Consider the following 69,682-nt stretch of genomic DNA (forward strand, 5'->3'; position numbering starts at 1 on the left):
AGCTGCAGACTGTTGGAATTTTACAGAGAATCATAGAAAATTAGGGTTGGAAGAGACATCAGGAGGTCATCTAGTCCAACCCCCTGTTCAAAGCAGGACCAACCCCAACTAAATCATCCCAGCCAGGGTTTTGTCAAGCCTGACCTTAAAAACCTCTAAGGAAGGAGATTCCACCACCTCCCTAGGTAACCCATTTCACCATCCTCCTAGGGAAATAGTTTTTCCTAATATCCAACCTAGACCTCCCCCACTGCAACTTGAGACGATTACTCCTTGTTCTGTCATCTGCCACCACTGAGAACAGCCTAGCTCCATCCTCTTTGAAATCCCTCTTCAGGTAGCTGAAGGCTGCTATCAAATCCCCTCTCACTCTTCCCCAGACTAAACAAGCCCAGTTCCCTTAACCTCTCCTCAGAAATAATGTGCCCCTCTCCCCTAATCATTTTGGTTGCCCTCCACTGGACTCTCTCCAATTTGTCCACATCCTTTCTGTAGTGGGGCCCCCAAAACTGGACACAATACTCCATATGTGGCCTCACCAGTGCCAAAAAGAGGGGAATAATCACTTTCCTTGATCTACTAGCAATGCTCCTACTAATGCAGCCTAATATGCCATTAGCCTTCTTGGCAACAAGGGCACACTGTTGACTCATATCCAACTTCTTGTCCACTGTAATCCCCAGGTCCTTTTCTGCAGAACTGCCACTTAGCCAGTCGGGCCCCAGCCTGTAGCAGTGCATGGGATTCTTCCATACTAAGTGCAGGACTCTGCTCTTGTCCTTATTGAACCTCATCAGATTTCTTTTGGCCCAATCCTTCAATTTGTCTAGGTCCCTCTGGGCCCTATCCCTACCCTCCAGCATATCTACCTCTCCCCACAGCTTAGCATCATCTACAAGCTTTCTGAGGGTGCAATCCATACCATCACCCAGATCATTAATGAACAAAACTGGCCCTGGGACCGACCCCTGGGGCACTCTGCTTGATACCAGCTGCCAACTAGACATTGAGCTGTTTATCACTATCTGAGCCTGATGATCTAGCCAGCTTTCTATCCACCGTCTAGTCCATTTATCCAATGCAGACTTCTTTAACTTGCTGGCAAGAATATGGTGGGAGACCGTATCAAGAGCTTTGCTGGAGTCAAGGTAGCTCATGTCCACCACTTTCCCCATATTGAAAGAGCCAGTTCTCATTGTAGAAGGCAATCAGGTTGGTCAGGCATAACTTGCCCTTGTGAATCCATGGTAACTGTTCCTAAACTGTTCTTTTCCTCCAAGTGCTTCATAATGTATTTGCTTATTGCAGCAGAGTTATACTTGCTTTCCAGTTAGCACCTTACATGTGTAACTGTGTTGGACTATTTGCATGATTACACTCTTAAAGTTCCATGGCTAGATACTGTTTGGAGTAAAACAGGTGTCTGATCCCACAGCTCAGGTACTATGGAACTTAACTTGGAGGAGCTTCCCCACTTGTAGGTTGGGAAATTGATCTATTTGAGAACTGCCATCACATAGCTCTTTGATAAAGATGACAATTGCTGAGGAAGCAAGTGTTTTTGCTTTAGCTAGAACAGCAATGTCAGTCATTGCAATATTATCTGCCATTACTAGAATCACAGGGTTTAAGGCTAGAGGATCCACCAGATCATCTGATCTGATCTCTGCTCTCTCACAGACCACCACTCAGCACCTACACACTTACCAAACTATTCAGTTTTTGGGTTCTGATTTACAGCCCTGGGGAGACTAGACTTATGTGCCACAGGCAGGGAACAGGAGGGACAGAGGTACACCAGCACCCAAGCCCCCCCACAATGCCAGGGAAATGAAGTGAGATATACCCAAATAATCCTGGCAAACGACCCACTCCCATATGCTGCAGAGGAAGGCAACCTTCTCCTGCCTCCCACACCAGGTCAGTGCCATTCTAACCTCACATACGGCAATCAGCTAGACTGAGAATGTGAGCAAGAACCAGCCAGCCAAGCAGAGAGAGTGCTCATCAGTGCTACCTCAGAGCCCTGGCCCTCCCCATCCCCGGTGTCCCCTGGCCATCAGAGGAAGCAAATTTAAAAAAAAAAAACCACAACACACCCTCTCCAGAATACATTGTGGGGAATTGTGTAGAGGGAGGGAAGAAAAATCCCTTTTGACCCCTGCAGGCAGCCAGCTGAAACCCTGCAGCATGAGTTTAGGAACATAAAACAAACTGGGAGTCAGTCTAGGGCTGTTGATTCCCCACCCCTCTACCATCACTAGCAATGACTGTGACAGGGTTTATGGTCTTGGTGGGATAATAAATAAAAAAAAATAAAGACACCACACACAAAATTAAAAACCAAACCCAAAAAACTCACCACCCCCACACCAAACCTAAATCTCTACCACTGCTGGATAATGGTAGTTTGTATTTCAGTGCTATTTTAGACTGGCAGAGAGTCAGCTAAGAGTAAACGATTCCACCATGTGTTCAGAAGTGATTTATTTAGTAGCCACAGACACCAATATTTCAAGTTAGTTACAGAACTGCTTTGAATGCATTTGTTTCCCAAGGTGAAGCAAGTGGCTTGCACAAGCAGACAGCAGTGTAGTGCAGCTACAGTCCCTGAACTGATTCTCAGCAGCAAGTTCTGATCTGGTGTGGAGATGGGAATTCCTCAGGCCCTCTCGTAGACTCTAGTACAGGTGACATTATTCATGGTGCATTCCTAGGGCGGGAGAAAATAAAATTGATTGAAACTTCTGAAATATCACACCAGAATTTTATGAGTCTAAGTAGGGCAAGGATGTTGGTCATTTCTCAGACTCAAAGGTGTTTATTTAGTGCCCATCACTATGATATTCATGTCATCAGAGAAAGAAACCAGACATTTCTTGCCTCCAGGAATTCTTTAGTGTTAGCTGCTCACTAAATATACTCTACTTCTCTGCCTAGTGCACTTGATTGGCAGGGCTCCCATCTTCCCCTACCTTTCTGTTCATCACTTAGCACAGAGGTGGGCAAACTATGGGACCTGCAGGACCCTCCTGCCTGGCCCTTGAGCTCCTGTCACGGGAGGCTAGCCCCCAGCCCCTCCCCTGCTGTGCTCCCTTCCCTGCAGCCTCAGCTTGCTTGCTCTGCCGCCAGCACAATGCTCTGGGCTGCAAGCTCCTGGAGCAGCGCAGCTGCAGTGCCGGGGCCTGACCTGGTGCTGTGCGCTGTGGTATGGCTGGCTCCAGCCAGGCAGTGTGGCTGTTGTGCTGCCAGCCACCAGTACTCCAGGCAGTGTGGTAAGGGAGCAGGGGGAGGGGTTGGATAGAGGGCAGGGGAGTTTGGGGTGGTGGTCAGAGGGCAGGGAATGGGGGAGTTGAATGGGGGCAGGCAGGGAGGAGAGGGGGGTTGGATGGTGGTGACGGGGGGCAGTCAGAGGCAGGGATTCTGGGGGCTCTCGGGACAGGGAATGGGGGGGGGGGAAGGGAGGGTTGGATGGGACAGGAGTCCCAGAAGGCCATCAGGGGGTGATAAGCAGGAGAGGTTGGATAGGGGGCAAGGGCCAGGCCACACCTGGCCTGACTGTTTGGGGAGGCACACCCTCCCTTAACTGGCCCTCCGTACAATTTCAGAAACCCAATGCAGCCCTCAGGCCAAAAAGTTTGCCAGCCCCTGACTTAGCAGCTAATACAATGACAGTCCATAGGTGCTGGAAGTAGGGATGCTGCTGCATCCCCTGGCTTTAAGTGGCTTCAATTATATATGGGGTTACAGTTTGGTTCAATGGGTCTCAGCACCTGCACTATACAAGTTGTTCCAGCACTGCGATACAGAGCTTGATTTGTGATCTCTTTAGGGCTCTCCACCAGTTTTATTTCAAGTGAAACTTCCCTACATTGTATTTTTTACATTCCTCATGTTCCCCATCATAAGTCACAGCAGCATTTAGTCTGTGCTTTTCTATTTCAAAAGAATTTAATGCTCAGATGAGGGGGTTAAAGAAAAAAAAAATTGAACTAACCATAACCATCTTCCCATCCACCAGCACTCTCTTTATTGTGGTCTGTTTGCCATCCCACTTCTGCACCTGAGTCAGAGAGCCATTGTCCAAGGTTACAGTGCTCTGTCAAGACAAGAGAAGCAAATGGACTCTGGGATATTCTGATGGGACACTCAGTCTCTCCTGTTGCAGCTATTCTACTTCAAATAAATATTAATTGGGACAACAGAGGGAGTCTCATTTGGCCAAGTACTTGGGGCACTCACCTGAGTGGTGGGAGATGCCTGTACAAAGCCCTTCTCAGGCCAGGTGTGTGTGGGGAATTTCAACTGAAGTCTCCCACATCCCTAACTCCTGGGCTAAGGAAGGCTGCTGCCACCACTGCCACTTCTTCCTCCCCAAACCATTCTGGCAATAGGGCAGCTTGGGCACCTAAGCCATCAACTTTGGGAGAGGGGTTCCAACTGTGGGCTGCAAGCAGGCGATAAGCACCTCCCTGACCGACATAGGCACCCAATTCTGTGAGAGGGAAGGACCTTACAACACACCCCTCTCATCATCGTTTCCCATTGGCTAGCTTAGGCAGTTCACTGCCTACCATGCTAGTTTCTGTGGATCCCATTCGGAGGTGCTGGTCTCTGCTCTCATTATATAGGGAGCCTAGGTACTTAATTCCTGCGATTCACAAAGCCTGAGTTTTCTGGTTGCCTAGACATTAGACCTGGATCCTCAAAGAGACTTAGATGTTGAAATGCCTTAGAAGAGGGGTGGGATTTAGTTTGTGGGTTCACAGTGGGCACATGATTGCCCTAGAGTCATCCATGGGATCCCCCATACTTATGGGGATTGGGGAAAAGGAAGAAAGCCATATCAAGACAAAAATAATCATGAGGCAAGAAAGGAAACAAACCCAGGTGTCCTTTGCAGGACATCCTGAAGGATTAGCCCTCACCATGGTTTTCCTGTCATCTGCTGTGGTTTCCTCAAACTCTTCCCCCAGCTTGAAGGAGATCTCTGTGTTTTTAAAGGTGCTCTCTGTTTTGATGGTTATTACGTCATCATTGATGCTGATGATCACAGTGGGCTTGGCCAGGCTGCCAAGTTTCCTAGTCGTAAAACCCACCCCTTGAAAAGAAAAGCACAAGTTAACAGCTTGGATTTTACATGCACATCCAGAAGGGAGACATAGCTTACTGCAACTTGCTGAAGAGGTCTGTGGATGTAGTAGACGCTCTCTCACAAGCACCTGAATGGGCTCTAACTGAAGTACCAAGGAGATCACGGAGATTAGCAGAAATACAGAAAGAGGGGAAATCTAGGTGGTAAAAAAAACTGTCATACCTGGATATCAGTCATTCACATAGTTACATTAGGGCCCTCATAACTTTTATTGCATATTAGTGAGCATTAATGCATGGGTTCTACAAGCAACTCATTCAAAGGACTGATAGTCAAGAAAGCATTATCAGTAGATAATAGCCCCAGGCAGATTCAAACAGTATTTTCCCCTTATTAGGAAAAGGGAGAGAACATCATCATCTGAATCATTAGCTAGAAAGAAATATTTGTAAAATATAAAGAAAAGCCAGGAACTATGTTCTATTATCCCAAATCCAAATAAGCATCAGCAATCTAAAGTGAAGCAACCATGAGTAGAAAACTAAGTTGAGTAAATAAATGGAATTAAATACATTCTCAGAATCATCTATTAAGAGAGAGATTTCCTACTTGAATTAAAGTATACTCCTTACCCAGTTCTTTCATATAGCTGTCAAAGTTTTCACTAGAAATGAGTTTCCAGGTTCCTAAAAATAACTCACACATGATATAGACTGTAGTTGATACTATTACTAACCAAAAAAATTATTCTCTTTCAAAGACCTGAAGCTATTATAAGCTACCTAAGCTCAATAGCTTCCTTTTAAAGATGCCCTGAACATGTGATACTCAACAACATCCAATCAGGAGAGGCAATGCAAAGACACCAATCATTTCCCTTTTATTTCTTTGAGCATAAACTAAAATCCTTACAGCTGGCAGAGTTCACAAGGGAAGTTGTTCAGTAAAGGATGTTAGTCCCAAAGGTAGCTTCTAAATAAAATTGAGTTTTTTCAATAGTGGGACACAGTAAAAAACAGAAGAATCAGCTTTCCCCAATTAGAGAGGGATCAGCTGTAAAGAGACCTGTCAGTTTTTGTAGATTTAGGAAGTCCCTTCCTGATTTGCCTGTGAGGCCGACACCAGGCTTGATTACTGCTGTGGTGATACTTCCTGACTCCTAGCAAGTACTTCCCTCTAAACTGATCAAGATCTGATTGCTCTCAAACCTGGCTCCACCGACATCTTATATTCTCCCTGCCATGAGTACAGTGCTCAAACGGGGTGTGTTTGTGTGATTTACTTCAACTTTTTGTCAATTTTCCCCCCACCTAGCTGCAGTGAAGAGGGCTGCTCTGCCATTACCACATATGACCCTCAATACCCGCATCAATTAGGAATTCTCTCAATCTCTCCAATTCATTCCACCTGCAAGTCCTAGCCACTACTAATGTCCTCCACAGGCCCTGGCAGTCCGGATTTGTCTTCAGCTGGTGTGTCAGAGGGGAAGTGGGGGTGGTTGCTCATTATTCAAAGATTGTTTGGGTTCCTTAAAACTCAGGTGATAAAGGCTGAGGTAGGAGGTATGCTAGGCAAGGTAGAGAGAGATCAGAGCAGAGTGAAATTTTTAGGACAAATAATTTATTTACCAAAAATGCACTTTTGGTCAACACAAAACTCCTGGTATTTGCCATGATTTCACTGAATAGTTCTGGCCAAAATAAAATTTTGTGGGGAAGTGAGTTGCCATTCACAAAGCAGTGGTGGGCAAGGAGGGAGGTAGCAGCAACAGCAGCAGGAAACACCTAAGTTAGAGCTTTTAGGCCAGTGATTAGAGCACTCTCCTGGGATGTAGGAGACCCAGCTTCAGTTCCTTGCTCTGCCTGATATGGAGCAGGGATTTGTACTTGGGTCTCTTCCGTTACAGGAAAGTGCCCAAACCTCTAGGTTATAGCATAGTCTGGGGTGGGTCTCTCTGTGTCTCCTGTTGAAGCTGTTCCACTTTCGAGACAATACTCGAATAACCAGTGGACCAGAGAGTGAGAATCTCTCTTTACCTAGCAGTTGGGGGGGACTTTTTTGAGTCACTTTTTTTTTTTTTTTTTTTAATTTACAGTTTAGGTTGAACCAAATTGTTTTTTGGGGGGAATGGACAAATCCCTTGGCTGTTGCAAATGGAGACTGGAGTCCTAGTGTGTCCAGAAAGATGACAGGTACTGATGTCCGTGAGGGTGGAGACAGAAACCATGAAGAGGCTGCTGCTACTGTGGTCACATTAGCGGAGATAGTGGCAGATAGTACTGGGAGCTTAATTATGGGTGTTTGCCGCTGAAACTTGGAGCAACATCAGTGGCAAAACTCCCATTGACGTCAACAGGGACAGGATTTCATCCCTGCTGTCTTGTCAGTGGGTTGGTAGCCTCTCCGGTCAGGAGAGAGAGAGAGAGAGAGTGTGTGTGTGTGTGTATAGAGGTTCTTGGTTCTATTCTCTTTTAAAAACAGTTGTCATGTTTATGGGTGTTCTAGGGCGGGATCAAAGGCTGTTCTGGCAACATACAAATGAAAGGTGAAGGATGAGAAGCAACAAAAAGCAAAGGGAATGAGGAGTGGGGTTGGGAACACAGCTTGCTAGTTCTGGTGTTCTTTCCTTTTTTCTTAGTCTTTTTAGCAATATTCTCGGTCACCAGGTCTGTGAGCTCTTTCCCCAGAGCTGGGCTGATTTTTTGCAGCAGCTGATTTAAAATCACTTCCAGGTATTTTATGACTCCTGGATATCCCTGTCCAGATTCACATGTAGGAAGATACATATGGTCATCTCTTGGTAAAGTCCAACATCAGAATGATCTAAGCTGAGCTAACTGGGCTGCTCTGTAGCAAGGCTTATCCCCAAGGGTCCTGAGACCCCAGACACACTGCTCCAGAGCATCCAGCCCATGGGGCTCTTCCCCCCCACTGCATCCCCTAAATAACCTGCAGTTTGTAGACAAGAAATACCGGCACGTTCCCATAAGGAGCCTGCATGGTGGTGCAGCTTCACTGCTCTAGGACCTGAGCTAACTATCATGATTGCAGCTTAAGTAGATGTACCCTGAGATTTCAGTACAGCCAGACCCAGAATTTCACCCTAATGAAATTTTGCTTCTAGATTGATCAACATAGGAATGGCCCAGAGATTATTATCCATTAATTTTTGGAGTGTTGAATTGAGATGTTTAATAGATAGGGCCCCACCCCTACCAATTTCATAGCCATAAAAAAGGTGTCTCAGACCATGAAATAAGCCCCTCCTTATGAAATCTGATCTCCCCTGTGCTGCTGGGAGCACCCCACCTGCGGGTGCCTAGCTGCAAGTCCTGGCCCAGCCTGGTTTCCTACAGCAGCAGGAAGGTACCTGGAGCTGGGTCTGATCCCTCTCCCCAGGAGCAGCCATGCAGGGGAAAGAGCAAGTCCTGTCCCTCCCCAGCTTGGCCAGGATGAGCAGCTAGGACACCCAGATTAGGTGCTCCCAGCAGCAGGGGGAGATCAGATCCACCTCCAGGATCCTAGTAGATGCAGCTGTTCTCAGGGGGCTCAGCACAGAAGTGAGGGTGGCAATCCTGTGACACCCCCTCTCCATAGCTCCCCTTTGAGTCAGGACCTCATGGTTACAACACCCTGAAATTTCAGATTTAAACATCTGAAAATGGTAAATTTACCAATTTTCAAATCATATGGCTGTGAAAATTACCAGAATGGGTCATGAATTTGGTAGGGCCCTAATAATAGGCTTCCAGTCACATACCATTTCAAATCCTATGTTAGTAGGAAACTGAAGCTCTAAACAAGAGACAGAATGATATACAGTAACACCTCACTTAATATAGGAGTTATGTTCCTGAAAAATGTGACTTTAAGCAAAATTATGTTAAGTGAATCCCTTTCCCCCCTAAGAATTAATGTAAATGAGGGGTTAGGTTCCAGGGAATTTTTTTCCCCACCAGACAAAATACTATATTATACACACACTAAGTCTTAAACAATTTAATACTGGTACACAGTGATGAGGATTGTGAAGCTTGGTTGAGGTGGAGGAGTCATAGGGTGGGATATTTCCCAGGAAATGCCTTACTGCTAAATGATGAGCTAGCAATTGGCTGAGCCCTCAAGAGTTCATTCTCACATGGCACCTGGAATGGAGGGAGGGGAGATAGCATTGCAGAGACAGACACACAAACACACACTGTGTGTGATGCACATTTCCCCTTTAAGTACACTGCCTTGTTAATTAGATCAGCTTGCTGAGACTGCAGCTACTGCCAGCAAACTCCCTCCATCCTGAGCCCTGTTATGTCCTCCCTGCTCTATGGAAGATGCAGTACACAGGGTGCAGGAGGACACTGACATTACCCCTCCCTCCCCCCCACAAGCAGGAGTCTCAGGGAGCAGCTCCAAGGCAGAGGGCAGGAGCAGCACATGGCAGTGGGGAGGGGGGCAGCTACAATTGCTGGGCAGCTGCTGCACAGGGAACTTAAGGGAGTAGGGAAAAACCAGTGTGGACTGGCAGCCAAGCCCCCCCACCAGCTAGCTGCAACAGGCTGCTCTTCCTGCAAGCAATGGACAAAGCAGGCAGCTGCTAAACATTAGAAGGACGTATTGCTCATTTAAAATTGTGCATGTTCCTTCATTGATCAGCAACGTTAACCACGATGACTAAGTGAGGAGTTACTGTACCTGAATCAGGTGTATATATACCACTATTCAAAGAATGGGAGGTATGGAAGTGGTCAGTGTGTAATGCCATTTACACGGATGTGTAGAAGACCAGTTGTTAGCTTTAGAGGGTCTTGCTGCTTTAGTTGAGTTTTGTTCTGACCCAAGTAGAGCTGCAAGCCTTTGGAATTTTTACATTTACTTGCATAAGCCAGCAGCATGGTAATATTTGCTGTCTAGTAAAACTAGAACATGGCCTAGGGTCAGTTATTTTCACAAGGGTCTATTAGATTTCAGGGCCTAGATACTGTATTAAGCAGGGTTCTAGGAACATCTAGCTCTTAAGTACCGTGGAACTTAAAATGGAAGGGCTTCTCTACTTGAGTTTAAAAGTCAATCCATATCCTCAAACAATCATATGTGAAGAGCTGTCTAAGGACAGTGATGGCTAAGCAAACATGATTGCTTTAGCTAGGACAGCATTGGCAGCCCTGTTGAAATATTGTTCTACCAATAGTCACTCTGTGTAAAGCAGCTGTAGTCAAAGCTTATGTTACTCCACCACCACAGAGGTCACTATTAGTGAGTTAACCTTCCTTTGGCAAAGAATAAACCAAGATTAGACAATCCCCACTATGTGCTCAGAAATGTTTTATTTAATAGCCGCAGTCACTAATTGCAGATTAGTTACAAGCATATTCCTAATAAAGCTGTATCTCAAAGTTATTGACGCTTGCAGAATTGAACAGTAGTGTCATGCAGCAACAATCATTGAACAGATTAACAGCAAGTTCTGATCCAACATGGAGATAGGAATTCCTCAGGCTCGCTCATAGACTCTAGTGCTGGTGACCTTGTTCATGGTGCATTCCTAGAAGGCAAGATGATTAATTCAATTTCTGAACTATTACAGCAGAGTTCTAGGAGTCTAAGTGAACAAGGATCTGTCATATCAGAGTCCAAGGTGTTTACTTAGTATTTGTTACTCTAACATTAAATATCAGAGTAAGAGTCAAGCATTTCTTGCCTCCTGGAACATGTTACAGAGTGATCATGATATCAGCCAGCACTAGTATACTGGAACAGCAGGCTGCATGTCTGCCTCTAACTTTCTGTCCAGCACTCAGATTGGTGTTTAGTACAAGAATACTAACTCTTGGGTTTTGGTCTCTTTAGCAGTTCTCCACTAGTTTTGTTTGAAGTGGAACTTTCCTACTTTGTATGTTATGGGTTGGGCTGAACCTTGTTTAAAATAGTGGGTATAATAGTCCCCCTTCATTTGTGATAAGTGTAAGGAATAATTAAGTGCCTTTTTGGAACCAGATAGCTGAAACACAAGGAGCCTCCACCCAAACACAGGTATAATCATCACCTAAGAACAGAGGTATATGTTGCACAGTCCAGGTTCTTGTTTGGTGAAGGTTTGCATCTGTGCATGAAGAGATGCAGAAGTGGCAGAGAAGCAGAGAGCCAAGGATACAGGTGGAACCTTAGAACCTAGCCTTGAGAACCTCAAGAGACTGAATACTTTTGGGTTAAGTACTGGCAGCAGATGGGCTTGGAACTGTGAGCAAAGATGCTGCCTGTTCAGGGAAACAGGACTTTGTGCACTGCAAATACTGGATGCCAAATCAACTCTTCCTCCCAAGCAAAGACAAACTAGGCCAAGTTTTGCCCATCTGCTCAGGTTTAAAGAAAAAAAAAAAAAAAGGAGGTAAACCATATTTCTGTACTTCACTTTCTTCTTACATGCACCAGCAGCTCTTAATGAGCATTTCTGTTTCAGATAGAGCATTTAGTGCTCAGATGAGGGTTTAAAAAAAACTTGAACTCACCACCACAAGCTTACTATCCACCAGTTTTCTCTTTATTGTCGTCTCTTTGCCATCCCACTTCTGCACATGAATCAAAGCACCATTGTCCAAGGTGATAATGCTCTGCCAAGACAAAAAGAAGCAGAGGGACTCTGGGTCAGACAGACAGTCACAGCACACAGAAGATTTGCCTCTTCAATCATTTAAACAAATCCCATGTTCACAGCAGATATTCAAGCTGGCTTTCAGGAAGCTTCCTGGGAAGACCCAGGTTTCAGACGCTTCTTTACCACTGCTTGCACAGCTCCTGAGAAGGCACAGATCCCGTTGTACTGTAGCTGTATCCCATGCTAGTCAAGGCTCACATATGCCACCACAATACATCCATCTTGTCAGCCCCTCTTCCCCCCGCTGGAAGAAAAGGTGTCAGGAGACAGGTGGAGAGTGGAGTTGGGCAGGGGTGAAAGTAACTTACAGGACTCAGTGTACTGGTAAGTCCTTAGCAGGGGTCAGGGCCTCAACAGGAAGGGGTGTGGCCTTTAGAGCCCCATGCCCTTTAAAAAAAAGATTTAAAGGGCCCAGGGCTCCAGCAGTGGTGGCTGGGAGCCCCAGGCCCTTTAAAATCACTGCCAGAGCAACACTGTGGAGGTGGCTGTGGGCCATTTAAAGGGTCCGGGGCTCCTACTAACGCAGTCAGGGCCGTCCCTAGGTATTTTGGTGCCCTCCGCGGACAGACTGTGTGGGGGAGGGGGGACTGGTCACTTCCTGTGGGAAGTGGAGTGACCCAGTCCCAGCCTGCTCCACTCCCCTGGCTCCCAGCCGCGCCACCAGCGAGTGCTGGGGGGAGGTTCCACCTTCCCCCAAGCCTGGGAGCCAGCAGAGCAGGATAGGGCCGGGTCACTCCACTTCCTGCAGGAAGTGGCCAGCCCTGCCCTGGTTGGCCTGGGGCCAGTCCCCCACAGAGGCCTGGGGCCCCAACCTGCTCTACTCCCCTGGCTCCCAGGCTTGGGGGGGAAACCACTCGCCAGCGGCACAGATAGGAGCCAGGGGAGCGGAGCAGGCTGGGGCTGGGTCGCTCCACTTATGCGGTGAGTGCAGGGACAGGCCTGGCTGCAATCTTCAGGGGAGTGAGGGCAGGGCTGGGGTGGAGCAGGGGCAGGGGCCTGGGGAAGAGCTGGAGCAGGGGTGGGAGCAACACACAGCTGCACAGGGCACCAGGAAATTTGGTGCCCTACGGAGCTGCCTACTTTGCCTATGGGTAAGGACGGCCCTGACCTAGGGTTACCATACGTCCTCTTTTTCCCCGGACATGTCCGGCTTTTCGGCAGTCAAACCCCCGTCCGGGGGGAATTGCCAAAAAGCGGAACATGTCCGGGAAAATGGCGGCTCTGTTTAAGAGCCTGGCTGCCTGAACGCTACCGGCTTCGGGCAGCCCCGTGCCTGGAGACCCTGCGCCGCCGGAGCCCGGGAGGGGAAGTGCCCGGCTGGGGGCGCAGGGTCTGGAGGCACGGGGCTGCCCGAAGCCGGTAGCGCTTGGGCAGCCCAGCTCTTAAACAGAGCGGGGGCGGCTGGAGCCTCCAGCCCCCGGGGCTCTGTGTAACTGACCCAGTGTCAGTTACACAGAGCCAAAGAGGAGAAAAGCCTCCAGCCCCCGGGGCTCTGTGTAACTGACACAGGGTCAGTTAAACAGAGCCTCCAGCGGCTGGGGCTCTGTGTAAGAACCGGGCTGCCCGAGAGCTACCGGCTTCGGGCAGCCCCATTGCCTCCGGACCCTGCGCCCCCAGCCGGGCACTTCCCCTCCTGGGCTCCGGCGGCGCAGGGTCCGGAGGCACGGGGGCTGCCCAAAGCCGGTAGCGCTGGGGCAGCCCGGCTCTTAGAGCCTAAGAGGAGCAGAGCCTCCAGCTGCGGGGGCTCTGCTCCTCTTCGGCTCTGTGTAACTTATACAGTGTAAGTTACGCAGAGCCGCCGGAGCCCCAGAGGGGAAGTGCCCGGCTGGGGGCACAGGGTCCGGAGGCATGGGGGCTGCCCAAAGCCCGAGCGCTACCGGCTTCACGGTTTGCTGGGCAGCCTCCAGACCCTGCGCCCCCGGCTGGGCGCTTCCCCTCCCGGGCACCAGCTGCGCTGGGGAAGCGCCGGCTGGGGGCGCAGGGTCTGGGGGCTGCCCGGGAAACCGTGATGCTGGTAGCACTGGGGCAGCCCTTTCCCCCTGGCTGGGAGTGGGAGGGAGGAGGGGGCGGAGTTAGGGTGGGGGAAGGGGCGGAGTTGGGGCGGGGCTAGGGGTGGGGAAATGGGCGGGGCCATGGCCCATGGAGGGTCCTCTTTTTTTATTTATGAGATATGGTAACCCTACCTGACCGCAGTGGAGCCCCAGGCCCTTTAAATCACAGACTGAGCCCCGCTGTCGGAGCCCCAGGGTAGCAGTGGCGGCCAAGGGCTCCGGTGGCAATTTAAAGGGCCTGGGACTCCCGGCCAACGCTACCACAGCAGGGCCCCGGGCCCTTTAAATTGGCCACAGATCCCCAGGGGCTCCCAGCTGCTGCTGCTACCTCAGGGCTCTGGTGGAGATTTAAAGGGCCCACAACTCCACTGCAGTAGCTGGGAGCCCCTGGCCCTTTAAATCGCTGCCCAAGCCCCACTGCCGGAGCCCTGGGGTAGTGGCAGCGGGGCTCCAGTGGTGATTTAATGGACCAGGAGCTCCCGGCCGCCGCTACTGCAGTGGAGCCCCAGGGATCCCGGCCACTTCTGCTACCCCAGGGGGCTCCAGCAGCAGGGCTGGTGCAGCAATTTAAAGGGCCTGGGAATCTAGCAGCTGCTGAGAGCCCCAGGCCCTTTAAATTGTTACCTGGTGAAGCTGGTCCAGTATTGCATGCTGACTCTTGCTGGTATGCTGTACCAGCTTACTTTCACCTCTAGAGTTGGGGCTAGTCCCAACTACCTTGTATCATCACTTGTGATTTGATGTAGTGCCCTATGAGATAATGCATTACATGGATGCATAGGGGCACCATCTGCTTTGGCCCACCACATAAGCTCCTCCAGTAGGCGCAGCTGCATAAGAAAACATGGCAAGGAATGGGAGTAGAAATTCCAGTCTTATCTAAAGGGAGAAAAGTCCTATTCCATCCTGACCAATGTGAGGGTGATTAGACATAGTATAAGGTGCCACTGCCAAGACTACTACATAACCCTCCCCTCACCACAGAGGGACTTGTCTTAGAGTAATTTTCTGGGCCTTAGGCACCTTGAATTCAGTGAAAACATCCTGCTATTGAAAGTTTCCAGCTAGTCCCTTTGAGAGAAACTCCTGTTTGACACCATGCAGCAGATAAGGAGCATTTACTTGTCAGCCTTTAGAGGGAAGAGCTGGGCTTGTGCCAGTTTTCTGCTTTATAGTGTATGAAGGAGGGCTGGATATGGTCAGTTTTTAGTTGAGTGTTAGCAATTTCTGTCTTTCCTACACAAAGAGGATAGGGCAACTTAAGTAATCAAATTATAGACTCAGACTCTAAGGTCAGAAGGGACCATTATGATCATCTAGTCTGACCTCCCACATGATGCGGGCCACAAAAGCTGACCCACCCTCTTCTGGAAGAACTCTCTCCTTTGACTCAGCTGTTGAAGTCCCCAAATCATGATTTAAAGACTTCAAATAGCTGAGAATCCTCCAGCAAGTGACCCCTGCCCCATGCTGTGGAGGAAAGCGAAAAAATCTCCAGAGCCTCTGCCAATCTACCCTGGAGAAAAATTCCTTCCCGACCCCAAATATGGCGATCAGCTGAACCCCGAGGATGCAGGCAAGATTCTCCAGCCAGACCCTCTGGAAAAGTTCTCTGTAGTAACTTTTAATATCCCATCATTGACCATTGTTACTAGTTACCAGCAATGGCACGTTATTGACCTATTGATTAAAATCACTTAATCCCATCAAACCATCCCCTCCATAAACTTATCTAGCTTAATCTTAAAGCCAGAGAGGTCTTTCACCCCCACTGTTTCCCTTGGAAGGCTGTTCCAAAACTTCACCTCTGATTTTTAGAAACCTTTGTCTAATTTCAAGCCTAAAATTACTACACCTCTACCCTGATATAATGCAACACAACATAACAGGTTTGCATAGAACGCAGTAACTCCGGGACTCGGGCAGCACTTTAAAGGGCCCGGTGCTCCAGGCTCTTTAAATCACTGCTGGAGCCCTGCTGCTGCTGCTACCCAGATATAAAAGGGTTTCACCAATAGCACATTAGGGATTTTTGGCTCCTGAGGACTGCGTTATATCAGGGTAGAGGTGTACTTTAACAAACATTGAAAGCCAAGCCATTTATAGAAGGGATTTTTTTTTTTAGAGTAAGGATTTTATTTACCATCTGTTAGTTCCAGTGACTAGTGAACACTTCAGAGAAAGGAAGTTGTTAGACCTTATTGTGGGAGCACAGTGGGCATGAGGATTGCCCCAAAGCCAACCAGAAGTGCAGAGCATGACCTCCCCAGTTCTTATGAGGCAGGGGCAGAAGGGAACCATGTCTAAAGAAAGTCATCATGAAGCAAGAAAGGGCACAAACCCAAAAGTCCTTTGCAGGTCACCTTTAAAGATTAGCCCTCACCTTGGTTTTCCTGTCATCTGCTGTGGTTTCCTCAAACTCTTCTCCCAGCTTGAAGGAGATCTCTGTGTTTTTAAAGGTGCTCTCTGTCTTGATGGTTATTATGTCATCATTGGTGCTGATCACCACACTGGGCTTGGCCAGGCTGCCAAGCTTCCTAGTAGCAAAACCCACCCCTTAAAGAGAAAGATACAAGTTACTAACTTGGATTTTACATACACCTCCAAGAGAGAGAGCTCGGTAATTAGGTCTGTGGATGTACTAGAAGTCATGGCTCTCTCAATCATGTAGACGCTGCAGTTCTAATGGTCTTTTGTATTTCTATCAGATACTATCTAGACCTTTTCCCTCTGTATGTTGTAAGAAGGTGCCATTTTAATAGTCACCTTAGAAGTTGAAACAGTAAATTGAGTTGTACTAGCATGCTCTAGGAGACAACTAGATACAAGCAATAGATGTGGAGTTTAAATCTTAATCCAAGCTTTCCTAAATAATAGTGGTGTTTGTTTAGCTACATACCTAGTATCAACCATTCAAGTAATTACATTAGAGCCCTCATAACATTTCCTGCTTATGAGTGATAATTCATTTGTGGCTGCACAATCAATAGTTAAGAATACAATATCAGTAAACAGCTCCATGCAGATACAAGCTAGCTCTTCCTCTTAGAAGAGGGAAGATTATAGCAAATTGACTATTTATTAGGAAAAATTTGTAACATATAATGAAAATGTTCTGTCATCCCAAATTCAAACATATCAATACTATAAAGCCATTCCACTCTGTTACCAAAGTGAATCATTCATAAATAGAAAAAAAAAAAAAACCTAAATGCACTTTCAGTATCTTCTATTTTAAGAAAGAAAAAAAAAAAAAAGAAAAAAAAACCTGCTTAACTTATAATATAGTCCTTACCTAATTCTTTCATATAGCTCTCAAAGTTTTCACTAGAAATGAGTTTCCAGCTTCCTAAAAATGGCTCACACATGATGTAAAATATAACTGGAAAAATTATTAAGCAAAGAAGAAAGTAGTCTTCTTCTAAGATCAGAAACTGCTATGAAATATGGGTGCTCAGTCACTTCATTTTAAAGATGCCCTAAACATGTGATACTCAGGGACAACCAATCAGGAGAGGCAATGTAAGGACTCCAATCACTTTCACTGTTATTTCATTTAGCACAAAAGGGCAATTAATAAAGGTCACTAATCCCAAATGAATCTGCTATTCAAAACTGAGTGTTTTCAATGGAGAAACATAGTAAATATGAAGAATCAGCCTTCCCCAATTAGAGAGGGATCAGCTGTAAAGAGACCTGTCAGTTTGTGTAGCTTCAAAGAGTCCCTTCCTGATTTGCCTGTCAGGCCCTACACAAGGCTTGATTACTGCCTGTGGTGATGTTTCCTGGTTCCTAGCAAGTTCTGACCTTCCCCCTAAACTGAGCAAGTTCTGATTGCTCTCAAACCTGGCTCCACCAACATTTTATCTCCTCCCCTAAGTACAGTGCTCAAATTGGGGGCCGGGGAGTGGTGATGTACTTCAACTTTTTGTCAACTTCCCCCCCTGCTCCCACCAGCTGCAGTGCAGAGGGCTGCTCTGCCATGACCACAAAAGTCCCTCAAAACCAGTGCTTCTATATTGTGATGCCAACTTTTCCCAACCTAGCACTAAAAATTTCCCAAATCTGGTGAAAAATTCCCAGATAAAGTTTTTTACAGTGCTTCTATATCCTGGGAAATGTCCCAAAATCTGGGAATTTGTGAGTAAAATGTTTTGAATGAAAATTCTCAATTTCCCAAGTTGAAACATTTTACTCACATATTCCCAGGGTTTGGGAAATTTCCCAGGATATAGAAGCACTGCTCAATACCCACATCAATTAAGAATCCTCCCAATTTATCATTCCATCTGCGATACCGAACCCCCACTAATCATTATGTGCCGCAGAGCTCCTGACAGTCCTGATTCCCTGATATGGCTTCTAGGTCTGTTGGCTCAGCTATTGCTGGGCGGGAAGGGAGGCAGTTCAATTAGAATCCGAGGATTGTTCATTTCTTTAAAATACAATATTATATGCAAAGTATCATGAAGACTTTAGGAATATAATCCACTGTTTTTTAAATTCCACTTACTTTATGGGGGCTTAAATAGTTGACCCTGTCCCTTTAAGATAGATGCAACTCTTATTTTGGAAGGCTAATTTCTTTTCAAATGATCCCCTATAGTGTCAGGTGAAAGCTAAGATCATTATCCTGCAAATATGTACTTAACTTTAGAAACACTGAAGCCAAAGGGAATACTTAAGCACATGCATAAGTACTTGCAGAACCAGGGCCTGAGTTTGTGGATTCTTTCTTTCCTTATGGTTTTTACCATAAGCACCTTGAGTTTCACTTTGTTACAAAAATACTGGTAATTAGGGGGCCTGACATAATTTTCTCCCATTGGTCAGCCCCCAAGTATCACATGTCCAGGAAATCTTTAAAAATAAGGGGGAGGGGGCTTATGATATATTGCTGGTTGGTTTCTTGCTGAAAGTTTGGGGGGTAGAGGGGGGGTTTCCCCTCTAAGGATTATTGTCTAGTAAATCTCTATAGAATGTGTGATCAGTTCTTAGGAACCTGGAAACTTGTCTCCAGTGAAAAATTTGAAGATTATATGAAAGAATTAGGTGAGAAATACTGTTTTCTTAATGAATAATATTGTGATGCTTTTTCTCTTCACATAAACTGTAGTGGGTCTGGAGTTTACCCTTGTAACTTAACCAAAAAAACCCAAACTTATACTGATTTTTCAGGGGCTGCCAGTTAATTGTACTCAAGGGTGTTCCTATTTCTTGATACTGCATTTCCTAGAGTCTGTAATTTGTGTATGGATCAGATATGTACAGGTACTATCTTGTAGAGTGCCAAGGTATACAACAGTTACTTAATTAGTTCTCATCAGACTGTTCAGTCTGAAAATGACAATATGCTATGTATAGTCTTAAATTGCCACACTGGGTGGGGAGATGGTAAAAAGGCATTGTAGCGATCCCTCATTGTATTTCAATAACTCCATATCTAATGTTCTCAGCTTACAAGTTAAAATAAAATTCCTTAGTACCAAACACAAGTTAGGTTCTGAGAGTTAAGTTGGATTTTTTTTTTCTGTTTTTTATGTAATCAGCAGTGATGAGGGTCAGACTATGCTTTCTGTGGCTGCTGTGCAACTCTGCTGCATTCAATGGGCTTGTAGAGGGGTAAATGATCGGAACTTGTGAACCCATCTTGTGTAAACAGGACTGCATGAAGTCTAGCTCCCTGACTCATGTTTGTTCTGCTTCTGTTGGGTAAACAGAGTCAAACGAAGTAACAACTTCTTTTTGTCACTAATGTAAGCAGCAATGACTAAATCCACAGACCACATATCTACTGAGTAAAAAGGTGCTTTCCTGTGGGTGCTCTTCAGACTACAAAGACTCCTTGAAAGATATGACTTAGGTAACTGACACACACTAGAGTAAATTCCATGCTCCATTGGTGAACCTGTATTCAAATCAGTTACACAGGTGTCACTGAGGCAACCTATCCAGTGGCTTATATGGGGAGTCATAAATGAAGTAGAGCCCATCTAAATAGGTGAGATGGAAAGGGGCAAGACTGTAGACTGGCTTGCATAATAATCCTGCTATTTAGCGAGACTTGTAGACACAAAACAAAAAAGCATGTATGCATAAAGGCATACAACTAAAGGTAAAATGGCAGCTGCCATGATATAGTAACATACAATGATAATGAATACTGGGCTCTTGTATAGTGACTTTCACTGATAGATCCTAAAGTCCTTTACAAAGGACACCGGTATCATTATCCCCATTTTATAGATGAGAAACTGAGGCACAGAGAGCTTAAGTGACTTGCCGAAGGTCACCCAGAAGCCCAGTGGAAGAGCTGGGGAAAGAACCCAGGTCTCCTGAGTCCTCATCTAGTGGTAAATCCACTAGAGAACACTGCCTCCCATAACTGTGCGCCTCTGATTCTCTCCTCTACCTGCTCCTTCAGTGTTTGGTTTGACGTGGGAGATGGGGAAACCTCTTGACTCCCCAAAATGTGTGTATTCCTCACATCTTTAATAAAGATACCTGGAAATATTTTATCAAAAGGAAAACGTCTCTGAAGTAAGAGATGATCAGCTAAGAATCCTTTAAGCCTGCTGACTATCTGTTGGGTGGGGGGAAATACACATCTATACTTCTGATGCCTTTTCAGGGAGACAGGGTGTTTATCTGTACATGTCCTCCTAATTGTCCCACTCTCTGTTTCCAGGCCACGCTTTGTGCTCTCTCCTTCATTGCCAGACAGAACTGCTGTCTTTCCTTTGTTTTCAGATCAGCGTGAACTCTTAGATGGTATCTTGTGTCTTCTTCAGGAGTGGGCTTTGCCATGAGGAAACTGGGCAGCCTGGCAAAGCCTACTGTCCTCATCAGTGCTGATGAGGATATACTAACAATCAAAACAGAGAGCCCTGTTAAAAATACAGAGATCTCCTTCAAGCTGGGCCAAGAATTTGAGGAAACCACAACAGATAACAGGAAAACTAAAGTAAGGGGTTGGGGCGTGGGGAGTGCTTGGTGTTACTGATCAGCTTGTGATGTGTGGATTTTCTTGCCCTCTTTGGGCGGAGGGAGGGGATAGGATAATCTACTTGAAAGCAATACAGTCTGAAAACCATCCGATACAGCTGTACCACGGATCTGGAATTTTGATTAGGAGACAGAGCTGAGAACATGGTATGATACACGGGGTAAATAGCCCCTTTAACTTGCAAAATGCTGGCAAAATTGCTCACCTTGCTGTTATGTCTTTCCAGAGTGTTGTAACCTTGGACAATGGCTCAATGATTCATGTGCAGAAATGGGATGACAAAGAGACCACAATAAAGAGAGAGGTGGTGGATGGAAAGATGGTTGTGGTAAGTGAGACAGTTCCTGCTATCTGATCAATGAACACTGATCTTCACAGATAGCTGAATCCCCATGTTAATCTCTTTATTTTGGATAATGTGGACCAGTGTTTTTATTAACAAGTGAAAACCCCTCATGTTGTATCTTTGAACAGCGTTGGCTAAAACAATTTCCACTTCTAAGTACTGCTTAAAGACCATTGCTGTACAATAACTTCTTCTAAACTTTTGAGACCAGTGGATTACTAATGTAATTCAGTGCTAAAGGTGGTGACTTAGACTGCGGTCTATTTGAATGCTCTCTACCTTCAGGTGCATGCTAGACTTGCAGAACAGCTTTGTTGAGACATTTCTATTTTGTCTTGCTATTATAATTTCATTGAACTCCTCTTTATCCTTCTAGGAATGTACCATGAAGTATGCCATCTGCACTAGAGTCTATGAGAAAGCATGAAGAAACTATCTGCAGTTAACTATAACTTGCTACTGGGAACTGGCTCAGTTCCACAAGATAAAGGCTACTGTTTCCCTTCTGTTTGTAAAAGTTTTGAATAGTCATGTGCCCGCAATGTACCATATTTCAGTTTAGTCACTACTTGTTTGAAGTGTGGCGAGTGAATAAAATATTTCCAGACTAATGTCCTAGAGTATTTGTGTGGTAGTGATGCCTGATCCCTTGGAAAGATCTGCTTATACTGCAATCAGGCCACAGCCTGGGCCTCTCCCATCTCAGTATCCTAGAGCAGTCTGAGACCAAATGTCTACACTGCAATTAAACAGTCCCTTAGCCCCAACCCACATCAGCTGGCACAAGCCACCCACAAGTGTCTAACTGGGGAAAAGATATACCTGAAGTGGCCTACTTGACCTTGATTAGGGCAGGAGTGCCCCAAAAAGCCAAACCCTTGGCACAAGATTGGCTTCTTCCTATTCTGGGAATTAACAAAGAAATGGGGGTCGTGTAATTGAGGGACAGATCCAAAAATGCATGGATGATAGCCAACGGAATATGGTAGAGGGAACACCAACTGGGAAAACCCCTCTGCTTCAAGAAGAATGCTAGGAAGTTGGAGGTCTAGAATACCCCCTTAGAAGTCTGTCCAGGTGGGAGAAGGAATATAGTTAGAGGGCTTCCTGAGGGGGTCTTGGAAATGAACCAACATCCTAAACTACTAAAAAATCACTTATCTCCTCTCTTCTGGATCTTTGTTACTGATGTCTCCGTCTCCTGAGATGGACACTCCCCGATGAGCACAATGCTCAAGATGAGGGTGCTAACAATTTTATATAGTGGCATAAGAAGTCTTTCTGCCTTCAGTCCCATCTCAATACATTCTGGTTTCTAATTGCTGCATCCTTTCAATGACACTTGTCTTTGAGTGACTGTTATTGACTGAGAATTCTGCAGTGTGTGTAAGTAGCTCAAACTGATAGGTAACTGCTACTGTACCATTCACTCATCACCAATGATTTTCACCAGCATTTGTGCTGCTCATTAGCCTGCTCTGCAATTCCTCAACAGCAAGGAAAACAATCTTCCTTAGTCTCACCTAATCAATTTTTAAATTACTGGCAAATTGTCACATCTCTAAAACCCCCTGTTCAGGATCCTTAACAAACATAAGACTCTTCTTATTACCATGGGAGCATCTCAGGGATGTGTACTACTTTACAATGTTCAAAATTGCATAACCTTCCTCCTTTACCAGTTGCCAATTATTTGCCTTTCCCCTGAGACTAATTATCTTCCAACCTCGTCTCTTGAGAGAGACTTACAAAAAAGCTTTTTTTCAAAAGATAAGTCAACTGTCTGTCTTCATCTACTTTAACTGGCACACGATGCTATTAGGAAGACAACTTACCATTTCAAAACAGGTTTTGGCTTGTTCCTTTTGCTTTCACCTCTGGCTTTTAGAGCTCTGCCTTTAGTTATTGGGGTGCTCACCTTGCCAGATGCTGAAGTAAGGTTTGTTGGCCTGTATCTTCCTAGATGGCCCCAGTGCCTCTCAATTTAGGTACAACACTGGTCTCCCGCTATAGGAATGGACTGTGTGTCATCTTTTATTAAAGAGACAAGGTGGGTGAGGTAATTTTTACTGGACTAACTTTCTGCTGGTGAAAGAGACATGCTTTTGAGTTTTTCCAGTATGTAAGAGTTCCAGTGATGCATTCTAGACCTCTAACAGGAATGAAGCAATAGCACAAGAGTTGGAGAAAATCTCCTTCTGCACCCCTTTCTGATACCGAGAAAGTGCATGATATGAGAGTATCACTTAGCCATCAGTAGTAGTTTGAGTATTAAACGGATAATTATGGTATTGCCTTTGGTGCTGTCTGGCCCATCTTCACCCCTAACTTTTTCCAGGAAGTTCTGCTCTGTCATTGAAGAGCACTATTTGTTTCCTGTTTCTATCACTCTCAGAAACCTAGATTTCCCTTTCCTCTTAATACAGGATGTTGACTTTAGTAGAGATTGATAAAATCCAGTGGTGCAAGTAGAATTCATTTCTTACTGGTATGCTGCACCAGCTAAAGCTGGGGGGGGCACATGACTCCTCACGTGACCCCAGGCTGGGGCTCTGCGCTCTCCTCTTCCCTCCCCTCGATCCATCCCATGTTACTTGCAGGGGGGAGCGCCCCCAGTGGGTGGACATGGCACAGCTGCTGTGTGGGCTGCTAAGAGAAGAGGGCTTGCTCTCTGGAACAATAGCCAGTTCACAGTCACACCTGCTTTGGGAATTGCCAGCAGAAGAGCTTCAAACTAGCTCCCTCTGACAGCAGAGAATATTTTTTTTCAAACATGCTGGCAACCGAGCCCCATGCTGGTAGCTCCTTTGGTGCGGCTGTATAGCCCTCAGCCTTGCCCCCAGCCCTTCCATGCAGCTGCATCTCCTGAGTCCTGTCCAGGGTCTGTAGAGGGAGGCTGGGACGGTACAGCTGTGCAGGAGGAGCTGCCGGCGTGGGGTTCTGCTCCTTTCACTGCTGCGGTTCCTGGGAGAGCCTTGAACCACAGCACTCTCCCGGGAACCGTCACGGCGAAAGGAGCACTGGCAGCCCCATGCCAGCAGCTCCTCCGGCGCAGCTGTACCAGCCCCGCCCCCAGCCCTGGCCTCTGACAGGGCTGCTGTACAAATCCCGGATAGGAGACGCAGGCACGCAGCTGTGTGGAAGGGCTGGGGGCAGTACAGCCACGCTGCAGGAGCTGCTGCCATGGGGCTGCCCGGCGGCCTGGCGTTCTGCTCCTCCTGTGTCTTTCCAATATGCCATACCGGCTATAAATAGCTTACTTGTATGGCAGACTGGACAGGACTGCCCTACTTACACCACTGATAAAATCTAACATAACTCCTCCTTTTACTTCGTCCTTGAAATCTACCATGGTCATTATAGCTAAAGAGTCCCTGCAGCTGGCTCATCATCAGGTGCCATAACCTCGGAGTTATTTGCAGCCAATGCAATATACAGCAGCCTGTAGGCTGCTCAAACCTGTGCTGGGACCAGGGCAGTGCCTGATGGCCCCAGGATCAGCAAAATGTGAAGGTGAGTTAGTCACCTTTCCTTCCAGCCCTTCTCTGGATGTACACCAAGTACAGCTTTGCCACTTCAGAGAAGCAGAGGAACACAGGACAGACTCAGCACCTTCTCTCTGAAGGCAGACACATTTCCAGTCCCCTGTCAAAATAATGTCTCACCCAGTTCTTTCATGTATTCCTCAAAGTTTTCACTGGAGACGAGTTTCCAAGTTCCCAGGAATAGCTCAGGCGTTGTGGGAGTTTGCTGGGCATTGACAAGAACAGCTGCTGCTACCATGGAGAAAAAAGAAGGCGTGAGACACGTAAACTCTGACAACTTCTCTTTAAAAATGGCTTGAATACGTAATACTCAAGGCCAACTAGTGACAGATAGTGTAGGGATAAAACAGTGCTAGGAACCAGATTCCAGTCACCAGCACTTTTATTTCCTTAGCCACAATACTGAAAGCAGAGCTAATTACAGTAAACACCCTACAATTTGGTAGTCCCAAACTCTATCACCCATCAAAAATATAAATCTTATGCTAGAGGGCCATATTTAAAAGTGGGGACCAAAATGAGCAAGATAAAAAAATACCTAATCTAAGTAACAATGACATTGGCAGCTACAGATCCTCCCAAGCAATCAGCCAATTGTTTTTTTTAACCATGACTTACTTATTTGGAAATAAAGCTTGACAGCTGTCTGTCCTTTCAACAACTTAGAAAGCAAACATGCTAAAATTCAGTCAGGAATCCCATTTCTCTGCAGCCTTGCCAGCAACTCCTACGCCGGCAGTGCTGCACCCTGACGGACATCTACCAGTCCCGTAATGATTGTATCCATGGAATACTGTGCAGCAGCTTGGATCTCCAGTCATTATTGTGGCAAGCTGGACTCAAGTATCAACTATGGCCTTCGTATCATCTGGTGCAACCCAGACAACTCACATTTCCACCCTTCCACTCCCAGCTCCCATTGCTGCCCCAGCAATTAGGTGTGAGGGTAGATCCAGGGCTGCATTGTTGCGCAGTCAACCACCAAGACAGCTTACATCACAATTTCATCTCAAAGCCACATCCAAAATGCCAGATAATGTGACCACTTTTTTGAAACCATTGAGCTTCCCAGACAGTACCTCGGACACAAACTTTCTAAGGAATGGCAGCAACAGGAGGCTCAGGACTATGTTTTGCATTGATGTAGCATTTCTTGACAGATAGACAACTCACATCTGCAGCCTCTAGTGTCTCTGGATATGCTCTTGCATGCCCCCCCCAGACAACCATATGAGCCAATAGATCCTTCTTCGTTACAACAGGATATGTTGGAGTCATGGGCAGTTTAACTTGTATCTTTACTGTTAATCTACTTGAGCTCCCCATCCTGCCCCCGTGGAGCTCAAGAACAAATAGCGTACCATCTGATGATGGACTCCCCTCTTTATCATCTTGATGGTAGATGAATGTGCTTGATGTCTCTAGATAATGCTGCTGACATAAATTGGCTACATCACTTACCCAATCTCTAGTTCATTGTTTGTGCCGCCAGAAGGCATATGCCAGATGTAACAGTGGATCCAGTTTCTACCATCCCATCCGATTTACAAAGTTTAAAATGTTTTCTAATGAAATCAATTCCTTTGCTCCTGACTCACTCAAACTTGGTGTGTGTCTGAGAGAGAGAGAGAAAGCAGCACTAATGGGCCTATGCAAAGCTTCTGGTAGTGTCTGGTTCAAATCTTCATTTTCTGGCTCTCTTTTCCAACTGTTATGTTTTTAATCAAACAATTATTTCCAAAGCCTCATTTCTGTACTTGTAATATTACTGACATACAGATGCTCCAGAGATGCTTCTAGACTTTGCAAAAGTGGACATACATTTTCCCCTCTTACATACCTTTTGTTGTGAGTAGTTTGTTACAATAAACCATGTTTGTTTCTTAAATGCAGATAAATTAATACCCGTGGGAAATTCTCACCAAGTTTTAAAGCCTGCTTGCTGAACTACACTTTCATTAGGGCTGTCAAGTGAGGTATAGGGCCTTGTCTGATCCCCATTAAAGATTTCACACCTCAAGAAGGGAAAAAGACTCATATTGACTTCAATGAGCGCTGTATAAATTGGACTAGAGAATGCCTCTGTCTGTGAAGCATTCCTTTCCAACAAGGCGGTACAGGAAAACTGGATTGCCTGGAGAGACCCACTGTGAACATCAGCAAGGATTGGCTCACTGAGGAGAATAGTGTTTCAAAGGTGTTCTCAGTCTGGACAATCTGTCCTTCAGACTGGCAAGAGTTTGAAGAAACCACACTAGAAAAATAGAAAAACAACCTGGGGACTAAAGTTTTCCTGATCAGCTGGAAAGGGGGATGGGAGCATTTTTAAAAGCAGCAGTAATAAATCTCCAATTCAGCAGAAGGGACTGTTCTGCTGAAATCCAAAAGCAGCTGTGGGGTCAAGGATGAATCACCTCTAATCTGGAAGGCCCTGTGCCACGCTGTCACATACATAACAGTGGGGGACAATTCAGCAAGATAGTTAAGGGAAAAAAGATTACTTCTGCTGGGAAGAAGTTTGGACTTGCTGGGGCATGAGTCTGGATATACTGGGGAGTCAATGAAAGAGGTGAACTAAACTGGGAAGAGGAAACAGGAGTCATAGCTTAATCAGTGGCTCTCAAACTTTTTTACTGGTGACCCCTTTCACATAGCAAGCCTCTGAGTGCGACACCCCCCTTATAAATTCAGAACACCTTTTTATATATTTAATACCATTATAAATGCTGGAGGCAAAGTGGGGTTTGGGGTGGAGGTTGGCAGTTTGCGACCCCTCATGTAATAACCTTGTGACCCCCTGAGGCGTCCCGACCCCCCGTTTGAGAACCCCTGGATTAGATCATACTATGGAAGTGAGTCTGAAGAAGAGCTGCACTGGTGCTAGAAACCAGATTACCACAATGCCAGGGAAAGAGAATTGGGCCAGAGAACTGGAAGTTGGGAAGGAATTCTTAGGAATGGGAATTGGCTCCTTTGACTGTGTACTATGATAGTAATTTAGGATAAAAAATAATTAAGAAACATAACAGCAATATAATAGCTCATTAATGTCCACGCTACAGTTAATAGATTCAAATCTCTTGTCAGTTACACCCATGCAAACTTAAAGTCAGTTGGGCTGCACTGGTGTAATTGATAGAATTTGCCACAATAACTTTAATTACATATTACATTTATTGAGTCTTCTGTCTGATGATACAACATTTCAACTGCCAGGAACACTGGAAATAGAAGAGAGTTGATATAAGCTTCCAGAATTAACATGTACATGGAAATATAGCATGCTTGAGTCCAGGAGAAGCAACTGGAAAACCAGCATTTGCAGATACAGCTATCACTGGGGTAATTAGTTGGGACATAGTGATCTTTTAATAACAATTAGTGAAAATGGACCATGATATTAAAATAAAAAGTCTCCATTTTCACAATTAGGAGAAAAAAATGATATGCAAACTGATTGCAGTTTCACTGGTATCATATATGCTTTATCCACTGCAACTGCCATGTGGTAAAATAGCTGAAGCGTCCCTTGGAACACCATACCAGCACTCCACAGAGGATGAAACAGGTACATGGTGGAACAGGTATCAGAGGTCAGGCTTCTGCTCAGGATTAGAGTTCACCCAGGCATAAGCAGGGATCTTTACTGCCACATCATCTATTGAGAAATAAAACCAAGATATCAAACACACAACATGCTGTATTTCCAAATGCATAGTCTGAAAAGGTGCAACCAACCGCGAATGATAGCATTGCTGAGACTGCAGCTGCGTGACTTTTCCCCCAGCCATGCTGCACAAAACATTTAGCTTCTTTAAAGCAACATAACTAGAAAAGCTGAAACGCACACATTTTGCTTTGGGCCTGATCCTGTTTTCCAAAGCCTTTGGAGTCATGAGACCCGGGTTCTATCACAGCAGTACCCCGGGGACCCAGTGTTAATCTCTTTATCCCACATTTTCAGAAGTGGTGTCTATTTCTGGGTGCCTTGGTTTTTGAGTGCCCAACTTTAGACATGAGGAGCCTGTTTTTCAAAGATGCTAGGCACTCACAAGTCGGTCTGAAGCCCGTCTGACTGTGACTGCTCAGCATCTCAGAAAATCAGGGCTCAGGTGTCTGAAGTTGGGTAATCAGCCCAAATTAGGGCCATATTAGCCCCGTTAATTTCTCAGGACCACATTGTGAGTCCCTTACTCACATTGCTGAGTGATTACTTACACGAGGTGTCTCACTGACATCAATGGAAGTATTTGCATGAGTGGTACCTGCTCCCACGAGAAGGCGTTCACAATGTGGCCCTCTGTCGCTCTGGTCCTTCTCTAAAATGCGGACAATACATACCTTCCTCACAGTGACTGCGTAGCTAAATTCACTCCCCGTGATCTAGAATTCGTATGTTCCAGCAAATCAGTTCTAAACACACAGTACTTGAAAATGCTGCTGCTCTTTTTTTGCCCAACTCTCCAGAATCACACATCTTACCTACCCAGGGGTCCGCACAAAGTGAGTTACCCTCCCTGAGCAGGGTTAAACCACCTTTGAGACATAGAAACCAAATATTAGTAGCACAGAGTTTTATATTTACAGTTATCCAGTGGGCTAAACATGTGCACTATGTGTATTCAGTCTCAGCTCACAAACAAAAAACATTTGACATTTAAAACAAGAGTCTCAACCTTTTCCCATCCCTGCCGCTTGCTGACGTTTAGTACATTCCTCTGACCTATTAAGTGCTGATTCTCCAGCTCCAGCAGTAGGTGGCACTAGAGAACACTGACCCCAATGCCCTGCAGCAGAAAAGATACAGCAGAACATTCACACTGTAGACATGACTGTTCCACTGAGTCCGGGGTGAAGTTCACACCACTGAATAAGCATCAAACTTTACAAATCAGGTGCCCCCAACTGATTCATAAATTTGCTGATGTTATGGATGCAGCTGCTCAGCTATTGCTCTAACCAGCTGCTCTGTTCCAGTGAGCTACCAGGGGGACTCTAATTAATGAACATCCTGAAGTTCACTAAAGCACAGAAGTCTCATCAATTGCAGCTCCATGCTAGGTAGTACATCGAAAGCCTATAGTTAAACTATCACACAGAACCTACTCACCTTCACATAGGTGGATTATATAGAATGGGCTGAGTTTATTCTGATAACGGTGGTGCTGCAATTCTTCTGTAGGACCTGATGTTGGTTTGGACCATTTGCAAATTTAACACCATTAATCTTGGCTTGAATAGGGACTGGGAGTGGCTGGCTCATTACAGAAGCAGTTTTTCCTCTCCTGGAATTGACACCTCCTCATCTATTATTGGGAGTGGACTGATTGAATTGGCCCTGTCAACACTGGTTCTCCACTTGCGAAGTAAATAAATAAATAAATTAATGGAGATATCCTATCTCCTAGAACTGGAAGGGACCTTGAAAGGTCATCGAGTCCAGCCCCCTGCCTTCACTAGCAGGACCAAGTACTGATTTTGCCCCAGATCCCTAAGTGGCCCCCTCAAGGATTGAACTCACAACCCTGGGTTTAGCAGGCTAATGCTCAAACCACTCCCTTCTCTCCATGTGTCAGTATATAATGCCTGCATCTGTAACTTTCACTCTATGCATCTGCAGAAGTGAGGTTTTTACCCATGAAAGCTTATGCCCAAATAAATCTGTTAGTCTTTAAAGTGCCACCAGACTCCTTGTTGTTTGGACTCCTGTAATTCAAATAATAAATGAACTGACCAAGTGTCTTGCTTTTCCCCCCTCAAGACAGTTCCATTTTTCAATGATCTTGACTCTGTTCTGGAAATTTGACATCTTAAAATGGGACAACTATCCCATTTTAGGCACAACATCTCTCCTCACTCCTTTACCTAGCAGAGGGCACTGCTACAAGCTGTGAGAAGCCATACTCCCCATCCCCCTTCTATTGGGAGAGCAGCAGCAGCAGGCAGAGGACCATGGCAGTGGCACCAGATCACCCCCACAACTTGACCATCACCAAACCCCAGCCAGTGGCACCACCACCAGGCCAGCAGTAGCAGCAGAATCACCACACAGGCTGTGAGAGTAGAACCCCGCTGGTGGCAGCACCAACCCCTAAGGTGAGGGAAGAGGATGAGTGTGAGAAACTGGCTTCTCAAAGGGGTGGGGAGTAGGGTTGCCACCTCCAAAAAAATGGGACATCTAGGATTGTTCAGAGCCCATAAAACTGGACAACTGGCCGTGTGACTGAGCACTTTTACATATTTCCCAGGCAACTACCACAAAAAAGGGAAGATCCTGGGAAACCTGGACTGGTGGCAACCCTCATGGGGAGAAATGACAATTTTACCTTTTCTGTGTTGGGGTTGTCCCACGAATTTTGTGAATGTGGTCACTTTAATAACAAATAATAATAAAGCTGTCATAGGCGCTATCTGTAGTGCATCCCCCTAGTGGTGACTTTAGTTCAGATGTTAGCAGCCTGTGGTCTTTGAATAGAAGGGAAGGAGTTCAGTCCTAGCCCCAAGTTTGATCTTGAATGTCGTGTCTTCTTGTCTGTGGCATCAACGGCAAGGTTCCTCTGAAGTGATTATCCATCATTTGGGCTCCCCAAGGAACAAATTGCTTCAGGAGAAGCTAATTTGTAGGGGTGACTCCTTAAGAACCTTCTGCCTGCGGTGAGATCCAGTGGGGGTGGATTACAAGTGCTAGAACTACCAGCTCTGTTTATGTAGTGCTTCTGCAAAATACCTACTGTTCAAGGGTGGAATCAGGACTGCTTTGTTCCTGGAAAACGCCTTGTTACTGGGGAGGTATAGAGAACAGGAAAACTGGGTGACGCTTGTTGGCCTGTGGGCCGAGGGTCTTGATTCAGGGATGGCAAACAAGTAGTGAAGTGCTGGGAAAACGTGGTGTGTTCCTGTGGCACGGACACTAAAGCTCTGACTCTTCAAACTCCTATGCATGTGGATAATTTTACTGGCAGTATTGGGGCCTAAAGCAGGAGAGAAGCCACAGTCCCCTCCAGCACAAACACATTGGCTTTACTCTTTTGGAATCATTCAAAGAATTTAAAGAACTATTCCACATATAAAAATGTATGCAACTCAGTTCATTTCAGTGAGACTGTATTATTGAGGTCTGCTCGAGCCTAATTTTAAAGGATCCTAGATCTGAACCCAACCTGGACAGAGCCGACCTGAATCTGATCCAAGGGCGTTGAGTCCTATTCAAATCCAACCCAACTTGGACCCAACACTTTCCCCTAGACCCATATCAGAGCTGCCACCTCATCCTTGGGGCTTGGCCTGCTGTGGGCTTCCTCTTCCCCATATCCTGTGCCCACAATCCGTCTCTAGCAACTTCCTGCCCATGAGGTGGGCAAGGCAGCAGCTGCATGCCCCAATCCTGCCACTGCCTCTCTGCACCGTGTGTGCTGTGGAGGGAGACTCGTCAGCACACTCACTCCTCAACACACACAGCACAGCAAGGCAGCAACTGGCAGGACCTGGACAGGAAGCCGCCACCACATCAACCCCACAGGCAGAAGGAGATGATCAGAGATGACCCACGCCCAATAGGGTCAGGTTATTTTCTGATCCTTCCCAATCCCAACACATGTAGTCAGGTCACATCAGGTTTGGGTCAGATCTGAAGGCCCTACTCTATTAGAATGGCAAGCTATAGATGTGTAAAAAGAGACAGACTCCCTAAGGTATCTGTCAGAGGTAGGTAAGAACCACCCAGGAGAGGGCTACGTGCTATGTTAGCCTTTCATATCCTGTGTCCCTAATGCAGACGGAGTCATGGTGTCCAGAAAAATGTGACTACCATATTTCCTCAAGTAGATACAATTTCTGAGCATTCACATGTCCCTTTAAGACTATCACAGTTCTTCAAGACTGTCACAGTCCTTCGTTTGAGAAAACCATTCTCTCCTTTACATATTATAGGTGGGCTGGTAGCACCACCTATTATTAACATTACCTGACTCTTCCCATTATAAAGTAAGTCCCATTTTTAGTTGCTTATAACTATTTGGGCTGAAATTTTCCATGGCAAATGTCTGCTCAGGCTGAATTTTTTTTTTGGAAAATTTCAGCCAGACCTTTCGGACGAGGTTACAGAAAAAAATATGTTGCTTTACCCAAGTTAAAAAATTCTAGCAACCTTTTCTTTGACAAGTTTTACTGTCCCGTGCGCTGGAACAGAAATGTGCATGTGGTGAGGGGAGGGACTGGTTGGCCATTGTGCTAAGAATGTGTCACTTTTTGCCATCTCTGTGAAAATCCACCCAACTTTGGCCAGGTGATAAATCTTTGACAATCACAGTTCACATGTGCTCTGTAGAGTTTTGCTAGACCTTCAGAGCTAAATTCCTCAATAATTCCATCCACAATGAGCATGCTCCAACCCAGGGCTGCAGGAGCTGAGCAGGACTTGCCCAGCAATCGCAGGTCTGAGTCCAGGCACCAGAACTGAAAGCTGGGGGACTGTCTCCCTCCTGCTCTCAGTGCTCCCACTGCTAACACTCTGTAGCATCGAGGAGGAAGCTGCATGATTCAAGGGGACAACAGTCAGACTGAGGAGGTGGGGGAGAGTATATTGGGACAAGGACCCTGGGGTTTGGGAAGACTGGGACTGGATGCTAGCAAAGAGGGAGAAGGAAACTAGGGCTAAGTATTGGGGGTTGGGGCTAGGGGGGAGGGAAGAGGGGAGACTGGGACCCTGGATGTACACCAGGATTGGCAAGGCAATGTGATTGGGAGTAATGAGGGAAACAGAGAGTGGACAATGGGCTAATGGGAGTGGGGAAAACAGATCAGATGAGGATCCGGAAGGGAGACTGGCAATGGCTGGGCAAGGCCAGGAATCAGTGGGGTAGGAACAGATAGAGGAGGGGGACAGATTTGACAAGGAACTAGGATGCAGTGGAAACTGGGACTAGCTGGGCAAAGAGACTAGTAGGAAAGGATGAAAAGACTGAGGAGTGGAGATTGGGACTGGGACTGGGACAAGGAATCAGAGGTGGGAAAGAGAGAGAACTGGAATGGTGACAGCCTTCTGGGGATGGGGCAGAAGGGGTTGAGCTCAGAGGTGTCAGAAAAGTGTACACACAACACCACACTCCTCTCCAGAGCTGAGAATGGAACTCAGATTCCTGAGTCTGCTGTCAGCAGTCTGCTGACTTTGATGTCAGCAAATAGCTGTGAATCCCACTGGCAAAGAGTGTCTCCCGTCCCCCTCTAATGCTGGTCCACATAAAGGATGACAATCTATTACTGTTACTCCATTAGCTCAAGTGGCGGAGGCCTGGGAATGGATCTAAAGGTTCCAGTCCTCCCAATGACCCACGTGTGTCAATATGATTGAATTCCTGTTTTTATGACAACCTGATTATTTATAGCAGAAGTTTATTTTCCTTAAACATTTGCAACTGACCAAGACTAATAAGTATAGCTAATAGGTTTTTTTAAATATAAGACTATCAGATTGTGCACAGAACTATATAATCATGTGCTCTTAGCATACTCTTTTGTCCTTTCTCCCATTTGGTCCTGGTATGTGTTACACCCAGTTGTTGTGTCTGGTTTTAAAAGGATTATAAGCTCTTCAGGACAGGGACTGTGTCCTTCCATGTGTTTGTACAACGCTTACACAATGGGGTCCTAATTGTTAATGGAGCCTTTGGGTGAGTGTAATTATAAGAGTAACGTTTAATCATAGAACTAATATGGTGAAAAACTAGTGATTAAAGCTGGCCACTTTTGAGCAGACAATTGAGTAGCTTTATTTATAACCCTAAGCATCAGTTTTGGCAAAACTATCCAGTAGCTTAAATTCGCTGGGTGGTGCGAATTGAGTTTCAGGTACTTAAACACACCCCACCCACACCCACCCAAGAAAAAAACCTCAACTAGACCGGAGTGCTTCCTCAGCTCTACTCTGAAACTAGCTGTTAGAAGGTTTCAGAGTAGCAGCCGTGTCTGTACTGGGCTAGCTTGATTATCACTTCAGAAGTTTTTTTTCTCTTACTGAATTGGCCTCTCAGAGTTGGTAAGACAACTCCCACCTGTTTATGCTCTCTGTATGTGTGTATATATATCTCCTCAATATTTATTCCACGCTGTATGCATCCGAAGAAGTGGGCTGTAGTCCACGAAAGCTTATGCTCTAATAAATTTGTTAGTCTTTAAGGTGCCACAAGTACTCCTATTCTTTGCTGTTAGAAGGGTTCACTGTGAGCCCCAGTGAGCTCACCACTAAAAGTCACTGGTTTCAGCTGAACTGCTTGCTCAATTCCCCTTTTTTATCGCTACCGAAGCCAGAGACAGGAAAAATCACTCAGTGAGAGAAAAGGTAAAACTCTGATCCTTTTATTCAGTGACAATCTCCCTGAAATTTGGTGGCACAAAGTGGAAACTTCAGCCTCAGCTTGGCACTGAAAACCAAAACTTGGATGATGAGAATTTGCACAACTAAACCCAGGCTTTCTTTCCTAATTAGAGATGGAATGGACTCTAAATTAGAACTATTCATAACTTAAGTAGCTAACAAACAATTTTGTATTTGTATAATTGTGTTACACAGAGAAGATAGTAAAGAGAGGAACATGCACAGAGTCCACATTAGAGAAATGATGGTTCTAACTACCTCCTAGCACAGGGGCGGGCAAACGTTTTGGCCTGAGGGCCACATCGGGTTTCGTAAATTGTAGGGAGGGCCGGTTAGGGGAGGGGGTCGAGGGCCCGCCCCCACCTCCTATCTGCCCCCCCCCCGGGACTCCTGCCCCATCCAACCTCCCCATTCCCTGACGGCCACTCTGGGACCCCTGCCCCATCCACACACCCCCGCTCCCTGTCCCCTGACTGCCCCCGGATCCCTGCCGCCCCATCCAACCCCCCCCACTCCTTTCTGACTGCCCCCGGGACCCCTGCCCCCATTCAACCCCATTTCCCCCCCCCGACCACCACCCCGAACTCCCCTGCCCTCTATCCAAACCCCCCCCCGCCGCTCCCTGCCCCCTTACCGCGCTGCCTGGAGCACTGGTGGCTGGCAGTGCTACAGCCAGCCTGCCGCCGCTACTGTGCAGCACAGAGCACCGGGTCAGGCCGGGCTCTGCAGCTGTGCTGCCCCAGGAGCTCACAGCCCCACCGCCCAGAGCATTGCACCGGCGGCGGAGCGAGCGAGCTGAGGCTGCGGGGGAGGGGAAACAGCGGGGGAGGGGCTGGGGCTAGACTCCCAGGCCAGGAGCTCGGGGGCCAGGCAGGATGGTCGCACGGGCCAGATGTGGCCCGCAGGCCATAGTTTGCCCACCCCTGTACTAGCAACAACTCTGCTCTTTTTGTTATGCTCAACAACCCAGAAAACTCTGCCCATCTCCTATTAAAGCATAGTTTAAGGCACGTTTTTAGAATGTTTTAGTTATTTGGGGGGGGGGGGGAGGAAATAAAGTCAATTATGGGTTACACAGTAAATTGAAATCCTCTTTGGTTAACCACATCAGAGATTCACCTCTGCTACTGCGAGCATTCTGGAATGGGTTATGAAATACAGGAGATGTTACCAGTGAGTCTTTTACAGCTCCAGCAAACAAATTACATGGAGACCACAATTCAAGAGGCACATCCCTAGCACACTAGAAGACTAGGACATTTGCATCTGCAGCTGCCCCAAAGAATCCAGTTTAACAGTGTTTTGTGCTGTTAACAGCAAATCTAGATAGCCACATTCTCCCCAGAAGTGGGCAATTACCACTTTGATCCCCTTACCCTCCCTGGTCACCCTTAGCCCTGGTCTACACTACAGAATTACTTTGCTATAGCTACGTCGCTCAAGGGTGTGAATAATCCACCCCCATGAGCGATCACTGATCTAAAGACAGCACTATGTCGGCGGGAGAAGCTACCACCTCTCAGGGAGGTGGATTAACTGCACCAACGAGACAGTTCTCACCTGTTCGCTTAGAGCATCTTCATTAAAGTGCTACAGTGGTGCAGCTGCGCCAATACAGCGGTTTAAGTGTAGACCTTCCCTTAGATAGGGAGCTCCGTAGGGCAGAGCCATTTTCAGGGATGACTAAGCACATTGAGCACTACCATAAATAAGTGATAGTGGCCCACTTTCCAATAGCCTTACTCCCACCAAGGAGTGGCCTTCTCCGTGGCCTATGTCAGGAGAGAAGGAGTGGGGAAGTGGGCCACTTTGACCACAGAAATAGAGGAAGAAACTATTATCTCCTTACTTTGTACTAAACCTCAAAATGTCTCTCTGTTCCCTCGCCCCCACCTCTTCATGAGGCCTAATTCCCCTCAGACTTAATTAAACACAGAAGCCACTGCTTTGACAGTTCATTTAGTTTGTCCTTTTGAAGAAAGATCTTTTGGAAGCATCGTTTCTATTGCGGCTTTCGTCAACCCTTACTGGCTATTGGGGTAAAGGTTTAGGGTGGTACTTTTCTCAAACAGTGTAGAATTCATATTAATCTAAATGTGAGTTACCAGTGCCTCTACCCTCAAATTATGGAAAATAGAGTATATTGATAAGTTGAGTCCTTGTTGTTACCTCATGCCTTACCAGCAGCGATTCAGTAACCATTAAAGAACTAGGACTAAACACAATCTTACTCAAGGGGGACTGGGCCTTAAACTTGTGATCTGGGTCCTGTACCCAGCAAATTAACTGAAGATTTAGATAAGAAGCCAGTATGCAGGAGATTTAAATATCACATTTGTTTAGGTAGTTCAAGAATTGGCCTCTGGGATGTAGTGCAATGGGATGGTTCCTTCTGCCTAGCTAGGAGAAATATACTCTACAGCTGCCTCACTAGCTTTTCCTGGTGTTTAATTAAATAGGTGAGGAAATGAGGCTTTGTTGCAGGTTTCCTTTTCAAGAATAACTGTGGAAAGTCTGATGCAGGGCGGGTAGCTAGGCCTTCATTCCAAACAACCCACCCTCTTAATGCTTACTAAACACCACACGTGTGATTTGTAGCAAGTTGCTACAGATTTGCCTTTTTGTTTCTCCAAAATTGAAACTCTGGAAAGACTTTACCATATAGCTCAGAAAGGGAATTATCAGGAGACTGTTTCTTCCTGATTTTGTGCAGTCCCTCAGGTACTACAATGATGGATAGTGGTACAAAACCCTGGAGGTAAAGAGTGTCCTACAGGAAAGTTAAAAACTGACCTAATGAATAACAGTGGATGAAATGTTAAAGACTCTGCATTTCTACTTTCCAACTTGATTACAGAATATTGAATAAACAGAGCTATCTAGTGCTTGCCAGTCCCATTAGCATTCACTCAATGGGACTGCTTTCCTTCCCACACAGCGATTTGGGGTTGTTTGTTCAAATCAATAGCTGTGATGCAGCCCCTGTGACTATCTGCAAGCTGTTCCTCCCACACACTGAGCTATCCCACCAGAGCTGAAAGCCGCAGGCAATGGTGCTAACTTACAATGTGTTAAACCAGTTCCTTGCTTTAGTGTTTTCCTACAAGGCACAGAAGAAGTTTCCCATCTAGCCCAGCTTTGAACTATTTAGGCAAGCTCCTACCTGCTCCCTCCCTTAGATTTTGGTGGTTTGGAGAAGATGGGGACTGACTAGTCACCACCCATTTTGCAAAACCAAGCCATGGCCAGTAAAGTTTTGCAGATTTAAAGCCAAACCAAGGTTAGCTTCTCTCTTACTGAACCCCCTCATCCTCCTTCCCCTTTCTTTCCAGCAAGGGCCCCATCTCCCAACTCAAGCCATGCATCGCCAACTCATCAGTCTTAAGGCTTGGTCTACACTTCCCCCCCTAATTCGAACTAAGGTACGCAACTTCAGCTACGTGAATAACGTAGCTGAAGTCGAAGTACCTTAGTTCGAACTTACCTTGGTCCACACGCGGCAGGCAGGCTCCCCCGTCGACTCCGCGGTACTCCTCTCGCCGAGCTGGAGTACCGCAGTCGACGGCAAGCACTTCCGGGTTCGACTTATCGCGTCCAGACTAGACGCGATAAGTCGAACCCAGAACTTCGATTTCCAGCCGTCGAACTAGCTGGTAAGTGTAGCCAAGGCCTTAGTAACAACCCTAGAGATATCATTTGAGCCCCATAAGGCCAAGATAAATTTCCAGGGGACGCCATACTTCTGCTTTAGTGTTACCAGTTTCTGGAATTTAGGTCTTCAGGTTTTTAGCTGTTTCATAATTAAGAAAAACAGGTTTTAGTGAGCATTTGTGTGAACATTTTTCATGCTCAGATGAAGTCTTTTCTGAAGCACCAACCCTACCCCCTCCACACACAAGAATGAATTCCCACCAGCCTCTTCCACAGATAGTTGTGAGAACTGAAAGAGACAAGAAGGTTCAGATAGTCCCACTGTGATTCTAAAATCCCACCCTGAGGTATTTGCTTCCAAAAATGTTTTAACCAGTTATCCTAAAATCCCTATTTCTAGTCAACAGTAATAAAGCTTCATTCCCCCTCACTAATGAGCTGCAGAGCAGAGAGTCCCAGAGGCAACAAGAGGTTGTTAATTTTCATTACAGCCAAGGGCCGACCTGAAAACCAACATTAACTTTTAAAAAGAAAGTGAGAGACATTGAACTCACACACATTTCTTACCCAGTGCTTTCATATAACTCTCAAAGTTTTCACTGGAGACAAGTTTCCAGGTCCCTAGAAACACATCACATATTTTTGAGAGCACATAACAGTGACAAACAGTTGCAGTGAATTATGAAACTCTCAACTGTTTCTTTCTGAAGATGCCATGAACGTGTGATATGCCAGGGGGACCAATGAGAAAGACTATGTCAGAGGCTCCAATCACCAGCATTTCACTAGTTTTGCTTTGATCAGAAAACCAAAATCTAAGGCACTGGCAATAAACAGCTCGAAGACTGGCTGTAAGAAAGTGAACGCCACCCCTGGGTAATAAAGTTGCAGAAGAAATCCACGCAAAACTGGGAATAGAATCCAGGACTTCAGCCTCCCAAGCACATTTTCTAGCCGTATGAAGATCTATCTTTGTTTGCAGTTGTGACTTTATGAACAAATGTCCAATCCTAGGTGGAATAGGTTCATAAAAGAAAGGGATTACGTTGTGATAATTGGGCCTACACATTTATCCTAATTGAGCTCAACTGTGAAAAAGTGAGTGAAAGTTCATAAATTGTCACAATAACCTATGACAACAAATGTAGATGGGTAAAGGTGTAAAAGAAAAAAAGACTAAATTAGAACACACAAAAAGGCCTACTGATATAATTCAGAGACTGTGTTAAGATAATGCCTGGAAACAAGAAAAATGTGGGACTGGCACGCAATGAACCAAATCTGGTGCATCAGAAATTACGGCAATGGAGGACTGTCAGCACACACGTGATTTAGCCTGCATCCCCATTGTAAAGTGGGTGATTTCCAGCCCAGGGATTCTGGGTTCTAATCTATAGCCCCCGTCAGGTAAGCTAGGCTGGGTTTAAAGCACTTCCTGGGTCAGAGATTGTTTAGTGTGGACAATAGGGGAGTTAAGATAAAAACCAGGTAAGAGTCCAGGTTACCTGTGTCGTAAAGACATACCTTGTGTTCTAGCACTCTGAGGGATCACTCTATGCTGGCACAGATGACCCCTGCCCCAGCTTGCTGACTGTGGTCTGGATATGGCTGGATATTGTATCCTCCTTTTTGACGTTGGGTTCCTTGGAACCAGTGCTACCCATTTATTATCTATTTTTTTTTCTCCAAGCGTAGAGATTATTTTTGGGCCTAGATTCAATTAGCACCTGTAACCGAAGTCAGCAGTCAAATCCCAAATTATGGGCCAGATTCTGCTGCCCTTACTCCTTCGCAGTGGTATCTTGTTCCTTACGCTTCGCAATCAGTGAACTACATGAGGAGTGTGACGGAGCAGGGCAGATTTGACCTGGGAATGTTGCAGGGAAATTGCAGTAAGGAGGGGGGACTTCCCTTGAAGAAAGCTACCTAAGCTGTAACCTGAGCCAGGAACGGGGGTGGGGAAAATTAACACCTTCTGCCCGGGAGACTGAACAAAGAAAAGAAGCAGCAGCAGAAGTTTTAAGTTTAGTTTCGGTTGGGCTGGGTGGTGCAACGCAGGGAACCCCAAGCTGGGGTCTAAGCTCCCTAAACCTCCCAGAGGGACCTAATTGAGGGGGTCTGGTCGGACCTACACGCTCTGCTTAAAACTGTGTTCCTGTCCTTAAATAAACCTTCTGCTTTACTGGCTGGTTAAAAGTCGCAGTAAATCTCGGAAAGAGGGGTGCAGGGCCCTAACTCCCCCACACTCCGCAACAAGGAGTCAGGGTGGCAGACTCAGGCCCCATCATAGCATTCAGACAAAATACTGTTTGTATAAGCAATAGAAAAAACACCTTAAAGTGCAGCCTTTAAACTTAGCTTGTCTGGGTGTGGGCTTGGACAAGCCAAGCTGGAGTAGATAACTTGCTTCATGAACCCTTGTATCTGCAGTTCAGTTGAGAGAAGAAATTCACACCATTGTGTGCCACCACAGTTTGTCTTTCCAGTCTGTTTGTATGTGCTCCAAAGTGCCTGCCTTCTCCTTCCAAGAGTTCAGGCTTCCCGGCTGGAACAGGGGCTTTGTTTTTCCCCCAAGACACCTCCAACCTCTGCTGTCTTTGTCACCTCCCCAAAATGATTCTTTTGATGACTCATTTTATTCTCCTCTATATAGCCCACCACTGTCATCTTCAACCCTGTATAACACGAGCCTCATCCTGTCTTTTCCTTCATGCCATGACACTCCCTAAAGTGCCAACTGGACAGAGTTTTTCTGATGCTGGCAGCTATGTGCCTGGCTTTTTAACTAAGCTGATGCTGCTTTCTGTACTTTGAACCATACAAACAGTAGGCAAGATTTACCCCCTGGAGCTCAAGCATGTGCAATATCCCCCCTTTTTCCACTGGCAGGAAGACACCTTTAGACTCTGATGACAGTGAAGACTGCCCATGAGATCAGCTGAATCAGCACATTCCAAGCTGCCCTAACCTCAGTCTTCTTAGGCTTGCAGAGCCTGCAAAGTCATCAGCCCATCTCCAGGGTGCCTGGATGGTAAAGTTATTAGGTGGCTTCTGCAAGGGTGCACCTTCCTGGAGATGAACATGTTGCTGGTAGGGCTTGAATGCTGACTTCTGCAAACAAAAGTCATCAGGACCCAGAAAACAAGTCTACTGTGCTAAGCACAGACTGGTGGAAAGAGGCATTCCCAACCCCAGGAGGAATTGGGAAGATAAAATGGTAGGTTCCCTAGGGGAAGGGCATAAAAAGTTAAAAATTGGATCCATCCTACTCTTAGGGCCTAAATGTATTGATGTAAAGACTAGGGATTAATGTTCTTATTTTCGCCCCTTTTTATCTGTTTACTTATGGCAGTAGAATTGTTTGTTGCTTTTCTAGTAATGGGAATGTAAGAAGATGCCCCCATACTGCAGCTTAATTGTCTTATGTAAAGTGAATGACTAGACTGGCACACACCTGTGTTCTTCCTTCAAGGACTGGTTCATACAAGAGAAGCTACAGTGCACACTACTGCATTCCAGAGACAGGTCAATTCTCTCCTCTACATTACAGAATGAGTATAAAGTGCTAGCAGATCAGAGTGGCTTCGTTGTAAACACATGTGTAAGTGACTAATCCAGGTGCAAGGTAACAGAAAGAACTACTGTTAATCTCCCTTAGGACATCATTTGTGCTGTCAAATTTATCCTCAAAGCAAAGCTGGCTGAATGCTCTGCTAAAGTTTGATTTCACTGTGGATTACACTTTCAGGTCAAGCAATAGCATTCAAGGCTAGAAGGGACCACTGGCTCATCTAGTCTGATCTCTTGTATAGCCCAGGCCAGCAGGCTCACACTAGATCCAACAACTGAAATTAAAGCTAAGTATTACAGCCCATAGGAGACTAGACTATTCTATTCCACAGGCAGAAAATAGGAGGGACTGAGGTGCACCACTGCCCATTGCCCCCACAACAGCAGGGAAATGATTAAGTGAGATATACCCAAATAATCTTAGCAAGAGATGCACCACATACACACCACCCTCAAGGTCACTGCCAATCTGACCTAGGGGGAAATTCTGTCCAAACCCCACATCTGATGATCAGAGAGAAAATGCTTGCTGCCATCCCAGAACCCTGGCCCACTCCTTCCCCTGTGCCATCTCTAGTCATGGCCATCCCTGCTGCTTCAGAAGGAGATCAAAAGTACTTTTCCTCCTTTGCATCACTATCATTCATTTCTTTAACATGAGTGAAGGCAGCTGCTTTTCCCATTCATCAGTTGGTATTTTCAGGTGAGGAAAACTAGACAGGAAATATAGTATTGTATATTCTATTGTACATTGCATTTCTTCTGACCAGCTATAATGGCATCCAGCCCATTCATGCAAGAAAATAAGAGACTTTGGTGTGAATTATTGGTTTGTGTATTATGAGCAATGTAACCCCTCCTATGAACTGATCAGTAGTAATAGTGGAAAACCAGCATACAGAATAGAGAGGTGGAGGGAAGGTTGCACCCTCTCCCATCATGTGAGGATCCACATTAAATTTGTTTAATCTCTAATAGAGAGTTAGAGAAGGAGATACAGCCTTTAAGAACTAAGATATTAATGTACAGTTATTTCAATGTCTGTGGGGAGATGTTCATGGTTTAGGGTAGATCAAGGGGACATAGCCTGAGTAAGGTTAGGGAGACAACATAAGAAAGCTTTCTTATAATATTAGGATGGAATATTCACAAACCTCAAGGGAGTTAGGCACTTATGCCTTCATACACCTTTCAAAATCCCAGCCTATGTTTATAGAAAAGCTTTCCAGAAGTGGACTTTCATTAAGCTAGATCTATTGGACTAGATTAGAAAGAATTAGTGGAATTTTAAAGCATTTTAAGCCTAGAATAGACAAGCAACTTGGAAACACTATTATTCTACAAGGATGGAGGAGGACAGAGTAGGCTGGAGAAGGCAGACTCGACACCTTCATCTCATCTCCATTTTTACAATTCTAAAAGTCAAATCTCCATGAGTACTTACAAGCTAACAAAGAATATGGACTCCAATATTCAGTGTTTGAAAGCCTGTTTGTTTAATACGTTACACAAGTACATGGTTTCTCGGAGACAAGCCTGTAAACATTTGAGTTGAAAACAGAAGCTTATACTGGAACTTTCTTGTCAAGAGCCATCTCAGTGAGTTTCTAGTCCAGTGGGCGGGGATTAATGTCCTCTTGCTTTCTCATATATTCTGATGCATGTGACATTGTTCATGGTACATTCCTAGAAGGGGGGGAAGTTACAGTATGATCCTAAAATGCTTCCATATGCAGTTCAACAAATACTATCACACGTAGTTTTCAGAGAACACTATGGGTAGGTCTTCACTACCCACCAGATTGGCAGCGATCGATCCAGCGGGGATTGATTTATCACATCTAGTCTAAACGCAATAAATCCCTCCCACCCCCAAGCACTCTGTCAACTACTGTACTCCACTGCCACGTGAGGCAGAGTCGGAGTCGACGGGGGAGCAGCAGCAGTCAACTCACTGCAGTGAAGACACCGCGGTGAGTAGGTCTAAGTACGTTGACTTCAGCTACGTTATTCACATAGCTGAAGTTGCTTAACTTAGATCGATTTCCCCCCTCCCCCCGAGTGTAGACCAGGGCTTGGAGAAGCAACAATGAAGTGCTGACATAAGGTTGTGTTCTTTGCCTCTAAGATTTTCCCTCCAGATTTTTTTTTTCTTAAAGTTAGTTACTTGGTCATCTTCGCTACAGTTCAACTTGTAGAGCATTTACTGTTGAGATACTACTTTCAGTGATCAAATAGCAGGAATGAACTCACCACCACCATCTTCCCATCCACTAATCTTCTCTTTATTGTGGTCTCCTTGCCATTCCACTTCTGCACCTGAGTCAGTGAGCCATCATCTAAGGTTACAATACTCTACCAAAAAACAAACAAAAACCTCACATAAAGTAAAGTGTTTAGCCCACTGTCCTGCAGTGTTAGAAGTGATTCAGTTTGCAGGAGGTTAGGAAAGATTGGGGTTTTGCCTCTATAAGGCTTGTCACTTTGCCCCCATTGTTTAGCCCTCACCTTTGTTTTTCTGTCATCTGCTGTAGTTTCCTCAAACTCCTCCCCAAGCTTGAAGGAGACCTCAGTACTTTTGAAAGTGCTCTTGGTTTGGATTGTTAGCACATCCCCATCAATGCTGATAGTCACAATGGGTTTGGTTAGGCTGCCCAGTTTCCGGGTGGCTAAACTCACACCTGCAAGTTACACACAATGTCTCAGATACTTAGAGATAAACATTAAGGTCACGGGATAAAAGTTAAAGGAATAAGAATAGGACTAGTTTACTGTGCTCTTTGTACCAGCAGTTTGTTACCATAGTGTTTAGACCCTTTAGTTCAACTGAGGTGAATTAATCAATATTAATCACATTAATCAATATCCTTGTTGAGGTAGCATCTATAAGAGTCAGCAAGATATTCCAGTTCACTTATAAGGTGAACAAAGCTTTGTTGAAACAATGCTATAGGCCTAATTCTTCACTGATTTGCACTTTGAGTCATTCATGCAAAGTAACAAAGAAAGACCAGTTAAGAAAGGTAGTATTTGGTAGTCACTTTGCACAGGTACAAATGACTACATGAGATGCAATACAGTGGAGGCCTAGGCCCCCTGTTACCTAGAATTTAAGTTTCATAATGTTTAGTTACCTCACCCCTGCTATTCTCTCTTTTCAGTAGTCCACTATACCCCCCCCCCCCCCCAAGACATACCCAGTCTTCCATTAAGAGCAACCCTAGGGGCAGCATTTTTGAGAACAGTTCACATCAGAGAGCCACTTCCCCTTGTCAGCTTACAGTTCTCAAAATAAACACCTCATTTCCCTTCTGAAAAAATGAGTACTAGGAAGCTGCAAAGTGCCAGAATCCCCAGGGCCAGAGAGAAGAAATGTAGGAGTAGAGTTCAACTAGAGCATATCCTTTCTCAATCCCACACATTTTAACATTACTCACCCAGCTCTTTCATATAGTCATCAAATTTTTCACTAGAGCTGAGTTTCCACGTTCCCAGGAACAGGTCACACATTGTGAGGATTTGCTGGGTAGACACACTCAAGAAAACAACAGCAGTTCTCAAAAAGAGAGCAAAGCAAAGAGCATAAGCTATATAGGCCCTGAAAGTCTGTTTTTAAAGCTGATCTGAACATGTGACATTCTGAGACGACCAATCAGGAAAGATATCATGGACATCAGTCAATAGAATTTTAGTTTGATTTCTTTTAGCACAAATCCACAGTCAGTAAATACAGCAAAGGATTAAAAAAATCACAATTGTAACCCCAATTTGAAACATAGCTTTTCCAGAAATAAAAAAACAAAATAAGAAAATCACCATTCCAAGACAAGAGCAGCACAGTCTTAAAGGGATGTGTGAAGGCTCAAGAAGTTAATTGTTTAAAAAAACTCCTAATAATAATAATAATAATAGTAATTAATAATGTTATTTATAAAGCACTTGGGCCCATAGGTGCTGGAACTAGAGGTCCTGGGGGTGTGGCAGCACCTCCTGGCTTGAAGTGGTTTCCATCACATACAGGGTTTACAGTTTGGTTCAATGGCTCTCAGCACCCCCACTGTAAAAATTGTTCCAGCACCCCTGCTTGGGCCCAGATGCCCAACTTTAACTTCTACAATGGCTCTACACCAGCGGAATGTTCCCACCGGCAGGAGCTGACACCACTGCCTTAAGGGCTGCTTTTTGGCACTGGAACTTCAAAGGCAGTTAGAAAGAGGGTTGAGCAAATGGTGCATTGGCCACTATGGTAAAAGCTCAGTTGCCTTCTAATACTAATATTAGTTATTATTTGTGTTTAGACATAGTGCCTAGAGGCCCAATCGAGATCAGGGCCCCATTGTGCTAGGTGTTATACAAACACATAACAAGATAGTCCGTGCCCCAAATAGCTGACAATCTAAATACACAAGGCAAAGGGTCGGAGGGGAAACAAAGGCACAGTGACTTGTCCAAGATTACACAGCAGGTGAGTGCCAAGAGCTAAGAATAGAATCCAAGTCTTCTCTGGGTCCCACTGTAGTGCTCCAATCACTAGACCACACTTTCCCTGATATAAATCACAATAGTGAAACTTCTAAGGGTAGGTGGTGCCAGAACACAGATACATGCCAAGATGCTGCTCAATTGGAGAGTGCGTGGGGGGCGGGGAGTTAGGTCTCAAATATCACCAAGCCCCTTCCATGATTTTAAAAACTAACAAGACCACCTTAAAATCAATGTTACCTTATAGATAGCCCATTTAAGATTGCTAGTGATTGTGATCATCACAACAATGCTCAGTCTTTACAAGCTATAACTAATGAAGACTTGCTGGAAGCCCAGCTAAGAGAGATGTGCAGTAATTGACCCTCGGCATGTGTTGCAAGGCACATGTTGAGAAGAGTGCAGCCTGTGCATGTAATGCAGCTAGTCAGACACATGGATTTCCCTGGAGCCCCTTTACAGAATCAGCGCTTAAACCAACAAAGAGCAGGCACTTCATTGGAGAATCCTCTTAGATACTCCAGTAGAGCTTCAGAAATTTACCAGTTTAACTGACCTGAAATCTCCTCCCTGCCCAAGCATACCACACTTTCTGCTACCTGAACCTTGACAGAAAAAAGATCTGCTGCCTGGTTTGCTCAGAGAGGTCCAGCTTTAATAGGAATCTCCTCAGTAAGGTCCCTCTCCTCAAAACTCACTTCTAACATGAAGCCTAGGGGTGCTGGATGTGTTCTGGTGTGTTGTGTGTGAAATCTGTTGCTTGTGTTCTGCAGGAGGTCAGATGAGCATAATGCTCCCCTCTGGTCTCAAAAATCTATTACTCTAACTATATTTGTTTAATAAAGAGGGGAGAAATGCAACAAGAAGTAGGGAGCATAAATTTCTATAATCAAACCTTCCCATGGCTCTACCAGTGTTTTTGCTGTCCATCTGTTTAGATTGTAAGGCCCAGATCATTAAAGGTATTTAGGCACCTATCTCCCATTGATTTCAATGAACGTCAGGTGCCTAAATACCTTTGGGGATCTGGGCACAAGTTTCTAAGAGCAGGAACATTGTCTCCTTTCCTGTCCCATTCTGCACTAAGCACACCATTGGCACTTAACAAATAGCAATAGAATTCCGTGGATAGGAACAATACAATATATTTTAATAGATATGCAACCCTAATGGGATTAGGATAAACTCTGACCCAGATCCTGCAACTAACAACAGAGTTCCACATGGACAGAGAGCCACTCATGCACATTCAGTTGCAGGAAAAGGGCAAAAATCTGTTCTTGGGGTCATAGCAAGGTCTAAGCAGGTGCAAGAAATGTCTGCTGAACAGAAGCTGAGTCAAACTCCAATCCTGCAAAAATTTACACGTGATTAACTTTATTAAGCACTGTGAGTTGTCCCACTGATCAGGGCCTAATGCTGCAGACTTTTCTTCCTGAACAAAATGCTTTTTAAATATTTTTCTTTAAGGCAAAGTATTTTTGAATGCTAAAGACCATTAAGTGCTGAGGACACAGTGATCCATGTGCCAATGAGGATAAAGGAATAACAACACTATGACCTACTAAAAAGGAAAAAAAGAGAAATGCTCATAATTGGAGTTCCTGATATTCTCTCTCACCATTGGGCATCCCAGAGGATCACATGGTCAAGGCTCCTTTTTAAAGAGGCTATGTGATCTTATAGAATTCATACCACCTTCCTGTCTGATACTGAGAACTGTTGCCTGATTCCTGCAAAAGCCTGTTTAATAAGCTTCACATAATGTGTGATCTATTTGTAGGCACCTGGAAACTCATTTCCAGTGAAAACTTTGAGGACTATATGAGAGAACTGGGTAAGGAATGCTATGTGAGGTTACCTCTGGTTATAGATCTGTGTCTGCATAGGGAAAGATAACTGAATTTGCATTTTAATCCAGCTTTCTTCTTCTTCCTGGCTTTGGGAACTTTCCTGTACTGTTCATGAAGGGCTTCCCCCCTCCCCCCCCTCCTCCTTCCCTGGCTGATAAACTGTCTTAGCCAGACAATCTTAAACTGCAGAGTTCTTGGGGAAGCTAGTTGCTTGGTTTAGTGTGGTCAGGCTTCTTAATGTAGAAGGAATTGGACTGGAGGGAGTAGTATCCTGTTAATTGAATAATGCATAATTAATTTCTAGTAGAAATAATTCAGTAGTGCTATTGTCTGGGGTAGAAAAATCCATTGACATGCTCAGTGCCTTGGAAACACAAAGCAGTAGAAAGCTGAGACTATAATAAGGTCAGTAATTAAACACCTGTCTAATCTGGAGTTCTGTCTAACTGTTTCATTGAAGTACAATCTTATGTTGATATTGGAGTACTAGAATTTGTGGTTCATTGGAACTGGAATTTGTTAAGATCTGGAAGTAGTTGCTGCTAGCTGGCTAGTGTGCTTTTAAATTAGGGAATTGCATGGACTCCTGACTAGATACCTGGCGAAGTCTTGACTGGGTAATAAGCTTCTCTAAAAACTCCCAGTTTTAAGTTGAAGTTGGTTTTAAAGGGTCTTATCTCTCCCATAGACTGACTGGGGACTCTGACTAGCTTATTCTGAGTTAGTACTGTAATCTAACAAGCCTTTCATTTAGAGACTAGAAGCAAAATTCTTAAATAGACTTCTAAGTTCTGTTTTTCTTAATGAGACTTGAGCACGCTGGAAAATTCTCCTAAATCTTATGGGGAGCACTAGTGTGCCCAGCTTCTTTCCTAAAATTTTCCTTAGTCACTTTTCAACTGCTACTAGTTCTGTAGCAAACAGTGGTTTGGGGAAAGCAGGGGGGATCTAAATCACTCTAAAAATGTTTATGCTCTTTGGAGGTAAAAGGCTGCATAACTTGGTGAAATTGACTCACCAGGATTCTCTGGGCTCTTAAACATTCAGCTGCATATGCCCTTGGAGTTTAATTCACTAAAAGGATTTAATTTGCATTGCACTTCAGAATAGTGGCTGTACAAAAAAAATCCTGACTTCATATTCCCTGGACTGGGCTTGGAATGGCTTTTATCAGAAGCTTCAGGCAGCCTTGAAATGCAGGATTACTAAAACATAACCAGCAAGGGCAGATTCTTGTGGAAACAAGTCATAAATGTTTTACATCCCTGATCCCCTGCCTCCCCTTAATTGAAAGCAACAACACTAGGTAAGAGGGTGTTCTGGAAGTGAATAGATTATCTAATATAGTCTCCTGTCTGATCTACAGGTGTGGGCTTTGCTACTAGGAAAATGGCTGGTGTGGCCAAGCCCAATGTAATCATAAGCACCAATGGAGATGTAATAACCATCAAAACGGAGAGCACCTTCAAAAATACAGAGATCTCTTTCAAGCTGGGTGAGGAGTTTGAGGAGACCACAGCAGATGACAGGAAAGTTAAGGTGAGTCTTCCTTAAAACCAGCTGGGGTTGTGGGAGGGAAGGGATTTCAAAATTGTCCTTGAAGTTAGCATGTCTAACATAAAAAAGTGCCACAAGTGTTCTGCAGAACCACAGATACCTGGTCAGTTAATGTTGGACTTGTGTACAAATCTCCTTTAGCCTGCAGGACACAGACTAAATAGCAACACTTTGTTTCCTTGTCTCTGCAGAGCATCATAACACTAGACAATGGCTCACTGATTCAGGTGCAGAAATGGGATGGAAAAGAGACCACATTAATAAGAAAATTGGTGGATGGGAAGCTGGTAGTGGTGAGTTAATGCCTGGTATTTAATCACTGAATGCAACGTGTTCTATATTGGCTCCTAATGAGGTGGTGGGATGGAAAAATGTAGGTTGTGAATTATGATAGACTGGGGGTGGGGATGTAACTTCCAAACTAGTGAGAGACTTGCACATTAAAATTCAGGAGTGTTAAAGATGGAAGATCGGGAGAAGTCTTCAAGGCATGTACATTCTTTTTACCCTTCCCTCTGCCTATCCCAAACTGAGGTGGAGAAAAATGTGCATATAAAGCTGTGTAGCAATGAGTGGGTGAAAGTCCAAAACTCAAATTCTCATTAAAAGGGACAAAACTTTCATGAAAACCTATGTCTTGACCAGTTGTAGTAAATAGCCATTCCAGCTTTTATAATATCTAAATACTCCCCACAGAGCCACTATCACAGCATGATAGTCTAACACATTGACTGGCAAGCTTGCATCATTGCTTGTCAGTCAACATATCACAATGATGATGTGATCTGTCACTGCTATATTTCTTCCTGCTCTTCTCATTGCCTGGGTCCTGGAAGAGAATTTTTGTAGCAACTCAACCCAGGATGTTGCAGAGAACCTATATGGGCAGCTCCTATGCTAAGTAAGTAAATGGTGCCTGTGCTCCCTCCCCATGCTGTCTTGGATATTAAAGTACTCCTGTCAGGTTGGCCTCCAGCTGAGACCAAACAGTGATTGAGGCCTATGTGCCCCTTAGGTACAGGGAGTTCTGAATAAAAGCATTAAGCTCTCAGCCTGAGTTGTTCCCTTGCAACTTGCTTGAAGGGAGGTGTGGAAGTGTTATCTAAAGCTTGCTATTGGTAAAAAAGTGAGTGCTTGACATGCTGCCTAACATGCATTTGTTCAACAATCTGTCCTTCTAGGAATGTACCATGAACAATGTTACCTGCACTAGAGTCTATGAGACTGCATGAAGAAACCCGATCTCCACAATGGTCTGGGGATCTAACTTGTGGAGAACCAGCTCAGTTCCAGGAGTGAAGCTCCACAGGTCTGCTTTGTGACCGAACCAGACTGTTTACAGACTTTGCCAAAGCAGTGTTATAGCCAATCTGAACTCTTGTGGTTATTCAATAAAATGTTCAACTGTCTAGAAATGGCGTTGGAATTTGTACAACATAGCACTAGCTAATGGGTGGTGGGTCTGCACAAACTGGGACCAGGGTGTGCACTAACTTCTGACTCCCTTCATTACTATGGCAAGAGTAGGTAGACACAACATTAACAAAGATCAAGACATTCACCACTTAGGAAGCCCTACTTAGGGATAGGTGCTTAACAATGTCCACCCTCAAGGCCTAATTTACTCTAGCCCCTGTTCCTATAACACAATTATCCTCTAGATCCAAAACAAGTGAAGATCATGTGCTCCTGTCTTTATCTAGTGTAATCCCTATAATAGGGATTGAAATAAACTGCCTTTCTTTAAAAAGCAGTTAACTTTAGAGGATCATGATAGAGCTAAGTCTCACTTCAACACAGCCTTTTATGAGGTTTGCCTTTTCCAGGTCAAAAAAGGCACTACACAAATCATTGTAGAGGCTTTAACTTGCCCTGATAGCTGGTTTATTTATCTGCCTACATATGGGCTGGTATACTGACCAATGCTTAAATCCATTAGCTGTATCCCAGGGAGTGGGGGTGGCAAATAACCACTGGTGACTTGTATGCATACATGAGAGAGGGGAAATAATCTGATACCTTTTCACACAGCAATTAGGCAATTTGCTGACTTTATAATGGGTCTAATTCTGCTACCTTACTCTCACTAAATAGTACCTTACTCAGGTGCAGACCCCTTATCTCTACAGGGCTGTCTGCAGACAAAGATACTTCACAACATGAGTAGAGAGAGCAAAATCTGTCCCAATCCAAGCAGCACTCCTACAATTGATTTAAATGAACTTGTTCCATTTCTGGATCACTTAATTCAAAATACTAATTTTAGGTCACTTTACTAGTGTTTGTTGCTAGGAGGCTAGAACTCTTCTTAATGTGTTCCTGCCACACATTCAGGGCCTGAGTGTGACTGACTTGCTCTCCTCTACATTGTTCATAGCATCCACTGACAAATTCTGAAGAAATATTCTCAGCTGTATTCCATCATGTGTGTGCCTTCTCCCCCTCAGGTGTGATCTGGTTTGGTGGGAGGTAAAAATCAGGAAATGCTGCAGAAAAGATAGACTTGCTGGGGGAGGGGGGGCATTTTGATGGAGCAGTTTCAAGCAGTAGGGGGGAGAGGAGGCCCAAAGCACTTGTAGCTTAAAGTGAAGCAGCTCCTTCAGAAGAAGAAATCTGCACTTCTGTATAACATCAAAACAGTTTTAAATTTCTAATTACTTTAAAATAGTTAAATCATAACCACACCCTCATAGCGGCATTGTTCAGGATAATACTGCAGTTTGGATGGCAGAAGCACTCTTCCTTAAATGAAAAACAGCTGATTCATAGGGTTATAGCAATGGTGACAACACCATTGTGCATCTGGCTATACTTCTCAAAGCTCTTCTGACAGAACTTTCATTCTCAATATGCCTGAGACAGGTAAATAGTTACAATTTTCCAAAGGGGAAAGTTGATCCAGGAATGGAATGACTCCTCCAGCTGATACAAGAAGACTTTCTTCCTCCAATTTAATATTGGATCTTTGTTTTCCATACTATGTGAAATGGAAGTTCTTTAGACTGAGAAAATCACATCTGTCACAGGGCGAGAAGTGCAAAAAAAAAAAAAAATTAAAAACCTAAAACAGGAAGAATACCTTTAGAAATAGAAAACATTCCAGGGCAGGAGCACTAATTCAGGCAAGCAGTGCACAAGCATAAATAGGTATGGTGAATCCATTATAACACAGTGCCCTCAGAATGGCAGGCAGATACTTTAGTCAAGAGGTGAGAGAGGTCTCAATGGGTCAGGTGTGCTAAAAAGCCCAGGGTCTACAGGTGGGGCTAAAAGAGCTCAACTTCCCTTTGTCCCCTACATAGGGACCCTATTTTCCAAACAGATCAGTATCCAATGTACTAAGCTCCTTTTGAAAATCAAGCTGCTGCTTTTGATGCCAAAATGGGTACTAAGCTCTTTTGCATGAATTTAGGCCTAGATTATCAACACACACAAGGCACTTAAAACTTAATTTATTATAAACTCCAATACATTGGCACTATAGTGTGTTTGGATGTTTTAATTTAACAATTTCAACCATTCATATTAGTGATGCTGCTTTAAAATATGCCTGTGTACAACAGTCTTTTTCTTGAAGAAAGAGCTGCGTGGAACTTTCTTAATTTAGCTGGAGTTTATCTGGTGTACAGAAAGATGGCATTGTTTCCTATGCTCAAGCCCTGCTGGAGAGAATATTGCATATCCCAAGAAGAGGAATGAGTATAATGTGCTAAATGTCACAGTAGAATTTGTGATTGGTAAGTAGTCTTTATAATTAACAAGCAAAGCCTCTTTTCTTGTATCAGGTGTCATATCTTGTATCGTCTCTGTTATGATCAGTCTCTAATTGACTTCTCTATGAGGGCACACAATGGCAGAATGTTAGTAATGAAGTCAATTAGAGAATGACCAGAACAGAGATCCTGAACACAATCACCATCATGTTTTGGGGATGCTGAGATCCAAGCTCTAAACTGACTGGTCTTCATCCTTCTCAAATTGCTTTTCAATTTAGGGCAAATAAATCATAATATAGCAGCATACTGGCTACTAGTGCTGTCAGTTCATTATGGCCTCTCCATTTCTTTGTCTTTCAGCATCTATTTTTTCTTTCTTTTCCAGGGTTCCTTCCCCACCCCATCCCATTTTTTGTCATAAACTACATCTAAAAGCCTAACTACATACAACATGAATTTTGCATGAAAGTGATCCAATATTCTCTGTATCTGTGTAGCACTCAGGTCCAGATCCTCAAAGGTATTTAGGTGCCTAACTCCCATTGATTTCTATGAGAGCTAGGCACCTAAATACCTTTGGGAATTGTGCCCCAATAAATTGGTAGTGGGAAATTAAATCACCCCCACATTTTTCCCTATCTGCCAGCTTCCTGTAGTCTCTTCTCCATTCCACTTCTGCACTTGAACTAGTGAGCCATTCTCTAAGGTTACAACATTGTGAAGAGACACAAGGTTGGAAATAATGAGTATTTACCACCAAAGTCCTTCAGTTTAAAAATGAAGCAGCTCACCTAATTCTCAGCAAGTCCCATGGTCTATGTACCTAGTGCATGAGGCACCTTTGAGTTCCAGTAGGACATTTTCTCCAACTATTAAATTTGCCTCATTAATCATTTGCAGATTTCTTAATAAGTGACATTGAGAAAAAGCCACCCATATCCAGCAACTATTTTTTACTTTGATTTTAATGTCAGGTGCGGTAGTTTCTTCAAACTATTTACCCAGTTCAAAGGAAATCTCAGTATTTTTGAATGTGCTCTTGGTTTAGACTGTCATTGTGTCTCTGTCACTGCTGATGATCTCCCACTAGATTTTTCCAACTTCCTAGTTTCCTAGGGTATGGCTAAACCCATTTCTTTGAGTCAGACAAGATACCAGCTCAGACTTTAAATATCATGCAAAAGTCATTGAGGGATGAAAGAAGGAAGACTAGGGTTAGTTTTCTGCTGAAATTCCCTACTTTAGCTCTTCCCCATTAGGGTGACCAGATGTCCTGATTTTATAGGGACAGTCCCGATTTTTGGGTCTTTTTCTTATATAGGCTCCTATTACCCGCCCACCCCCTGTCCCAATTTTTCACATTTGCTGTCTGGTCACCCTACTCCCCATACACAATTGATGGTGAATATTTAGGCACTTTGGCCTAAGTTTTCAAAACATGATTTTGGGTGTCCTGCTTGAGTGACTTAAAGGGGCCTGATTTTCAGATGTAGATGCTCAGCACTTTCTGAAAATAAAGCCCCTTTATTTTGGACACCGAAAAATCAAGGCATCCAAAAATATTAGTCACTTAAAAATATTAGGCACTGATGTAGAAATTGGGCCTCATTCTGATCTCACTTAAATCTAAAGTAATTCCATTGATGTCGGTAGAGTTCACACCAGTGCAAAAATGGTGTGAAATATGAATCAAGCCTAATGTATTAAATGGTTGACTAAAATATTGCCTCCATTATATTTCTTTCACACACTATTTTTGTTATTCTATGTTTAAAATATCCAAGTTTGCATGGCAATACTTTTTTGCAAATAAAGGCATGCTTCTGGCTGCTTATGGCACTGTTATTCTCTAGGGTGCAATCTTGGCACCACTGAACTAGCAAAACTTCAGTGGGGGTCTGAGTTTCACCCAAGATTTTTTGTTTTTACTATTTTCTCCATTATTCCATGAGGAAATGAAATGAAATTAACTGGATGATATTTGTCCAGATCTTCTTTCTTTCTTTCTTTTGTAAAATTTGTAACCGCATTTGCTTTCTTTCAGTTTTCTAATTACATTCTCTTTGAAAAGGAGAATCTGCATCTAGACTTTACTCCTGGACTGTTCATTCATGGCTCCTGTGCTGTCTATTGTTCACTGCTACTAATTCATTGAGGTAAATGAATTTTATTCTGATCTTAATCTGACAAAGGGAAATGTAGCACTATCTTTCCCCCACTCACCTGAGCTCAGAATCCCTGTCTCTTTTTAATTTGCTTAGGAGAAAAGGTTTGGGCTTCAAGATATGCTATTTCCACTTGTGATGGTGCTGGTATTTCTTGCTATTCTTCTTTCTAGGCTATAAATCCTTTGAATGAGCTGCTGTTTCTGCGTAGGGGCACAAGGATGGATGGTAGCAACGTCGACACTGTTTGAGTAGCTTAAGAATGGCTTTTTGTCTGTATAATTAATGCACTGTCACTTTCGTTCTTAACGTTACTGGTACTGCAGTATAGCTGCCGTATTCTGACTAAGGGCCTGCACGATGCATTAGTCCATGCTAGAGGGTGTAAATTCTAGTGCACAATAATGTCTGATGCACTAACTGGCCTATGTGGACCCTTCTGGTGTGCAATAAATGTTTCCCAGTGCATATTAACTTAATACTGTTTGAAACGAGACTACACTAGGGGACATTTTGTGGACTTGCAGGTTCCACATGGGCCAGTATATGCTAGTGCACACTTGAATTCACACTCCTCTAGTGCGGACTAATACTCCATGTAGACAAGCCTTAATCCTCTCTCTTGGCATGTCTTAGGGCTGGTCTACACTGGGGCGGGGGATCGATCTAAGATACGCAACTTCAGCTACGCTACTTGTGTAGCTGAAGTTGAAGTATCTTAGTTCGACTTACCTGGCCGTCCTCACGGCGGCAAGTCGACTGCCGCGGCTCCCCCGTCGACTCCGCTTACTCCTCCTGCCGAGGTGGAGTACAAGCGTCAATTCAGGGATCGATTTATCGCATCTAGATGAGACACAATAAATCGATCCCCAATAGATCAATTACTATCTGCCGATCCGGCGGGTAGTGTAGACGTGGCCTTAGGGCCTGATCCTACGAGTTGCTGATCACTTTCAACTCCCAGTGACAGCAACAACTAATTTCCTTGTAAAAGTGCTGCCCTTTGGATAGGAACATTAAATGGAAAAACTGAAGAATTCCAGTTGACTAACCATAGTAGGTGTTGTATCAACCAGGCAAGGTATTAACAAACTTCAACAGTTCTAATAATCACATGCAGCATCTAAACACCACAGTAGGATCCTTGTATAATTCACATGGGGACGCTTTGTGAAACAACAGAAGAATCTGACTTAGAAAAAGTGTCCTAACCTCTTGGGTAAGGGGGCTGCCTTTGTTTATACTTTGAAACATATGTGATACATTAATGTATGCTTTGGAAAACGTGTCATATGGACAACATCTGATAAGATTAACATCAATCTTCATTTTGTGGATTTACTCTCATGTTGGCACTTTTATACTTTTTTTTAAAATGTTCTGCTTTTGGTACTTTTCATTCCCCTGTATTTCAGATATTCCTCAACCACTGCAACACTGGGATCAGGACTGTGCCATAGAGCAGGGCAGAAAATGGGTTTCCTGTCCTGCGTGAAGTTTTGTGAGTTGAAAAAAATTCCAATTTCACAGTGGGATAAAACTGAGACCTTTTGAAAATTTTCACAGCTATCAGAGATGCAACCTCTTCCCACCGCACCCCCGGTCACTCTGCTTTCCTCTTAAGAAAACGGAAAAGACTGTCTCTCTTTCTCCCATAATGAATATTTAATTATTTATACAAAGTAAAACAGCTTCAACAGTAGAGCTCTACCTCAGAATAGCAAATAGCCTAGTGGTTAGGGCACTCACCTGGGCTGTAAACGACCTGGCTTCAAATCCCTGTCCCGAATCAGGTAGTGCAGGGGCCTGAAACTGGTTCTCCCATGTCTCTTGCATCCCCAGTGATTAGAAAGGTGGCAGCCCTAACTGGTCCTCTCATGGAAAAAGTTTCAGGTTTAACTAATCAGCATTTTGCAACAATAAAATGTTTTATCAAAACATTCCCAACCAACTCTACTGGTAGTAATGGAAGCTTAACTTGACTAGCTTACTTTTGTCAATATTATGAGATACCTGATGGAATAAAAGTAGATTCTTTACATATACAGTTGCATTTAATAATGTAAGGCCCAATCCTCCCCCTGCTCTCATGGTGTGGCCCAGAGATCACAACATGTTACTACCATTCTTCATATCATTTCCACACTCAAATATGATCCCCTTTTCATTGCTCCTGGATACCACATTTGGAATCTCAATATTGGATAGAGGCCCCAACTCAACTTGAGCTGATATAAATGCTGTTTCTTCTTTCCATCATGACAACCTGAGACGCAACCCCACCATCTATATTCCCAATATTCTGCATATTCTTACAGTGTAAGCCTGAGAACCCAATGTGCATAATATAGTCCAGAAACATGAGCACATTATAATCATGCAAAAAAGACCATATGATCAGAATTCATATACTTCAGAAAGAAGAATTTCATGTCTTCTGAGTAGCAGGTAGCATAGTTTCCTCCTAACTAAGGAGCATTTGGGAAGGTAAGGGGCAAAATACGAGTGACGTTGATGCTGTTACTCCTTTTGACCCAAGTTGCTGGTCAAAGTTCAGGGCCCTATTGGTTGTTTCCAGTAGGAAGAGAAATTGATGATAGAGCCAAGTATTTTCTTTGATTCAATCTTGTTTATTTACAAAGATTATATATAATGTTCTGTTTCCTGCACTCAGTAGGAATCAAACAGCAGGAGACAGCTACTTTGCTCACTATTTCAAATCTGCCTTTCCAGACAGCATTCTGTGCCCCAGAAGCTTTCTCTCTCAGCTTTTTGTCAGGACCTCATTACCAGCACTTCTGCTACGTCTGTCTACCTAGCTTGTGCTCTCTTTCTCTCTGTCCACGCCACCCTCACCCCCAAACACACGTACACCAATCAAAGCCCTAGTCCAAGCATTTGAAAACCCTTGGGCCACATCATTTATTTTCTATTCAAGCTTTTTCATGTGCTTTTGTTTGGTGCTACTGAAATTGTTTCTTTACATTTATCCTGAAAGAAAAGCAGTGGATACACCCAACCCATAACAACAAGGTTTAACCCAACTCACAACAATACTTTCATTTCAGAGTTCCAAAATTTTTGTTATTTCTTTGAACTACAGTGATCTATACTCCTGTCTTTCAAACGTGTTTGCTAACTGCAACACTGTAGTTATAAAATGAATGGTCCATTTTAGAAGCTGAACTTTATATGTCTGCAAATACATAGGTTTTAAGTTATGCAATTTAGATAATGGAACTCTAAAACAGGGGTTCTCAAATCACCACTTAATGGCCTCTCATAGTCATATCCCTGCCATTCATTATATCATGAACCACCTCTCTTCTCCTCCTGTCCACTAGTCATGGGGGAGGGAAAAACAGCAGGGTGGGGTTTTTTTGTTGTTTTTTTTTTGTTTTTTTTTGTTTGTTTTTTGTCTTTTCTCTTAATAGTGTGATGAAAAGAGCATTTCACAGTTTGTGATGAGAGCTCCAAGCGGAAGGGTAAAAGACAGAGCAGAATAAAGAAAAACATGTTTAAAAGATCAAATACACATGTCATTTTGAAGGTGACTCATGAGAGAAAGGTGGTTCAGTACTTTAAGTACAGAGTGTTCTGCCTCCAGCTCTTCTCTGTCTCATAGACTCATGGACTTTAAGGCCACAGGGGACCATCATGATCATATAATCTGACCTCCTTCACATTGCAGTCCACAGAACCTCGCCCACCCACTTCTGTAATAAATCCATAATCTCTGGTTGAGTTACTGAAGTCCCCAAATCTTGATTTATAGGCTTCAAGTTACAGACAAGCCACCATTTACTTTAGTTCAAACCAGCAAGTGACCCATGCCCTACACTGCAGAGGAAGGCAAAAAACAACAACAACAAAACCCAGGGTCTCCGCCAATCTTACCTGGGGGAAGATTGCTTCCCAACCAGAAATATGGTGATCAGTTAGACTGTGTGCATATGGGTCAGACCCACCAGCCAGACAGCTGGGAAAGAATTCTCCATGGTAACTCAGAGCCCTCCCCATTTAGTGTCCTATCTCTGCCCAGTGGAGATATTTACTATTAGCATGGGCCATATGCCATTGTAGGCAATCTCCTCATATATTCCCCTCCATAAACTTATCAAGCTCAGTCTTAAAACCAGTTAAGTTTTTTTGTCTCCACTAGTCCCCTGAAGGCTGTTCCAGAACTTCACTCCTCTGATGGTTAAAAACCTTCATCTAATTTCAAGCCTAAACTTATTGATGGCCAGTTTATATCCATTTGTTCTTGTGCCAACATTGTCCTTAACTTAAATAATTTCTTTCCCTCTCTGGTGTTTGTAGACCGCAATCATATCTCCTTTGTTAGGGTAAACAAGTCAAGCTCCTTAAATCTCCTCTTGTAAGGTAGATTCTCCATTCCTCTGATCATTCAAGTAGCCCTTCTCTGCACCTGTTCTCATTTGAATTAATCTTTTTTAAACATGGGAGGCCAGAATTGCACACAGTATGCCACATGAGGTCTCACCAGTGCCTTGCATAATGGTAATAACACGTCCTTATCTCTGCTGGAAATATCTCACTCGATGCATCCTAGGATTGCACTAGCCTTTTTCATGGCTGCATCACATTGTCGGCTCATAGTCTTCCTGTGATCAACCAATACACCCAGGTCTTTCTCCGCCTCTGTCATTTCCAACTTATACGATCCCCTCTTATAGCAAAAATTCTTGTTAGCCCCTAAGTGCATGACTTTGCACTATTAAATTTTATCCCATTTCTATTATTCCAGTTTTCAAGGTCATGTGTGATTATTTCAGTTCTCCTCCATACTGGCAATACCTCCCAACTTTGTGTCATCCACAAATTTTATTAGCACACTCCCACTTTTTGTGCCAAGGTCATTAATAAAATACTAAATAAGATTGGTCCCAAGACCAATCCTTGAGGAACAACACTAGTAACTTCCCTGCAGCTTCACAGTTCAATTTTTGAGCATGACTCATGTACTCTCCCCTTTAACCAGTTCCTTACCCAACTTTTGATTCTAGTATTCATCCCCATCTTTTCCAATTTCCCATGTGGAACTGTATAAAATGCTTTATTGAAATCCAGGTAGATTAGATCGATTGCATTTCCTTTATTTAGAAAATCAGTTATCTTCTCAAAGAAAGAGATCAGGTTGGTCTGGCACAATCTATCTTTTGGCAAACCATGTTGTATTTTATCCCAATTACCCTTATGTCCTTAACTACCCTCGTTTTTAAAATCTATTTTAACACCTTGCATACAACTGAGGTCAAACTAATGGGCCTGTAGTTTCCCAGATCACTTTTTTTCTCCTTTCTTAAATATAGGTACTATATTTGCAATTCTCCAGTCAGAGAGTATGACCCCTGAGTTTAAGAGTCATTAAAAATCCTTGCTATTGGGCTTGCAACGTCACATGCCAGTTCCTTTATGTTCTATTGGATGGAGATTATTCAGATCCCCCAATTTGGTCCCATTCATTTGAGTTTGGCTTCCATTCAGAGGTGGTAATTTCTACTTCCATATACCTGTTCCCATTAGTTGCCCTGCCACTGACCCCAATGCTTCATTACCCTCATTAAAAACTGAGGCAAAGTATTCATTTAGGTGTTGGGCCGTACCTAGATTATCTTTAATCTTCACCCCATCCTCAGTGCTTAGCGATCCCATTTCTCTTTCCTTGTTTTCTTTTTATTTATATGTCTAAAGAACCTTTTACTATTGGTTTTAATTTCCTTTGCAAGGTCCAACTCTCAGTGGCTTTTGGCAGTTCTCACTTTTTTCCTATGCTTATTGACCTTCAAGAGGTAGCTTTCCTTGCTGATCCATCCCATCTTCCATTCCTTGAAGGCTTTCTACTTTCTCTTAATAACCCTATTTGAGATGGTTGTTCATCCAGCTTGGTCTGCAACCCTTTCCTATGATTTTTTCCCCCGGGCTTGGGATGCAGGCTTCAGCTAGCTTCTGCAACTTTGACAAAGTAATTCCAAGCCTCCCCCACATTCAGATCTTTGTGAGATGACCCACGTGTGGCTTTAGCTTAATTCACTGGCACCAGGATGACAATAGCAGTGATGATGGTGGCAGTGGAAGATGTGGTGGTGTTGGGAGGAAGGCAGCATTAATGTTCACAGTGGGGTGGTGACGTGCTTGGCATCATGATTTGTCTCAGATACTACAGCAGCATCACTGAAATGTTCTCCTGGCACTACAACAGTAACCTCATGTGCTGGCCCCCACGCCCTCCTGATTATTCTGCTTTATTCAGTGGAGGAAACAGTGGCAGGCGTAACACTGAGTCTTGGTACTAACATAAGTGGCTTTGGACAAGGTGTGCATTGTCTTGCCCCTGACGTTGTTTCTCCTGGTTGGTCAGTCTTGAGAATTACAAGTTGGGGGCATCTTTATAAAGAAGCTATTGAGGCATGCATAGCTCACACAGTCCTTTTGCCACCCACTGAGAGCTGCTGCTGTCATTGCCTTTCTCCTGAGGGACGCTGCCTCACAAAGCCAATATAATGTGCAACCGGTTTGTGGGAACCTGGAAACTTGTCTCCAGTGAAAAATTTGATGATTATATGAAAGAATTGGGTGAGAAATGCTATTTTTATAAGCTTTGCTTGGAAATGTCTCTTCTTCTTCTTCTATTTGCTCCTGGAAAATGTCTTTTCCCCGGGCCTGGGGACTCTTCACTGTGGTTATATCTGTGTTATAGTTCTTTTCTTCTTCTTTTTTTTTTCTTTTTCAATTTCAGCATCTTAAAATGAAAAGGAGAAATCTTGGGTTTGTTATAATACATTTACTAACTAACTGATCTGCATCTCTTACTCCCATTTAATGAGAAATGGAAAAAAAACATATTTGTTGTCCCTCTTGCATATACTATTAAACTTAGAACTTACAATCACTTACTGTATTCTGTCAACTTGTGATGGTGCTGCTGTCTCCTGACACTGAGCTCCCTGGGGTCTAAATCCATGAATGAATCCATCTGTAACTGAGAAGTGCTGGGAATGAAACAAATTAGGCATTGTTTTTTTAGTTTAATACTGGCTTCATCATTTTGTAATGATTGCACTGGCAGTCAGTCTGAGCATTACTGTTGCTGAGACTTTAATTCCCTTTACTTTAAAGGTTAAAGAGAGTAGCAGAATAATTCCAGTTGACTAACTACAGTCAATGTTGGGTATAAATTCAGCTAGGGAGGTTTTTGTGACAATACCAGGCCTTAAGAAAATTATTTCAGCATTGAATATGTGCAGCGACTAATGCTGTACTTTACAAATACTTCGATCTCACCATACCTAGTACCTTTCATAGAATTTAGCACATCATAGAATTTACAAAGATGGTAACTATTATTACCAGCCTTTTACATTTAAAAAACCGAGACACAGCAAATCAGAGGCAAAAGGAGGAATAGAAGTCTCAGAGGACTGCTCTAACTAGTTTACCAGGATATGGGCTGTGTGGTATAGCGAACCTTGTAAAAGGAGCCTTGTAGATGGCAGTTGTATTTGTAGCTTTTTGCTCCCATTCACTCTTATATTTGAATTTTTCTCTATTTGACATGTTTACGTTTCACTGATGTTTAGATGTTCCAGAGATAAAGTGTTGTAACTACCCTTCCGTAGCAGAGAATACTAACTAAGAATACCCCACTTAGTCTCTTGTATATTTTATGTTCTGAAGTACAAACAGAAATGCACTCATTTCTAGATACTTTGATTCTTTACTACAGCTGGTTGAAAAAAATTGAATTTTGAAATGTTTTGACTCGTAAAAAGCAAGGGGCAAATGTTTCAAAAATATTTTTGTGAAAAATTTTCCATGTTTACCACCAGCTCTATTCTCTAAATGGGTGCAGATTAATAGATGCCTGTGTTCCTGCCTACCTAAAAATACATAATTCTTGTGTAGTCGTATATCCTGGTTTCTAACTACACACACAGTATAATTCCAGTTATCTGAATTCCTTTTATCTGAAAATCCTAGTTTTCTGAATCCACAGTGTGTCCCCAAGTAGCCCTATGTGAATTAGTCACCTGCTAATAACTTCTAAATTAGCCTCTGAGAGCCTCTTAGGGCAGGTCTACACTACAGCTGGGATCGACACTCTGAGATCAATCCACCAGCAGCCGATTTGGCTGGTTTAGTGAAGACCCACCAAATCAACAGCAGATCATGCTCCAGTCGACCCCTGTACTCTACCCCCGATGAGAAGAATAATGTAAGTCGACAGGAGAATTTCTCCTGTTGACCCCCCGTGGTGTAGACCCTCGACCTAAGGTACATCGACTCCAACTACATTATTCAAGTAGCTGGAGTTGCGTAGCATAGGTTGACTTACGGCGGTAGTGTAGACATAGCCTTAGTGCTAATCAATGACTTTATATTTTTGCAGTGGTTCTGAGGGGTTATCTGCAGTTACTGAGGCTAGGTCTACACTACGGGGGGGAGGGTCAACCTAAGATACGCAACTTCAGCTACGTGAATAGCGTAGCTGAAGTTGCATATTTTAGGTCGACTTACCTGACTGTGAGGACGGCGGAGAGTCAACCGCTGCCGCGCCGCCGTCGACTCTGCTTCCGCCTCTTGCCGCGGTGGATTTCCGGAGTCGACGGCAGAGCCATCGGGGATCGATTTTATCTGGTCTTCACTAGACGCGATAAGTCGATCCCCAATAGATCGATTGCTACCCGCCGATCCGGCAGGTAATGAAGACTGCCAAGAGACCTAATCCAGTTTCAGCAGCAACAGCAGCTTGGAAAGACAAATTAAATTATGTTTAATTTGAATTAATCAGAATTACGTTATGTCCACAATGATTCTAATACTACTCAGTAAAGTTGTTCAAGTTGTTTTTCTACTCTTTTATAAAGTACAAAGTATTAAACAAACATTGTCATTACACCCTTCATTTCCCATATTTCTCTATCAGTGAAACTGCAGCTCAAAATAGCACTTCTGTTTATCTCAATGCCCGGCTATCCAAAACTTTCAGAAGTCCCCCAGCCCATTCAGATAAATAGAAGTGTATTGTACATACACTGGACTGGGGAATGCCTCAGCTTATGAAATGCAGCCTCTGAATCTGAGAAATTAGTGTCACATTCCAAACAGAGAAACGATGTTATCTGTTTAAAAGGAAATTGCTCTGATGCTCTGTAAAGCAATAAGGAATTTCTTCCTTCATAGAAGGTATTTTTATGTCTGATTTGCAGGAGTGGGCTTAGCCACCAGGAAACTAGGTGGCTTGGCCAAGCCCAATGTGATCATCAGAATGAAAGGGGATGTGATAACCATCAGAACTGAAAGCACCTTCAAAAACACAGAGGTCTCCTTCAAATTGGGCCAAGTGTTTGACGAAACCACAGCAGATGACAGGAAAACCAAGGTGAGGGTAATGATTTCCTTCTGAGGGTTTCTGATCCGCTGGATGACAAATGGGAGGATTTTTTTATCCTTAAAAGCATAAATCTGCAAAGCACCATAAGAGGAGCAAATGTTGTGCTGAAACCAACGTTGCAGAGTGGGCTATGTGCCGAGAATGTGGAATTTGCTCAATGTTAAATGAATTGTCTCTTTAATATGCAAGGCTCTGGGAAAATAGTCAAATTTTTACTCATTCTTTGGGTCTTTGCAGAGTATCGTAACCTTAGAAAAAGGGTCATTGGTTCAAGTGCAGAAGTGGAATGGCAAAGAGACCACAATAAGGAGAAAATTGGTGGATGGGAAAATGGTGGTGGTAAGTAACTAAACCATCCCTAACCATTAATCTCTAATGCTGCAATGATGTAGGCCACAGTTTAATATTTTAAATTTAATTATACTGTCAATTTTCACCGTCTCTTTGGTTTCAGTTATGATAGAAATAGTGAGAGGGGTGCGGGGGAAAAATAACTTTAGGAAGCAAGTGGGAATGAAAGTAAACATTATATTCCACACACACCAAAAAAACCCTCTACATTAAAGTGAATTACAGGTAAGACTGCTTCATAGTTTTGTAGATGTTAGAGCACGAGGGGACCATTGTGAACATCTATTCTGACCTCCCGCATAACACAGGCCAGAGGACTTCCCTGAATTAATTCTTGCTTCAAGTCCAACACCTGTGACAGAACTAGAGCAGATCTTTTAGAAAAAACATCCAGTCTTGATTTAAAAATCTGCCAGTGATGAAGAATCCACTGCCACCTTTGGTAAGTTGTTCCAGTAGTTAATTGCCCTCACGCTGTTAAAAATGTGTGCCCTATTCCTACTCTAAATTTATCTAGTTTCAACTTTCAGCCATTGGATCTTGTTATACCTTTGTCTGTAGACTGAAGAGCCCACTATTACCGAATTTCTGTTCCCCATGTAGTTACTTATAGACTCTGATCAAAGCATGCTTAACCTTTTCTTTGATAAATTAAATAGATGGAGCTCCTTGAGTCTCACTAGAAGGCATGTTTTCTAATCATTTAATACGAGGGGCACGAGGGAACTGGAAGGGGTAGAAAGTGCTATGTACAGTCTTCCTCTCCCCCAGTCTTAGGAAGCTCCTTCGGTTTATTTACAACTTATGAATTTTAGGTGGTTCATCAGTCTCCTTGCAAGGAAAAGTTCATTTATCCATTGACAGTCCACGTTTGCAATCGAGTTACACTTTGAACTCTCTACAAGGAAGGGGGAACTTCTTTTTAAAATGAAAGCACTCATGTGATCTTCTATATTAAGCTTACCAGAGCTGATGTTGGTGTCATTGCAATAATACTCATGAAGGCAACATGTGTTCTTGAAAGAAAATTGAAGTCTGTGATAGCTACTATGTCATGTCTAATTTTATGAATTATGGTTTTCTTTAAGCACACTTTTGAAAGTTTATGCTGTTGAAATAGAATCCTTTCCCACTTGGAGGATGAAAAATAATTTTGCTGTTTGGGGATCTATATAAATTAATGAAATAATATACAGGAAATATTTCTATTGACTTCATTAGCCTTTGGATTATATGCTTATGCACTGTCATTCAGAAGTTTCAATTAACCCTTCTTTTTTTGTCTTAGGAATGTGATATGAAAGGTGTTGTCTGCACTCGAATCTATGAGAGAGTGTGAGGAAATTCCATCTCTACACTGGACTAGAATTGGCTTTGGAAACCCAGCTTAGTTCAATGAGCAAAGCCCTATCTATTATGCACCTTTTGTTCTTATTTCCTTTATCAGGAAAACAACTAAATTATCAAATGATATTTCAAAGCTGTAGTGTAACTAATCCAAAGTATCGTGGTGATTAAATAAAAGCTTCCCGACATGTGAAATGTAGCTTTTGTCTGTGTTGTAGAATCGTTTTGATTTCCTTTGTTGGGAATTGCAGGCCTTTCCTTAGGGTTGATGTACTGCATAGAAGATATGAACCTACTTTCCTTGATGTATGGACGAACAAGGCTATTTCTGTTTGAAATGGTACAATACAGACTGCAAGGCACTATCTTTCTTTGGAGGTGTTAAGACACTTTTACTGAAAGCATCCTATCTGGAATAATCCTTATTTCATGGCTTTGATACTGCAGTTTCTCAAATGGTTTTACTATTGAATATTACACATAAGGATATCATCCTTACCCTACAAAACTCATAAGGCTCTCCATGCAATGTATAGTGGCCATGCTTGCAGAAGAAATAGCAGTACATCAGTATTACCACATTATTACTTCACTCTGATATTCTAAATATGATCCCACATAGTTTATACCTTTAAATGTGCTGTTTTTGCCATCTTGGCTCTTTTTCCCTAAAAAGACTTCCTGGAGAAAAAGAAGCATGTGTCTCATTCAGTATTTCTATCGGGGAAGGAATAGATTCTCTAATGTCAAATGGTTCTTTCACTGTGAAATGAAATGTGAAGTGCTGTCTTGAATCCATTCTTGAAATCCCAGATCGACAAGGACTCGACCTTTGAAGGTGCTGAGCATTCGAGCTCAGATCCAGGAAATCACTTAAGCGTGTGCTTAACATTAGGCACAAGTGATCCCTGTGACTTCAATGAAATTACTCACATGCTTAAAGTTAAGCATGTGCTTAAATGCACATTGTGCTTTGCACCTTGAAGGATCGAACCCTAGAAGAGAATACTTTCAGACTTTAACTGCACATATATTTTGAAGATCATTTGAACACCAACTCTTCCTTTTCACTTATCTGACTTGACTTAGAGTTAAGCATATTGTGCTTCACTTGAAGGAACTAGCTTAAATGAAAGCAGAGCAGGAAGGTAGCATCAAAACCTGTTTTTGAATATGCGCACAGAGCTCACATTGACTAAAATGTGAGATGCACAAAGAAAATGCAATATGCTGAATTGAGTGGTCACAGTCTACCATCAGTTTACACCCTATGAAGTTTCATTTGAGGTTTATACCAATATAACCAGGGGTAGAATATGTCACCAGGGCCCAGATTTTTAAAGTTATTTAGGCATTGCTGTGCTCAGTGCTGCAATGCCTTTCTAAAGGGATTTAGGTACTTAGCAGTCTAAATCCCATTGGCAGTCATGTTTGTAATTTACATAACAAAACTATATTTAATTGAGCTGCATATTTGGCTGGTCAATACTTCTCTCCTTTAGTTCTTCCACTTTGTGATGCCAACTCATTCAAACTGAGTACGTCCAGCAGTATCTATTGACTCGTTAATCAGACTAGCCCCTGTGCCATGGCCTAGCTATGTGGGAAGTTTATATTGGACTCCCTGCCTTTTCCTTCTTGGCTAGAACTGATGTGATAGAAATAAGTGTTTAGTTTGGCTTGATATGCAGCAAAGTACAGGCATGAATCTTATGCTGGCCAGCTGTATGATGTTGACTATATCATTTCAAGTCTTGGTCTTGATTTCCCCATCTGTAAAGTGCGGATAATGATAGTTTCCTCCTTTGTGAAATGCTGTGAGGTATATGGATGAAAAATGCTCTCTAAGAGTTATGTATAATTATCGGGCTCCTATCCTGATTCCCTTAGACGAGTCAATGGGAATTTTACCTTTGTCTTCAGTGTGAACAAGTTCCAGCCTTAACATTTGTGAAAATGAAGTACGAACACTTACGACCTGAAGCAGATATAGAAGTAGACTCATCCTTGCACTACAGAAGGGTCCAATGCAGAGGCAGAAGGGAGGCAGCTTGTGCTTAACATAAGGCCTGTGTTCATGGAGAGCACTAAACATTTTCATGTAGTCTCCTTGTTAATACACCCTGTTTTCTGTCCAGAGTGTGAGTCTTCAGTCTGCCATGGGACCGTAGGAAACACTCAATATAGAAGAGATACCGCTGATTTTAATGCACAGGAGAATGCAGTTATAAATATTTAATACCAAGACTTTCCACATTTCTAAGAGGACAATGTGTTAAAGCAATCATAGTATGTGGGACCATAGATCAACATTGCTAATATCAATATCATTTAAGTGGTCAGTATTCTGAAACTGTTGGGGGGGGGGGGCGGAAACATTAACTGAGGCTTGTTTTAATGGTTCAGCCAGTTTTAGGGGTAGGGGAAACATACGTACTACAGCCAATTTCTGGAGTTGACTGTAAAGATATGAACTGTAGTTAAAAAAGAAGTGTGGCTGTCATATACATG

At 43.8% G+C, this 69,682-nt stretch overlaps 6 protein-coding genes across 7 annotated transcripts; 3 read left to right on the forward strand and 3 right to left on the reverse strand.

Moving 5' to 3' along the window:
• Positions 1–2,472: 2,472 nt before the first annotated feature.
• Positions 2,473–5,842, reverse strand: LOC128832944 (fatty acid-binding protein, adipocyte-like). The gene is made up of 4 exons (XM_054020667.1): positions 5,728–5,842; positions 4,929–5,101; positions 3,998–4,099; positions 2,473–2,713 (listed from the first exon to the last, which is right to left on the reverse strand). Exons 1-4 carry the CDS (start codon positions 5,798–5,800, stop codon positions 2,663–2,665), a joined length of 399 nt encoding a protein of 132 aa, XP_053876642.1. The 5' UTR covers positions 5,801–5,842; the 3' UTR covers positions 2,473–2,662.
• Positions 5,843–10,392: 4,550 nt separating this feature from the next.
• LOC128832943 (fatty acid-binding protein, adipocyte-like) lies at positions 10,393–41,437 on the reverse strand. 2 transcript variants are annotated; one of them, XM_054020665.1, is made up of 6 exons: positions 41,049–41,437; positions 28,236–28,350; positions 24,813–24,923; positions 16,179–16,351; positions 11,599–11,700; positions 10,393–10,634 (listed from the first exon to the last, which is right to left on the reverse strand). In XM_054020665.1, exons 2-6 carry the CDS (start codon positions 28,264–28,266, stop codon positions 10,584–10,586), a joined length of 468 nt encoding a protein of 155 aa, XP_053876640.1. In that variant the 5' UTR covers positions 28,267–28,350; positions 41,049–41,437; the 3' UTR covers positions 10,393–10,583. The 2 variants fall into 2 exon arrangements, with proteins under 2 accessions (XP_053876640.1, XP_053876641.1); XM_054020666.1 differs by lacking the exons at positions 24,813–24,923; positions 28,236–28,350; positions 41,049–41,437 and adding an exon at positions 17,091–17,203.
• LOC128832947 (myelin P2 protein-like) lies at positions 18,718–21,770 on the forward strand. The gene is made up of 4 exons (XM_054020668.1): positions 18,718–18,847; positions 20,587–20,759; positions 21,028–21,129; positions 21,524–21,770. The coding sequence occupies exons 1-4, from the start codon at positions 18,775–18,777 to the stop codon at positions 21,572–21,574; spliced, it is 399 nt and encodes a 132-aa protein (XP_053876643.1). The 5' UTR covers positions 18,718–18,774; the 3' UTR covers positions 21,575–21,770.
• Positions 41,438–43,790: 2,353 nt separating the features above from the next.
• Positions 43,791–45,839, reverse strand: LOC128832010 (myelin P2 protein-like). Its single transcript, XM_054019007.1, has 4 exons — positions 45,723–45,839; positions 44,794–44,966; positions 44,539–44,640; positions 43,791–43,971 (listed from the first exon to the last, which is right to left on the reverse strand). The coding sequence occupies exons 1-4, from the start codon at positions 45,793–45,795 to the stop codon at positions 43,912–43,914; spliced, it is 408 nt and encodes a 135-aa protein (XP_053874982.1). The 5' UTR covers positions 45,796–45,839; the 3' UTR covers positions 43,791–43,911.
• A 2,626-nt stretch (positions 45,840–48,465) lies between these two features.
• LOC128831728 (fatty acid-binding protein, adipocyte-like) lies at positions 48,466–51,586 on the forward strand. The gene is made up of 4 exons (XM_054018440.1): positions 48,466–48,604; positions 49,987–50,159; positions 50,369–50,470; positions 51,359–51,586. Exons 1-4 carry the CDS (start codon positions 48,532–48,534, stop codon positions 51,407–51,409), a joined length of 399 nt encoding a protein of 132 aa, XP_053874415.1. The 5' UTR covers positions 48,466–48,531; the 3' UTR covers positions 51,410–51,586.
• A 10,919-nt stretch (positions 51,587–62,505) lies between these two features.
• Positions 62,506–67,370, forward strand: LOC128831860 (myelin P2 protein). Its single transcript, XM_054018670.1, has 4 exons — positions 62,506–62,655; positions 65,289–65,461; positions 65,711–65,812; positions 67,113–67,370. Exons 1-4 carry the CDS (start codon positions 62,583–62,585, stop codon positions 67,161–67,163), a joined length of 399 nt encoding a protein of 132 aa, XP_053874645.1. The 5' UTR covers positions 62,506–62,582; the 3' UTR covers positions 67,164–67,370.
• Positions 67,371–69,682: the final 2,312 nt, after the last annotated feature.

This window comes from Malaclemys terrapin, chromosome 2, assembly GCF_027887155.1.
Source record: "Malaclemys terrapin pileata isolate rMalTer1 chromosome 2, rMalTer1.hap1, whole genome shotgun sequence".
Lineage (NCBI taxonomy): Eukaryota > Metazoa > Chordata > Testudines > Emydidae > Malaclemys > Malaclemys terrapin.

Coding starts and splice junctions, on each gene's coding strand:
- LOC128831860 (XM_054018670.1), top strand. CDS start 62,583: ATGTGCAACCGGTTTGTGGGAACCTGGAAACTTGTCTCCAGTGAAAAA. Junction 65,462..65,710: donor CAGATGACAGGAAAACCAAG/GTGAGGGTAATG, acceptor GGGTCTTTGCAG/AGTATCGTAACCTTAGAAAA. Junction 65,813..67,112: donor TGGATGGGAAAATGGTGGTG/GTAAGTAACTAA, acceptor TTTTTGTCTTAG/GAATGTGATATGAAAGGTGT.
- LOC128832947 (XM_054020668.1), top strand. CDS start 18,775: ATGTGTGATCAGTTCTTAGGAACCTGGAAACTTGTCTCCAGTGAAAAA. Junction 18,848..20,586: donor AGATTATATGAAAGAATTAG/GTGAGAAATACT, acceptor TGTCTTCTTCAG/GAGTGGGCTTTGCCATGAGG. Junction 20,760..21,027: donor CAGATAACAGGAAAACTAAA/GTAAGGGGTTGG, acceptor ATGTCTTTCCAG/AGTGTTGTAACCTTGGACAA.
- LOC128831728 (XM_054018440.1), top strand. CDS start 48,532: ATGTGTGATCTATTTGTAGGCACCTGGAAACTCATTTCCAGTGAAAAC. Junction 50,160..50,368: donor CAGATGACAGGAAAGTTAAG/GTGAGTCTTCCT, acceptor TTGTCTCTGCAG/AGCATCATAACACTAGACAA. Junction 50,471..51,358: donor TGGATGGGAAGCTGGTAGTG/GTGAGTTAATGC, acceptor CTGTCCTTCTAG/GAATGTACCATGAACAATGT.
- LOC128832943 (XM_054020665.1), bottom strand. CDS start 28,266: ATGTACCTGTTTCATCCTCTGTGGAGTGCTG. Junction 24,924..28,235: donor TCATCCTCTGTGGAGTGCTG/GTATGGTGTTCC, acceptor TCTCCATGGTAG/CAGCAGCTGTTCTTGTCAAT. Junction 16,352..24,812: donor GGAATACATGAAAGAACTGG/GTGAGACATTAT, acceptor TTTCTCTTTAAG/GGGTGGGTTTTGCTACTAGG.
- LOC128832944 (XM_054020667.1), bottom strand. CDS start 5,800: ATGTGTGAGTTATTTTTAGGAACCTGGAAACTCATTTCTAGTGAAAAC. Junction 5,102..5,727: donor CAGCTATATGAAAGAACTGG/GTAAGGAGTATA, acceptor TTTCTTTTCAAG/GGGTGGGTTTTACGACTAGG. Junction 4,100..4,928: donor CAGATGACAGGAAAACCATG/GTGAGGGCTAAT, acceptor TTGTCTTGACAG/AGCACTGTAACCTTGGACAA.
- LOC128832010 (XM_054019007.1), bottom strand. CDS start 45,795: ATGTGTGACCTGTTCCTGGGAACGTGGAAACTCAGCTCTAGTGAAAAA. Junction 44,641..44,793: donor CAGATGACAGAAAAACAAAG/GTGAGGGCTAAA, acceptor GTTTTTTGGTAG/AGTATTGTAACCTTAGATGA. Junction 43,972..44,538: donor TGGATGGGAAGATGGTGGTG/GTGAGTTCATTC, acceptor CCCCCCTTCTAG/GAATGTACCATGAACAATGT.